This window comes from Notolepis coatsorum (assembly GCF_963971535.1).
Source record: "Notolepis coatsorum genome assembly, chromosome: 1".
Lineage (NCBI taxonomy): Eukaryota > Metazoa > Chordata > Actinopteri > Aulopiformes > Paralepididae > Notolepis > Notolepis coatsorum.
In genome coordinates, this window is record NC_140165.1 from 303,275,288 (window position 1) to 303,336,235 (window position 60,948).

Below are 60,948 nucleotides of genomic sequence, written 5' to 3' on the forward strand. Positions count from 1 at the left end.
TCCCTTATTTGAGCCGAATCTGGTTTAACATGATTTGTGGAACTCCCTCTGGTGTTGTGATCGTGGTATTCACTGACCTTTGGGAAGTATTTTGACATGTACATGGGTACCTTGGTCGTGTAGTGTATCTTGTAGACCAGGCCCATTGCAAGTTGCTGTACTCTGTCGTCTACTCTAAGCCATCCTAGGTTGTCAAAGTGGGCAGGGGTGAGGTGGGTTCTAGGAGTAAGGTCAAGCAGTAGTCTGACCAGTTTGTTTTGAGATGTTTGTAATTTTGTTTTTAGCGCCTTTGAGGTGCTTTGGTACCATGAGGTGCAAGCATAGTCGTAGTACCCCTGAATGAGTGCTCCTGCCAGAGTCTTCAGGGTATTCTTGTTTACCAGAGAGGAGATCCGGTACAAGAATCGAGTTCGTTGGTTGACTTTTTTTATTACATTGGATGCCATTTTGTCACAGGAGAGATTAGCCTCTAGGATGGAACCCAGGTAGGTAATTTCATCTTTCCTTGTGACAATATTGTCACCCACTGTAACTGAGAAGCCGTCGGTCTTGCTGAGTTTGTTATTTGAACCGAAGAGAATGGACTCTGTTTTGCCCATGTGTAATGATAGTTTGTTATCAGCGAGCCATATGCAGATTCTGCCTAGTTCCGAGCTGAGGGTTTTTTCAACCTGTAACTTGTTCTTGTCAGAGACCAGCAGGGCTGAGTCGTCCGCAAACAGGAACAAGTTGCAGTCACAAGCTGACGACATGTCATTTGCGTAAATTAGGAACAGTAGCGGTCCTAGTATGCTTCCTTGTGGAACACCACAGCTCACTGTGAGGGGGGGGGATAGGGTACCGTTTACCTCCACCATCTGTTCCCTCCCCTCAAGGTAGGATTGCATCCAGCTCACTGATAAACTATCAAAACCAATTGCTTTTAGCTTGTCAATCAGAATGGAGTGATTGACCGTGTCAAAGGCCTTTTGTAGGTCCAGCATGACCATGCCGCAGTATTTGCCTGCGTCCACCTCTTGTTTGATGTGGTCATTCAAATAGAGAAGGCATGTGTCAGTGGAGTGGGACGTTCTGAAGCCAGATTGGAATTCGTAGATTAGATTTTTTTCCGCTAGGTACTTTTCGACCTGTTCGTAGACTATTTTTTCCATGACTTTCGAGATGGAGGTGAGAATAGAAACAGGGCGGTAGTTGCCTGGGTCTAATTTGCTGCCCTTTTTGTGCAGAGGGGTCACCCTCGCAATTTTGAAGTCCTTGGGGACGTGTCCCTGTTTTATGGAGAGGTTTATTATGTGTGTGATGATTGGGGTGATGGCGGCTGCTGAGTCTCTGAGGAATTTGGAAGGGATGTTGTCGTGGCCAGTGGCCTTGTTAGGTTGGAGGGCGCTCAGTTTATTGAGTACCTCATCTGTTGTTACCATTTCCAGCTTGAAGTCGTCCTTGCGGACCCCTAGGTTTTTGTAGTAAGCTACTATGTGTTCTACCCCATAAAGCCCTGAGTGGGAGGGTAGTTTGTTTACCAGTGTTGTGGCTATGTTTGTGAAGAAAATGTTTAAGTAATTGGCTACATCCAGCTTGTCTGTGATGAGCGTGTTGTCCGTTTTTATGTTTATGTTTGAGAATCTGGTTTTAAGTTTTTTACTGCATCCTAGTTGATTATTGAGTAATTTCCAAAGTTCACGTGGTTTGTTTTTGTTTTCCTCAGTTTTGTCATTGATGAAATTCTTTTTTGCAGTTTTGATCATGGAGTTTACGTCGTTTCTTAGTCTGTTTCTTTCTAGTTTGAGTTCAGTCACGTGGGCTTGGAGTTCACTGCTCGTGCTTTTAGTAAGCTTTGACTGACTTTTACGAAACTCAGAGCATTTTTTGTCTCTGGTTTTCATAGCGGCCAGTATTTCGGAGTGCATCCACGGCTCAGCGCGATTTTTTACCCTGGTGGTTCTTAGGGGGGCCATGTCGTTTAGTATTGTTGAGAATTTGGTTTTGAAACCAAGCCATGTTTCTTCAACCAGTGTACCATTGAGTTCATCTGACCAGTCCAGACTCTCCAGTTCAAGGTTGAAGGCCTTGCTAGAGTAGGTTTTGAGGTCTCTAGATGTGACTGTTTTGTGGCAGCCAGCCTTTTGTTTTAGTTTTTTGCGGGTACAGAATATCATATAATGATCACTTAACCCACATGCTATAACCCCTTTATTAGAGATCTTGGACTTGTCGGAGGTCAGAATGAGGTCAATGGTAGTCTGAGTTGATTCACATACACGTGTGGGTTGGGTGATTAGCTGGGCTAACGATTGACGTGATTGACGCTAAGCTAGGCTAACGGTGCGCGTCTTCCTACTCCTACTGCATGCACAGAGAAGAAAAGGGTATGTATCTTAACGCTCCAACATTTTGGGAACCCTGGAGGTAGACAAGAAGATGCATACCTTTTTCTTCTCTGTGCATGCAGTAGTAGGAAGATGTTGGGAACTAGGCTAATGGAGGAACCTACTTCCAGTGATTGACGCTAAGCTAGGCTAACGGTGCGTGTCTTCCTACTCCTACTGCATGCACAGAGAAGAAAAAAGGTATGTATCTTCTTGTCTAACTCCAGGGTAGATGGCAAATAAGCTAATTTCCCAAAATGTTGGAGTTTTCCTTTAGTGTAGAACAGCAGGCCTTTGCACACATACCCCACCTTCCCTCCCTTACTAAATCAGGTGTGTTATATTCATGCAGCTCGTAGACTAATATGTAGGCTGCCCATAACCTTTTGTTGTTCTGACAATAACGTTTAATCTCATCTAATATTTATTCATTATTTAACAGCTTTATAGAGCAGAAAAGGTTTAAACATGATACTTATGAGTGTTGGAAACTAATCTTTAAAAAATTCTCACATCTATATCTCCTCTAAATTAAAATGAGCCTGTGTTCAAGATTTATCTTCTAAAGTCTATCATCTAATGAATTATTCATACATAAGAATGATAAATAGCATACAAATGAAATCCGTGGGCTGTTTTCCACAGATGAGGAAAGAGGAGTGAATACAGCCCCGGTTCCAATAACGTAGTGTTCCGTTACGTATCTGATCATTAAAGTGACATGCCCACCATCAAAAGATACTTATAGTCATTCGTTTTTTTTATTGATTTGGGAGTAGTGGAAATATTTTTAATAATATTTGGAATGGTGTGTGTCTGGAAAACAAAAGCATCGCGATGCACGTTTTTTATTCAGGATCTCCGTTACCAGTAACTGCATTTATTTTTGTCATACCAGGACAACCCATGACAACTCAAGACAACTTTTGAACAGATAAATGATACGCTATCTATAAATCATATTCCTGGAATTGGGTAAGCGAAGACGTGCAGTAACGTAGGAAGGCGGGGAGCACGCTGTGCATCTCAGGTTGGTTCTGAAATAGGTCTCCAAAGGCATGCACACGCCCGCAATAAATATAATGAATTTCACATGCATAACTCATGATGATTAACTGCCACGGAGTTTGCCCGTCTCATACCACTCTCTGCCACCACTCTAAGCCTATGGAGATGTTTACCTTCTTTGCAGGGCTATAACTTTTTTAATTGTATTGCTAAATTGACATTACTATGGCCCATTCAACATCGATTATCTATCGTTCAGGATGTAGGAACGTTATACTTTTTCATTCATAGATTCATACGAAAATACCGTCTAGAATATAAATGTTTTTATCGTTTTCAGCAATAATTCCTAGAACGTGAATTATAGGCATAAACGCATATAGATTATCAACTGCCGTTTGTTGCCGATACACGCTATATAAAAAATTTCAACTGTACATGATCCTAAACGTTATGACTTATCATGCGCGGATGAACTGGGGGGGGGGTAGTTTATAATTCCGTGATCGTCAGTAAATGCTTTATGTAGTATGGGTGATATATTGATCAGAGCAGTTTGCATTAATAATAATAAACAAACACCCTGAAAATGACGTCAGCGTCCTCTTACCGTTCGCCGATGAGACTGGAGGAAAAAGATCCCACTTATTTGACGGCGATCTACTAGATCCATTTCCGGTTTGTATAATAACAATAAACGCCCAAATCATATCGATTATCGAGTTATGGCAGCGATCGATATACACGGATGTGTGTCTAGAGTCCCGCAACAATATGTGAGTGCCGGACGCATTTGCCAGATGCACGGAGATCACCAGAGATCCATTTCCGGTTATAACTCGCCGATCATCCACCAGGCGGCAGTATTGAAGCGTTGCAGAGTTGTGCAGGCTCCCACTGTATCAGCCGAGGCTGGGTGAGGGAATTATGAATACCATGGCGAAAAAATGAAATATGACATCAATAACGTCGTACGCCGTGGTTTGGCAGAATTAGCATGACCTTGAAACACGTTGTACGACGTTATTGGCGCCAGATGTGACAAGCTTTCTCTAGGCTTTTGAAAATGTAGGAGAGACCTTGTTCGTTATGGAGCAGCCGTCAAGAAAATGCCAGTGTTTTACTTTATTTCTTTTGATATATTATACTTAAAAAATATAATTACTAGGGCGGCTGGGTGGCGCAGTGGTCTAAGCGCTCGTCACCAACGCGAGAGACACCGGTATCGAATCCGGCTGTCAGCGTTGCCTCCAGCTTGGGCCGGCCGTCATACTGGCTCAATTGGCAGAGTCAGCGGGAGGGAAGTCGATGGGTGGTAATCTGGTCGTTGTAAAAAGTGACTCCTACAGGTCGGTCAGGGCGCCTGCACAGCAAGGACAGGAGTTGGCGAGGGTAGTGTGAGCCTCCCACACGTTACACCTCGCCAATGAGAGTCCGTGCTGGCAGGTGAAAAGATGTGGCTGGCTGACTCTGCATGTATCGGAGGGGACATGCGATAGATTCTTCAACCCTCCCTACGACCGACCAGTGGGGGGCACATGCGAGCAACGATCAAGACAGGGGAGGGTTGAATTGGCACGACTAAATTGGGATGGGAGAAAAACACAGAAAAAAGGAGAAAAAGTGGATATAAAAAAAATATATATAATTACTAATCATTTCCGTGGGTCCAAACTAAGAGACAGGGCAGTCCTACAGGTAGTTTCTGACGGCAGTCCAATGGGTCGTTTGACGGCGAACAGATGGTGCACCTTTCCCCCAGAATAATAATATTAATATAAATGGACTGCATTTATATACCGCATTCACACACCGACGGCAAAGACAACCATGCAAGGTGCCAACCTGCTCATCGGGAGCAATTAGCGGTTAAGTGTCTTGCTCAAGGACACTTCGACATGCTGCCCGGGAGGAGCAGGAATCAAACCAGGAACCTTCCGTTTACCAGACGACTGCTCTACCTCCTGAGCCACTGTTGCCCCCAATATCTGTGTCATTTAACTTAATTCCAATCATAGCATAGTTCACCCCTATTTCAAGGAAAGATCAGCCACCGCTAATGGTTTGTACACCCAGAAGGGTTACCAAGATGGCGACAGCATCTCTCCAGATCCTGCAAATGATTGGTCATCTAGTTATTTGTTTTAAGTATTCACATGTTATATTGTATACTGCAAGGCACTTTACTGATCCTTTGCCAACTTAATTTCGTTGTACTCTGTACTTGTACTTGTGCAATGACAACACATTGAATCTAATCTAATCTAAAACCTGATTAAAGCACTGTAGAACTCCCAGCATGCAGAGAGAAATAATGAACCATTCGGTTTTCAGGGGAAGGCGTTCTGTGGGGTTATTTTTTCCTCCTTTTTTCCTCCCATCCCCCAATTTAGTCCTTATGCCAATTCCCCCCTGGTCGTTGCACTGCCCTACCGTCAGTCTGGGGAGGGTGTGTAGACGACCACATGCCTCCATCGATGTGGAGTGGCTTCTTTTCACCCGTTTTCACTGGGAGAGCGTGAGCAGAGGTTCACGCCATCCCCCCCAGATCCCTTCTCTGCTGAACGGGCACCCCCGGTAGTAGGAGTCGCTATTGCAACAACCCCCCATCGGCTTGCCTCCCGCGAACACTGCCAAAATGTGTTCATATGGACGACTGACCAAGCCAAAGGTACCGCTGCCGGGAATTGAACCCAGGTCTCTGCGGTGGTAGGCAGTAGGCACGTGCTTAGACCTCTACACTACCCAGTTGCCATGTGCTGTGGGGGTTATATCTACATGATAATTATCTTTGGTAGTGATAATAGCCTATGTAACAAGAGCAGGCACGTCCATAAGAGGGGAAAAATGGGAACATTTTCTGGGGCCCATCTGCTTGGGGGGGCCCATGAATGTCAGCAATAAACATATGTTTAATATGCTATTATTATTGAGTAGCCTGAACAAGAGTGAGCACAGGCGATCGCCTGCGCCGGTTGGAGAAATCTGAGACCGTATATGAGAAGAGGTACGTTGGGACCCTCTGTGATTGTTATACTACTCTCTCAGTCTGTAAGCAGGCCAACACCAACTCCATCCACTGTCATTAGTCTATAAACTGTCATTTCCTAAGAAAGGAAATGTAGGCCGGATTGATGTGGAATGATGAGGATGGCAGGATGGATAGACGGGTTGGTGGATGAACTCGGTAAGAAAATACGGCGCACAAATGTCTCCGGACCACATGTGGTTGGCTCCCCTTTCTTTTGTAATCTTGTCATGAAGTCTGGTCATAAATTCAGCGTGAAATGCAATAAGGAGGTGGAAAGCGGCCACGGTACTGACACATCAAACATCCGTCACTGGGCGGGGAGGTTCGTAGTGAGGTGAGGGGACAGCCTTCGATGCATTAGTGATGAGCTTATTAGCGATTAACTGTTTCATCCAATGTTTGATTATGTTTTCATTGGTATCCTCTGCCCCCGAACCAAGATATACAGAACGTGTTTGTGTACCGTACTGTATGTATGTGTGTACCATACTGTATGTGTGTACTGTACTGCATGTGTGTGTACCGTACTGTATGCGTGTACTACTGTATATCAAATCAAATCAAATTTATTTATAGGGCCCGACAACACACGTTAATGTCCCCATGGGCCGTACAGGTCTTCTTTAAACAAGTCAAGAAGACAACATAACAATAAGTCAAGAACAGAACAAGAACACCATAGGGTCCAAACATTTTTTAGATGAATGCAAATAAATGAAAGAATGCAAGCACTCCCAGACATACCCCACGCGAAGGTAAGGAAAAACTCACTAAAACCCAACAATAGGGAAAAAAGCTCCACAGGCAATGTGGAGGAGAGAAACCTTAGAAGGGCCGTTCAAGGGGGGATCTCCCTTCTTAGATGTCGGTGATAGTAGTGTTGCAGACGGACAGTTGGTAAGCATGCACTCATGTGTGAGGTGAAACACAGATGAGTGCATGCAATAGCAACTGTACATTTTGAAAAATTAAAGATAGAGTTGATAGCGGATCTATTTGAAGCACAGGGGCGGCGCAAGAGGGTCACGTCCTCCCCGTCTTAGTCACGGGACATTCAACACTCCGGTCGTTGCTCAGGGACAGCCGGAGACAGGGGGAAGGGGGGGGTGGCACAGAGAGGGTCGCGAACTCCCCGACGTATATGTGTTTGTGTGTACCGTACTGTATGTGTGTGTGTACTAGGGCTGACCCCTATTAGTCGACTAATCGGTCGAAAGGAGCCATAGTCGACTAACCAACCTCTTAGTGGAATATAATTTAAAAAAGAAATTATAATATATATTTTTTTATCATTCTTTCCAAAAGAAAAGAGGCCTAGAAGCGTGGCTAACGCTAATGGCACACATACCAGAGGCTACCTGCCTACGAAAACAGGCACAGAGGCACTGAAAGAGGATTTCACCCATCTAATGAACACACTAGACTAGACAAATATCAAGATGTATCCATCAGTGGACCAATTGCATGCTTTTGCAGAGGACAAGAAGCATTCAGTCGACTCCTTCAGACATTAAGCACCCCCCACAGCCCAAATGATGAATGATAAAAAAAAATTATAATAATAATATTTAATAAAAATATTATACCCTTTTTTTTTTTTTTTTTTTACCAATAGTCGACTAACGGCAAATTTTGGCCAATCATAGTCGACCATCCAAATCCTTAGTCGGGGACAGCCCTAGTGTGTACCGTACTGTATATACCGTACTGTATGTGTGTACCGTACTGTATGTGTGTACCGTACTGTATGTGTGTACCACTGTACCGTACTGTGTGTGTGTACCATACTGTATATGTGTGTGTACCGTACTGTATGTGTGTACCGTACTGTGTGTGTACCGTACTGTATGCATGTACCGAACTGTATGTACCGCACCGTATGTGTGCGTGTACGTTAAACCCAAAGGGAGTCATTCGCTCACCCCCACTGCCTTGCAGTCCCAGGCTGGTGTGCGTTTGAGGCCTCCTCGCTCTCCTCGCTCTCCCCCACTCTGGGTGTTTTATGGGCTGTGTGCTGCGGTGCGGTGACCTCCTCCTCACCCCGGTGCCACCCAGCCGGTGCAGGAATCAGACGCGCTCGGGCCCTGCCAAAACCCCACAGCGCCACATCTGCAATCCATAAACGCCAGCCACTCTCTCTCGCTCTCTCTCTCTCTCCCTCCCTCGCCCACACCGCCTCAGACTCTCACACTCCTCCATTTCACCCTCTCTCTCCCACTCTCCTGCTCTCTCTCTCTCTCCCGCGAGCTCAAATTCTAATTTCCCAATTCTATGGATCCCCTTTGGATTCTCTCCCCTCTCTGGTTTTCCTCTTTTCCTTCACGTCTGGCTTCATTCCTCCCGAAACGACACGAACGGGTCTCTTCCTCCCTTATCTCTCTCGCTCTCTCTCGCTGCCCCCTTTTTCTCTCTCCCTCCCCCTCTCCTTCCCTCTCTTCATCCCCGTCCAACGGAAAAATCTCTCACCCATTATATCTTCGGTGGGAGCCAGCTAAGTGTGGTGGCAGTGAACTCGGAACCACAGGACATTCCTGAGCCAAACAGCGCTAAAGCCACCAGTGTTCACCCCTCCCGACGCTCGGCCCGTGCCAAACACACACTTCACTTATGGGGCTGGAATCCGCCTAGACCACGTCGCAGTACGGGTCGTCCCAAACAACTAAATGTTTATCTGTTCAAATTGATAGTGTCAAGGGGGCAGGGGGGAGGGGGGGGGGTTGTTGGGAGGAGAGAGGAGAGGAAAAAAAAGAAGTTGTGTACGCATCTAAATCCAGTTCCCATTCTTCTTCTGCATCATGCACGCTCCTTTAAGGCCCGTTCTCCCGTCGCGGGGGTATCGGATTCCCCCCTCCCGCGCCCCCCCCCCCCCCCCCCCCCCTCGCCTCGCCTCCTCCCCTCTTCGTGAACCGCTAGCCAGCGAGTCACACACCGCTGCTCTCCTCCCTTCAGCTTCTTAACAAGACTTATTCAACACTTCACCCAGCGGTGCCCTCGGTTCAGTACGTGTATAAAAAAAAATATATATATATAAATAAATAATAAAAAAAAAAAGTATAATAACTAGGAAATAAATGAGTGTTTCAACAAAACTGTCCAGGGTTCATCGCTTTGCCCCCCTCCCCACCACCCCCCAGGCAATAAAGACATTACTCTTACTCGATTCCATTATCTTTATTTTTCAATCCCCCCCCCCCACCCACCCACCCAACCCGTACTGTAATCAAATTCACAGTATGAAAAAATGAAGGGGGTGAACTTTTGATCCCCCCCCCCCCCCCCCCCCCTCCTCCCCCTTTGTTTCGTTGGATCGTATCTCCCCTTTTCAAACCCGAGTCTTCACCTTCAGGGTTTCCCAGACATATTGGCATGCCTCTGTAGAGCGCGGTCCCTGCAGAGCCCCCGGGATGAATCATGTTGCTGGGAGCATACTAGAGAGAACAGTTTTATGATAAATGATAAATATTACAATTCATAAATCACTGTTGCTCCGCGTTGGAAGGGGGCGGGGGTTGGGGGGCAGGAGGGCACGGGGAGCAATGTAAAACTGTTGAGCATTTAAGATCCAGAGGGAAAACACAAAGAGAGAGGGGTGCGAGTGTGTGACTGGTGATGAAAAGAGGTCTTCGGTCGGGGAGAGACCACCAGGGAGAGAGGGAGAGAGGAGGGGGGGGGGGGGGTTGTACTAAGCAGTGGTCTTGGCCAGAGACTACAGGATGCTACTATTAATGCCTGCATGCATGCATACATTACCATCTGTACTCGTTTTCATTCTAAGTGCGTTCAGATCACCGCGTTCAGGACTCCACACACCAGAGCTAGTGAACAACACAAAATGTATTGCGTGTGTGGGAGAGGGGTGGGTAGTGTTTCAGGCATAATCACAAACCTACTGTTCATCGGGCCATAACACCTGGGTGATATTATGATCATGTCAATGTATTAGGGGTTCCTGTGGATGACAGTGGCTCAGGAGGTAGTCGTCTGGTAATCAAAAGGTTCCCGGTTCGATTCCGGCTCCTCCTCCTCCATGTGTCCTTGAGCAAGACACTTAAACCCAGACACACTTAAACCCTTAACTGCTCCCAATGAGTCGGAACCTTGCACGGTTGCCTCCGCCATCGTTGTGCGAGTGAATGGGTGAATGTGAGGCAGAGGGCAACAGTGGTTCAGGAGGTAGAGCAGTCGTCTGGTAATCCAGAGGTTCCCGGTTCGATTCCCACTCCTCCCGGGCAGCGTGTCGTCGTGTCCTTGAGCAAGACACTTAACCCCCTAACTGCTCCCGATGAGCAGGTTGGCACCGTGTGCATGGTCGCCTCTGCCGTCGGTGTGTGAATGTGTGAGTGAATGGGTCAAATGTGAGGAACAAATTGTAAAGCGCTTTGGATAAAGGCGCCATATGAACGCAGTCCCATTTACACAAATCAGATTCTACAACCTGCCTTTCCAGGCCCTGGAAAACACAACGTTTCAAATGCCGTGACTTCTCCATGACTGTAGGAACCCTGATGTCATTTTGTCACCAATTACTAGTTCCATACTGTCCAGGCAATACTGCCTTTGTATCACCTTTGTGCACTTCCAGAATCTATCCATCAGTAACTTAAAGTGATCGTTCCCCCGCCCCCCCCCCCTATAATTATTCTAGTGTAAATACTGTAAAACCATATAGTCCAACCGAATGTCACATTGACGCTCATCACAATTGTACTGAGAAGACAGATTAAACCTTATACATGACTGCCATCTAGTGGCCAGAAATATACCCAGCAATATGACGAGACGCCTCAAAACACTGGATTTTGAGAGGAACTCATCCAGACGCAGACACTTGTGGGTCAAACCACTGGATTCTGAGAGGAACTCATCCAGACGCAGACACTTGTGGGTCAAACCACTGGATTCTGAGAGGAACTCATCCAGACGCAGACACTTGGGGGTCAAACCACTGGATTCTGAGAGGAACTCATCCAGACGCAGACACTTGTGGGTCAAAACACTGGATTCTGAGAGGAACTCATCCAGACGCAGACACTTGTGGGTCAAACCACTGGATTCTGAGAGGAACTCATCCAGACGCAGACACTTGTGGGTCAAAACACTGGATTCTGAGAGGAACTCATCCAGACGCAGACACTTGTGGGTCAAACCACTGGATTCTGAGGGGAACTCATCCAGACGCAGACACTTGTGGGTCAAAACACTGGATTCTGAGAGGAACTCATCCAGAAGCAGACACTTGTGGGTCAAAACACTGGATTCTGAGAGGAACTCATCCAGACGCAGACACTTGTGGGTCAAACCACTGGATTCTGAGGGGAACTCATCCAGACGCAGACACTTGTGGGTCAAAACACTGGATTCTGAGAGGAACTCATCCAGACGCAGACACTTGTGGGTCAAAACACTGGATTCTGAGGGGAACTCATCCAGACGCAGACACTTGTGGGTCAAAACACTTTTTTTTATTTAAAACACACGACAAATGAGTGAAGATGCCATGCGCGCGCGCGCCGTGACCGAGGAAGTCCATTTAGAATTAGAATTTGGAATTAGCCCGGATCACTCTGAAACTATACAATATTCACCACGGGATAATTACTCTTTTTTTACATGTTGGACGAGAGATAGTGACCGTCAAATGAGCCATAGTATTGTCCCCATAGCTATAATATAGAATATAGATATAGCTCTGCGAACATGGCGACGCACAGTGAAAATGCCTATCTTTTTAGCGTGGCCCATTGACTACAGGGACGAGGATAATAGCTGGCGCTGAATGAGGCTCTCATCCACATTCATTCATTTTCTCCCGCCGCTCTCTCTCTCCCACGATCTCAGAATACCGAAGGTGTGTCGCGGTGGTCTCTATCGGACCGTGTGGACGAGCAGGAAGCCACTCGTGTGCCCCGTCTGAGTAGCTTGCGTTGTTGTTCCAGTCGTCCCCACGTCCCTAGTCGTCCATGTCAAAGTCTTCGGGTATCTCGATCGGCGCCCTCTTGAACCAGCGCAGCGGCTGGGGTACGTGGGGGTCGTACGTCCAGCGAGGGAAGACCCTCTTGTACAGATTCATCAGGATGGTGTCTTGAGAGCGCATCTGGTTATCAAAGAAGCACTTCATGTGGCCGTGTGTTCCTGTGGAAACACAACACCACGCGCCTCGTCAGGGATTTTCATCCACAGGCGCAGTTTCGAAACCAAACATACAAACTTCGAAAGAATCTTAAAGGGGAACTATCTTATAAATGGCCTTTATCAGTGTTTACCATTGTTTCTTAGCTATGTGGACTTATATTAATAGGATCTATGTCTCCAATTCTCATATTGGCGCATTCTTCCAATTCTCCTCTCACAATATTCACCCTCACTGAACTGAGTCATCTGAAAATGTGCATATCTGTGATGTCAGAGATTTCTCAGCTGCATAATAATGTGGCAGTTGATGTGGCAGTTGGCACCAGGCCACACAGTGGTTGGAGCCCAGCCTCAAAACGGCTTAATCTTGAGGTAGAAAAATGCGGTTTTTGAGTACTTGATTAGAAATACAAAACAATGATTTTTTTATTTATTTATTTTAAACCTAGGTGTTCCATAGACTCACAGGAATTGTGTAAAAGTGCCCAAATAGTGAAAGAAATAGTAAAATTGTTCCCCTTTAAAAGAAAAATGAGCCTGGGGCTTTTAAGTGTTCTCACCTAAAGCCTCCTTGATGTGACCTCTGCGACCCCACTTGGTACGCAGCTCGACGGGCTTGAACCAATTGATGTCATCTGTCGTAGAGGGAGAAAGGAACGGGAACAGGGCAGACTTGATGAAAACCGCGGGCAGGTAGAACACGTCGACTTATTATAATGCGATGCAATGGTATGAAAACGTGATGACATTATGTGGGGCGACAGTGGCTCGGGAGGTAGAGCAGTCGTCTGGTGATCCCAAATGCTTTACAATTCACCCACTCACTCACTCACACACACACCGAAGGTGGAGGCAATCATGCAAGGTGCCAACCTGCTCATCAGGAGCGATCAGGGGTTAAGTGACTTGCTCAAGGGACACTTCAACACACTGCCCCGAGAGGAGTGGGAATCGAACCTGGAACGTTCCGATTACCAGACGACTCTGAGCCACTGTCGCCCCCGAATGTGTGAGTGAATGGGTCAAACGTGAGGAGGAACAAATAACTGTAAAGCGCTTTGGATAAAAGCTGCTATATAGAACGCACACCATTCACCATTCATGTGAACACTGCGAACGCGCGGCCCCACTCACCCCTGTTGAAGAACATGTAGCGCACGACGGCGGAGCGGCGGTTGATCTTGAACGGGTGTCCGCTGAGCACCAGCCGCTTCAGCACCACGCGGCGCGGGTCGCAGCTCAGCAGGCTGCCGGTGGCCACCAGGTCCTGCATGCCTGGAGGGGGGGGGGGGGACGACACAGGCACACAGAGGGTCCGGCTCAGGCACGGAGCCAAACACTTAACCCCTTCACTGCCACGCGAGAATGTGTTAACCCTTTCACTGCCATGCGAGAACGTGTTAACCGTTTCACAACCACACTACTACAGAGGGTTAACCCTTTCACTGCCACGCGAGAACGTGTTAACCCTTTCACTGCCACGCGAGAACGTGTTAACCCTTTCACAACCACACTACAGAAGGTTAACCCTATCACAACCACACGAGAAAGTGTTAACCCTTTCACAACCACACTACTACAGAAGGTTAACCCTTTCACAACCACACGAGAAAGTGTTAACCCGCTCACAACCACACTACTACAGGTTAACCCTTTCACTACCACACTACAGAAGGTTAACCCTTTCACTACCACAGGAGAAAGTGTTAACCCTTTCACAACCACACTACTACAGAAGGTTAACCCTTTCACAACCACACGAGAAAGTGTTAACCCTTTCACAACCACACTACAGAAGGTTAAAACCCTTTCACTACCACACTACAGACGGTTAAGATGGACTGAGGTTTGAACACACGGCACACTCTTCCTTTACCGTCGTCTCTCTGCTTGAAGATCAGCACCCCGGCGGTGGGGAAGGTGATGGGGGCGTACACAGAGACCACGGTGGGCGTGTCCGGCTCCAGGAAGCGCTCCAGCTTGTGCTTGTCCGCTGGAGGTGGAGCAAAAAGAACGCGTCGATGACGACTTGTAACGCTAAAACACGCCTCACACCTACAGAACTCAAAGAGCAAGCAAATTATGATTTTGACTACATTGTGAAATAATTTATCATCATTATCGTGAATCACTAAGTCCACACGAAACCTCTGATGGTTCAAAAACAGTGGTCTGTTGAAAAAGACACATCAAAACAAACCGAATCTGATGTAAAAAAAAAAGTGTATTCACTGCTTCACAAAGTATCCACAATGAAATAAACATGAGCCAAAAGACCGGTCGTCAAGACTAACTTCTTCTTCCGTTTTCTGTTCTGAATGATTTTTTTATATTTTGTCTGGTATCACCCTATTGGTGCAAAGAATGATATTTGTCATTGTAAATGTCAAGTTGCTTCAAACCTCTTAACTCATTGGACGCCACTCACGAATAAAGTCGGGTTAACTCGCCAACGCTTGAGCGCCAAACCCGAGAAAAGTCGGGTTTTCTATCGTTATTTCTTTTATTCGATATTCCCATTCATAATCCATCGAGGGAGCCTGTGTTATCATTGGGAATGAGTCTGAGATCTCAAACGTCCAATACCGCCGCCTGCCACCGGTATTGCACATCCTTTGATGGGTGGGGTTTTCCTTGTCGGGCAGGACAAGCATTTATAACGCATGGATTGAGGAGAATCAAGCACTCCCGGTTCATGTTCTTTGGTGGATTATGTTGGCAACACGATCGACATCAATACTTGGAATGGCGATCAGATAATTGGAATATTCTTTTTAGAGTACATCCTAGTCAAGGTAAGGGCTATATGGTATCAATCTTGCGTTGATCCAAGAATTCCTTCACTGCGATCCGAGCGCATGTGTGTAATGTGTGTGTGTGTAACATATTCCGTTGGTGACGATCAAAGCATAGAAAAACGACATAATACCGATAATATAGCGTTGATTTCGAAATAGTAGCGTATACAGGCGAGAAACGGCACGGTTTTTAGTGAAATACACGTATTGCTGCATAGCGTCGTTTTCTGGGATTAGACAGGATTACTCAAACTATACTCATATTCACCACGGTATAAAACGGGAATGTATGGATGGGAAAAAAAATCTTTTTCACAAATTTAACGATATATACTCGATGTCAAATGGGCAATAGTATTATATCCATAGCTATGATATATAATATATTCAGATTCAGACAACTTTATTGATCCCGCGTGGGGCAATTCATATTTGCAGCTTCACCAACAAGCAACAAAGACAAACAACAAAACATCTCAACGACAGCACGGCAATAAAAAGAGAAACACTCCATGTGATACAATCCAGCAATAAAAGTAAAAGTAAAAACAAACAGACAACCAAGTGCAAAAGGCTACTTAAAATGACTACTGTCTGTGTTTAAAAGTCTGATAGCCGAGGGGACAAAAGATTTGGCGTAGCGGTTGGTCCTACTTGGTGGGACGTCATAACGGCATAGTTTGAGCCCTGCAAACACCGCCACGTATTCCTATACTTAAAGCGGTGGCCTTCTTACCACACAGTACACAGCGCCCTCTGGCGTTGATTGAGTTAATGCTACAGAACTCAGAAAGCAAGCAAATTATGACGTTGACTACATTTAGAAGTGGATTTACACACAATGCCGTGTTTAGGCTGGTCTGGGAGCTGCGGTCCTACCCAGGGTTCCCACAGACATTGCACAATGAAATTCAAGGACTTTCAAGTACTTTCCTAAGCACTATTTCTCATTTTAACACTTCCAGCGCCAACAGCAGAGGGCGCTGTGACCCTTTAGTGCCAGTGCTTTATCCAATGTAGGATATGACTTATTTGCGAGTGCTTAGAATATATCTTAAAATTATGGCTATGGGTCTAATACACCCGTCGCTTATCAATGAGTTGCTTGCAGTCAACATGTACAAAACGGATTGTTTTTTCATCTGTACATTTCCGTTTTATACCGTTTTGAATACGAGTATAGTTTTGGCGATTTCTAGTAATTCCAGAGAAAGACGCGATAATAGCCCTTTAGTGGAATACACAAAACACGTCGTCATTTTTCAGCTGATTTATGAATCGTTTTCAAATAAACGCTAGATTATCAATAGTATATGTGTCCTCACGCACGATACAGAAGCGGGCTGAAAAATCGCTTATCTGTGCCTTGGTCGGAGCCAACGGCACACACACACACGTTGTGATCGCTGTGAAAGAAACATCTGATTAACCCAAAACTGGTAACATAGAGTCCTTACCTCACATCTGATGTCCTGCAAAAAGATTAATCAAATTCCTGATCGCCATTCCAAATATTGATCGCGTTTATTGATCCAACGTTATATATCCAAAACACATAATCCACGCTGCTCAGAGTGTCCCCAGTCCAGGGTTCGAAATTAACGGGGGCTTGGGGCATAATGCCCTTGAAAATGGACAAAATGCCCTCGAAAATCAGTTAAGGGGGGCACAAAATGCCCCAGACAGTTTACTAATTATATATATATATTTATCCGGTAATGACGCGTCTGTGTATCGTACGGTTCAGATGACGCGCAAATAAAAGAAATTCATTTGGCGGAGGTGAGCACTGGCTGAGCCAGGTGCTAGTCAGTTTGTGTACAAATGGCAAGCACAATCTAAATCAATCTTCATTACGACTTTAAAAACATAGCCATTAACATTACATACATACACACATCTTGCCATAGCGTTAGCAGTTTGTACAACACAACGCACGTTTTAACTATAGAATCAGCCCGCGAGGTAATACAGTCAACGAAATGTTACCATAGCTACTAGCTAGCAGAGGAGAACATGGGAGTCTGAGAGGCAGGGTGTTTAAAGACAATGATAGGCGTTTATTCAACATCCAAGAAGGCTAACATACAACTGTGTTTTACTAACTCCAACCGGGACTATTGCCGCTTTCCCACTGCATGCCATCACCTCCTAACGTTACCGGAGCTACCGGAGCTGATAATAACATTGCCTGAGCTGAAGGTGCGTGACACTAAAATGTCCGTGGGGACCCGGCGCCAACCCATAGATAGTTCCAACTCACCGAATTACGTAATCCACCACAGTTGCACTCAATATTTAAATAATGTTAGTCTAAATAAATGTAGACAGATACATAATAATTTCAAGCAGAACACGAATCTTTCCATTAAAAACTGACAATCAGGGAATTTAAACATAGTTGACATTGTTTTTTTGTGTTTATATTAAAGAAAGGAAAGTCTAGTGCTGGCTGAGCATATTGTTTGTTTGCACTAAGTTAATACTACAAATGTAGCCTATATTTTTCAGTCAGTTCGGTCTTTGTGTGCCAAACATTATTTAAGGCTGTAAACACTGTAAACTTTTTTATTTTTTTTTAATAAATGAGAAGCATGTTTAGATTTGAGTGTTACATTTTCTTTTATAAAAATGTACGTATATCGAACCGAACTGAAAACCGTGACCCCAAAACCGTGATACGAACCGAACCGTCCATTTTGTGAACCGTCCCACCCCTACCGTTTATCATAAAAATTCAGTGCCCCCGAAATACAAAAAAAAGCCCCCGAAAATCAATTAAGGGGGGCAAAAAAAGCCCTTGAAAAAAATTTCTAACCCTGCCCCAGTCCATCTGTTATAACGATACTGCATGCCCGAGAAGGAAAACCTGGACCCGACTTTTTCTTTTGATGCACAACCCCAGCCAGAGGGATTCCAATGATGTGCAATACCATCCGGGAGAAGATAGGCGGCGGTATTTGCCCTTTGCGAGCTCAGACCCATTCCCAATGATAACGTCAGGCTAGATGGATGAAAAATGAATGGATATAGCGAATCAAAGAAATATTGATTAAAACCAGAGATTTCTCGGGTTTGGCGCCCAGAGCATGGCGAGTTAACCCGACTTATCTCGGGTTTGGTCTCGAATGGGTTAAAAGGATACAATTCACTTTTAAATGCATTTTTTTTTTATGGCTTAAAACCAGTTTCCGACAATTAGTTACACTTTAAATAAAAAATTTCTTGATTCAGAAAAATTGTATCATGGATGAACAAAACTTTCAATGCAAACATCAATATAAATAACGTAGTGTTTTCATCTCTTCATATCAATCGGCATCACATCAATATAAATAACGTAGTGTTTTCATCTCAGATATTAACGTAACGCGCTATTCATATCAATCGGCATCACATCAATATAAATAACGTAGTGTTTTCATCTCTTCATATCAATCGGCATCACATCAATATAAATAACGTAGTGTTTTCATCTCAGATATTAACGTAGCGCACTATTCATATCAATCGGCATCACATCAATATAAATAACGTAGTGTTTTCATCTCTTCATATGAATCGGCATCACATCAATTGATATGAAGAGATGAAAACACTACGTTATTTATATTGATGTGATGCCGATTGATATGAAGAGATGAAAACACTACGTTATTTATATTGATGTGATGCCGATTGATATGAAGAGATGAAAACACTACGTTATTTATATTGATGTTATGCCGATTGATATGAATAGCGCGTTACGTTAACACTTTGAGGACCGTTCGTCGCAGTCTAATATGGTGCTGGAGGACAGAGGTTTGTCAACAAACCGATGTGTATTTGTATAGCTATATCTATACTTTATAGTATTGCTATCTGTCCATTCTCATTGTCACTTGAGTGCATAAACCGTCACTTCATAATGGCTTAAAGAAAAATAAAATCCATCGGTTGGTTGTCATTTTATAGCGTCGTGAATATAAGCTTTATCGCAGTTTTCGTCTCATATATTTCGTCTCATATATTATTGGGAAGCTAGATATGAGGCTAAAGGCTACTAACGTTATATCGAACGGCATTTCTGTTGTATATATTCGAATGAAATAAAACAAAATGCTTATCATCCGGACTATTCCAGAGCATCTATGGATGAAATGGGGGCGGCGGGAGACGCCGATTAGTATTATTGATTAGCAATAGAGTGTCCGTGCAAGTAGCCACATTCACTGATCGATTGCTTGCGTTCAGCCCATGTGATAGCCGGCAGCATTTCGCCCTTATCGATCGGCATCTGGTAGTTCGATATGTCCATTGGCCGATCATAAATCCCATTATTCCAGGCTGAAATCTGCTAATCGAAACGTGAACAACGGTGCAGGCCCTTCGTTTGGGATCAGGCTAATATGAAACGCCCATAGACAGTAAAAGAATTTTTTCCCCCATTCGCCCTCAATGATACTGCAGTGGAGCGATGGCGCCCCTAAGAGGATCTGGCCGGTATTGCATGTTGCCGAAATCACAGATGCGGGTAGATCTGCAGAGTCGATGGGGGATGTTGATACGGTGATTAATATGGAATAAAACAATAACAACTTGCCACGAGTTAACTCGTGGCTCTGGTCCTCAACGCATGGCACCAAAACCCGAGTTAACTCGTGGTTGGGCGGCAAAGTGTTAATATCTGAGATGAAAACACTACGTTATTTATATTGATGTGATGCCGATTGATATGAAGAGATGAAAACACTACGTTATTTATATTGATGTGATGCCGATTGATATGAAGAGATTAAAACACGACGTTATTTATATTGATGTGATGCCGATTGATATGAATAGCGCGTTACAATAAGTTATGTATATTGATGTGATGTCAATTGATATGAAAACAATACGAGGAAATGGGCGAGGAGTTGCATTGTGGAACTGAAAGCTAGGCGCAACGCGATTGGGCACAGAGAGGCCAATCAGGGCGCGCAAACCGAACGCGGAAGGACAACTGCCTTGGGTAAAGTATTCACGCGGCCCGGTCCTACCTGAGGTGTGCTGGGAGAACATGGGTGAGGCCCTGCCTACCTGAGGTGTGCTGGGAGAACATGGGTGAGGCCCGGAACCTCCTGAAGCCACAGTGGAACACCAGCTCCTCTTTGGACTTGATGGGCTCCGTGTTGCCGGGGTGTCTCCTCACCGACAGGTGCATGACGGACATCTGTACACGTGAGGCGGAGGAGACAGACGTTTTAATGTAGCAACATTAAGGTCAGAACAAACCAATCCAACATCGAAGAACTACCATAGACAAAAGGCTCCTATTGTCTCCCGTCACCTGTACTCAGGGCAGACACATTTCACACTCCTCACAGCGCTCTGACTACACCTCCAACAGCGACAATTAAATAACTCCACACCAGCAGGTGGCGGTAGTCTGTATCATCAAGGAGGAAAAACGGGGGCGGCCGGGTAGCGCAGCGGACTAAGCGTCTGTCTACCACCACAGAGCCAGTGGGATCGAAATCCGGCTGTGGTGCCTCCGGCTTGGCCGACCGTCCATACTAACACAATTGGCAGTGTCAGTGGGTGGGAAGCCGGCGTGGGTGGGTCCTAGTTGTTGTAAACAGCAACTCCTACAGTTCGGTCTGGGCGCCTGCACAGCAAGGGAAGGATCTGGGAGAGGTAGTGTGACCTTCCACACGTTACACTCTCCCAGTGAGAGTCCGCGCTGCCAGGTGAAAAGAAGCGGTGGGCTGGGTACACATGTTTCAAGTTTCTTTAATAGTTGTCATACAGAAGTACAGAATACTTTCATACAAAATGCTTCTTACTGTTACGCTCCAGAGACTGTGCTAGACAAGATAGTATCAAATAACATAGTATAGCATGTAATTTAGAAGTAGAAAATGAGGTCACAGTGTTCAGTATAGACATATGTACAATGTTCGAAGCAGAATAGACGTAACTGAGTTACCATATAATATACAATACTATGCAGTGTACTAATGTACAATACTATATAGTGCAAAGCAGAAATGGGATGAGGTACAATTTAGGTACAATTTACAGTAAGGTGTACGAGTTGTAGTGCAATCCTTCATCAATAAATATAAAGTGTTGTACAATATAAATGTGTCGGAAGAAGCATGTGATAGTCTCCGCCCTCCCGGACCGACGGTAGGGGGTAGAGTGCGCAACGACCAGGAAGAGGATTGGGAATTGGCATAACGACTAACATTGGGATGGGAGAAAAACGGAAAAAATAAGGAGGAATGAGATAACGGAAGACCACATAATGTAAACAAGCCATTGCTACCATTACACACTCTCGCTCAGCACAGACGGTATCCTCTCTGAGGATATGCCTAGCTAGGGCTGGGCGATATAACGATAACGATAAATATCGCGATATATTTTAATAATAGATATCGAATATCGAAATGAAAAAGAAATCGAAAAATCGTTTTTTTTTTTTTTTTACCTGCAACAGGGCAGTTTTAAAACCAGAGACAGTGGACAGACTTGTCTTTCTTGCCTGCAACTTAAAGTAATGGCTTTGCTTGTCCAAATGACAATACTGACCAAATTCAGATTTCTTTTTCTCTTGTCCATTTATTTTGTTTGCTTTCTAATTTAAAATACATTTTGAAACCGTCTGTACACAGTAGGCTATGTGTGCTAGCAGAACTAGACTCCAGTCACGAGTCAGTGCACATGTGCGGTGGTTTGTCCACCAAAAAAGCGCCAAAAGATCGAAAATAAACTAGCAGAGCCAGAACTGTTCAACTCCTCTGGAGCCACAGCCAGCAGAGAAGCCGGTTTACTTTAGCTTTTAAACCAGCTGCAGCCTGAGAACTGGAGTGTGAGGGGATGCAACACTAAAGATGGCAGCAATGACAAAGAATTGCTGCAAAATAAACATACACCTGTTGTTTAAAAAAAAAAAAAAATCATTTTTTTTTTATTCGATAATTATCGATATCGAGAAATAAAATAAAATTATCATATCGTTATCGCGATATGATTTTTTTTCCATATCGCCCAGCCCTATGCCTAGCACATTGCGTTTGCAGCGGTCTGAGAAAGTGAAATAAACAAGTGTTGTAGCAAGCCTTCCGTGACTTCAGCCAATCAGAGTGATCTCTCTTCCCCCCGCCCCCGATCACTCCACGCCGATTCGACATGCCAAAATCCTCCGAAGTTAGCCAACGTAGCCGACGTTCGGGCTACGTTCGACCACCAACACTCCCGACCCTATCAGACGTTCCAGTGTGTATCCCCCCCCCTCTTTAACACCAATTAAATAATCCTATAAATAATCCATTATGAATTCAGACACCAAGCGTCCGTCCACGTCAAAACCGTACCTTCTGTTCGTGGGGCAAGAGGGACACGAGCACCAGAGGGCTGCCTGCCTTCACGCTCTCCATCACAGAGGCAGGAACGTCCAGGATGTGGAGGGTCACGTACCAGCCCACCTTCAGAGAGGAAGCGAGGGCAGGGTTAGTAAAGGGGCCACAGACAGGACAGGATCAAACGATGATGAACGCCGTCACACGTCACACGGACACTTCTCTCTCGTACCATGGCCCCCTCCTCCTCCTCCTGCGCGGCCTCGGCCAGGATGCGGCGGCGGGTGCGGTCGAAGCTCTTGAACTGGAAGATGCGCGAGTAGTCGAGTGGCAGATTCTCCATGGGGTCCCAGGGCGAGGAACGGAAACTCTTCAGACCCCTGTAGCGCTGGAACCTGGGGGGGGAGGAGGAGAGTTACGGGAGCGTCAAGGTGGCGCTGCAATGAACCGATCGCGGGACACCGTGAATATTTCAACGGTGGAAGGAAGCTGTTGAGGTTGGGAGAAGGGATGTGTAGGGATGTACATTTTGTGAATCGGTTAGTGATACATTAGGGACCGTCTTACTAAAAGGAATAAATAAAGCATCTATAAGCTAAGGCTGAGCCTGAATGTTCGTTCGTTACGTTAACATTCTAAATCAAAATTAGAATTTAAAATGTTTAATAAAAAAAAAAAGATTTTTATATATATTTTTTTATGCGTCTATTCATTCTGTTTAAACCAATGGGTTTTTTCTTCACAGATTAGGCTACACTAATATTATAGTATTAAAAAAACTGCTAAGTTATATTCATTAAAGAAAGTTGATTTAATAAAAAAGAAAGACAAATTTAATCAGATTAATCACTTTATTCAAATTGAGGATTTAGTTTGAGGATATTTATAATTTTTTTTTTTAAATTAAAGAAATTGAAATTTCTTTTTTTATTAAAAAAAGAATCATTAAAAACAAAGGTTCGAACGTTCGTTCGAAAAACCCTGACGAAGTTCGAATCCCAAAAACAGGCTTGGGGGACAGCCTTATTATAAGCACACAGCTGTTTTAACTAGCTCATTATCCTTATGACAAAGATATCTGTAAAGAAATAGAAGAAAAGGGGCTTTTTCTCATTTAAAATGGGCAGACTTATCCCTTACTAGATACTGTGTCATGAGCTCACAGGAAGTTGAAAGACAGAGATCAGTGAGCTCGCTGGCAGCGTCCTCGTCGACTAGAACCAGGGGGGGGGCGGGGCTAAACGGCACGCCACTACATTCGTACGCAATCGAAGACCGCCGTACCTGGCTTTAGCCGATCTGTCGAGCGGCGTGTCCACCTCGTCGGGGAACATGACATTGGCTCGAGCTTCGCGATAGCGCTTCAGACCCTCTCCCTCCTCAGCCTCGTCCAACTGCTCGTCGTAGCGCTGGTCTGCTCCAACTCGCTCTGTGGGGCATACCTCTTCTTCTTCCTCATCCTCCTCCTCCTCCTCCTCTTCCTCAGAGTCACAGCCTGAACCAGCGTCCTGAGCACAGAGGACACACAGGATAGTTTGTCAAGTCTGCTCTTCAATTAACTACTGTACCCCCAAATGTGGCTTATTGAGGGCCTGTATGGTACGAGGGAACACCACTGGATTTCAGCATTGAGAGGAGGGGGGGCGGGGGTGTAAATTGTATGCAGTGGGTGGTATCACCACCTCCCATAGCCAGGAACACAAGCCAGCAATAATGTGTCCCGCACCCTGACCTGTACTGCTCCATAGAGAAGGTGATTGGGGACAATAATATTCTGGTGAACAGGTTACAATTTTGTAGCTTGGAACTTTTTGAAATATTACTATGAATAAATATTACTATAAAATATAATGTCTCAGCTTGGCGCCACAGCGCATGGCAGCATGTTGTAGCAGCTCCAAAACTTCCGTCTTTCTCTACTATTTATTGTATTTATTGTTTTTCTCGCAACTTTCTTTCCTTATTTTGATTGATTCAGCAATGTAAGTGCTTGTACGTTGCTCTTCTTTGTTTGGTATTGTTTGCACATTGCTATTGTAAATAACATGTAGCCAGATGGACTTTAGCTTTTTCAGTTAAGACTAATCTAGTTATTGCAAAGTGAGCCGTTTACAAGAGAACTCCCATTTGCTACCTTTAACACTATGATCGCCGTGAGTTTACACGTCATTCCTAGCCATGCTCATTCTGCCGAAGACGCCGTAACTCGTCTTTGATGTCAATATTTCAAAAATCTGTCATCGAAATCATATTTCCTTTCCGGAGCCCTGAGACACACTGCAAAGCTCCACTAAACTCTCTAGCGGTTCAAGAGCGCCATCTGGTGGCCGATCGGCAGATCGCCAACCGGAAATTAACCTTTGAACCGGTAGTGCTCATCCATATGTGGTCCGGGCACTCGCTATCGTTAGAGAGACTCCGTCTTGATACAGTGAACATCGATCGGTGCAAATAACTCGAAAAAACAACATGATTTGGACGTATATACTATTATACAACCTGGAAATGGATCGGGCATTTCTACATCCCATAATAGAAAAAATTCTGTTCCACGCTCATCTGCCAGCGGCGCGAGGAAGCCACGGTAAGATTCAGCGTTATATTCTAACGTGTTCGATATAAACTGCTATGATGAACATACGACCCACTCTGGATGAATCATCTAACGCTGCCCACGGAATTATAAACGATCCCCCGCCCATCCGGTCATCATCAGATGATACGTAGAAACTTCTAGAAGCACATCCAGTTGAATTTTTTTATCTCGCACAGATTCCTACCAAACTGTATTTGATCATCAATATAATGCATTTAGGGCTATAAATCACGTTCTGAAGAAAGCTGCAGAAAACGATAAAATACTTATACTTTAGACCATATTTTAGTATGAATATGTGAATGAAAAAGTTTAACGTTGCTACACCCTGAACAATACATATAGGACATTGAATGGGCCATAATAATGGCAATGTAGCAATAGAATTTAAAAAGTTATAGCCCTGCAAAGAAGGGGAACTTCTCCATGTTAAATAGGGCTGGCGAGGGATGGTAAATTATGAATTTAACCCCGGCGATCAAAGTGTTAATAACAATATCTGCTGCAAGGCTGGTCTATGCGGGTGGGGGGGAAATAAATGTTTCCATCATAAAATTGTCCTTTTTTTTTTGACCTAATTAACTAGTCTGTTGTCAGTAATTTATCAGTGACTTCAAATATTCAAAGAGATAGGGGCCTAGTCTTGTAAGTAGAGACTGGAAGAAGCACCTTTGATTACACTGTTTACTTGCTCGTATTCAGAGTTAATTATACTGTTTACACTGCTTATTTTTATCTTTATTATAGTTTTATTGCCTATATTTATGTCTTCTACTATTACCATGCCCCTAGCCCCCACCCCCGCATGCTGCTATGACGCCCACATTTCTTATCTTGAGCAAGATGATCGTCTCCTGTGGAAAATATGAAGACCTGGCTAGTTTTTATATTTACATAAACTATTAGATGTTTTGATTATTTAATGTCCATTCAAGAAAAGAATATTCGAGAGGTATTTTCAGGTATAAAAATCTAAGTAAAGAACCTAACCAAACCCTCAAACAAAGCGTGTCCCTGCAATTTACATTATATCTATGTCTGCACTTTTATTTAGTCTTTTATACATTTTAGTGTCAGAAATCCGAATCAATAAGAAATCTATTACAATCTTTTTTACCGTAAATATATTTTAATGACAGAAATCTATTAGAGATTTTCCAGGAGGTTTTAATATAAATTCTCTGATCATTTTATGCCCATGACTATGTCTATTTTGTCTAATTGTGAAGTACTTTGGGCTGCAATTCTTGTATGAAAGGTGCTATACATTATATTTACTATTATTAATATTATTATTACCATTATGGACACATAAAGAAAACGTGTTTCTTGTTAAGGTTTGTATTTTGTGCGTCCTGTATGCAACATGCATGTCCTTTACCAGTCACATGCCTGTTTAAGTGATGAACCGTACTACTTGTGGTTCTTAGAGATTTTAGAGACGTTTTATACTCGCGCTACAAGTCTTTGGCCTGTCGCTACAAAACTATCAACCTCTTTAGCACCAGTGCTATCTGCAAAAGAAGTTAACGTACAGCCCTGTAGGGTTTTTAAATCGACATCTCAGATATGCAAGCAGTCTATTGCTATACGGCGGTTTCAACAATGCTGTGAGTGACGTGGTGTTGATTTCCAGTGAGGACATCGCCTCCCATTACCCGCCGTTAGTCCACGTTACAAAGACGGCGTCTTCACATTATGGTTTCTAGCTTTGGAAGATAGTTGTTTATGTTCAAAGATGCTGATTGGGCTATGCTAGGCTACGAGAATGATTTATGCAAATTATTAAATTGAATGGCATTTCCATAAATGGTCTAGCAACTACAGTTTTCAGAGATTCGTTATATAGATGTTTATAAATACAATTTCCAGTAATTGGCCAATGTGTTTGTATAGGGAAGTGACCAGGGTTGGGTACCGATCTCTGTGATTTTAACGGTACCAGAGTACCGAATTACGAGTACCAATTCACGCTAGATCAATCGGTACCAAATTTCGGTACCTTTACATGTTTAAGAGTGTAATGTTACTAGACAAGAGGGAGCCTTTTCCACAAATATATATATATTACCGTCCCGTCTCTTGGGTCTTTGGAAAGACCAGATGAGGTCAGCGGAGTTTGATGATAGGGATGGCCAGATAATGATTATATTTAAAACATAATGTTGTCATTTAAAAATATATAGATGGTCATGCGATTTATTTTGTGTGGTGTGTGTTACCACAATAAATAACCAAATGTTATTTTGGACTTGGATTAAAAAATTTATTATTACAGAGAGAGTTAAGTACCGAAAAAAGGTACCGCCGGCCGGGTACAGATACCGAATTCCAGGAACTGGTACCGGTTCAAATGTGAACTGTACCCAACCCTAGAAGTGATTCATACAAGAAGCCATACAGAAGGTGCTCGCTGGGCAGGCGAATTACAGCAAGAGTCAGATACACAAGGAGGGAATCCGCACAGCGTGCGGCGCGTTCAGAACCCATGGAACAATCCCTGCCGCAGGAATAATAATAATCACTATCATCCGAAATACCAGTTCGCCCATTGTTCACCGACGTATTCCTGTGCGCTAAAAAGCCTGACATCACATCAAATACATGCTAATAACGATCCAAGATCATAATAAACCATTCACACATGAAGAACCCCGCCCCCCACCACCACCACCACCACCACCCCAGTCTTTCAAGCAGCGCTGTTATAAATACATGGCCGTTCCCCTCCCCTTGTCCAGACAGGAAGCCCTGTTCACAGCACAGGAAGACGGGAGGGCTTCTCCCGGGACCCCTGCTCCAAACACTCATTGTTGTGGTGAGTAGCCTGGCACTGTAGGCCAGGGGACAGACACTGAGAAAACAAACAGTGCCTCCCGGCAGCAAGGTGCACCGCCGGTGGGTCACGTATGCACTGTTCCCCGACACGCCGCCCCCTCCCACCCACCCCGGAACCCGGCGCCTCCAGACTCCGTGCCTTCTTCTCCGGTAATATATATAACCCGTATTCACTCACTCACTTTGCTTCCTCGTCGTCGTGACACATCTCCGACCCTGCCCTGTGGCGGGTCCCACAGTTGCCATGACGACCGCCGGCCATATAGGTAAACCACATTGAACCCGATCGCCCTGGACCGGGAACGAGAGAGACGCGACGACCCGGCACATAATAGGTTGTTTGTTTCTATATACGTCGGCACATCACGCGTCAGACGGAGACGTCGTTATGCGGCTTTCCCAGAATAGGTGCCCACCTGTGAAGCGCCCTCCATCTCGTCATCGTCCTCGCCGGCCATGGGCACGTCCATCACTCCGACATCATCGTCACAGCTGTCCTCGTCCTCGCTGTTCTCGTCCTCGCTGTTCTCCTCGCCATCGTCCACAATCCACGTGGCCTGGTAGTCCGACATTCCCTTGGGAACTTTGATGATGCGCTTGGTTTTTCTGGCCTCTGCCATGCAGGAAGAAAACAAAGACGTTTTAAGGACACTTTAATATTATATATTTAATTTTTTTATATCCATTTATTCTTATAAATTTGCAATACCCCTTACCTATTTTTTTTTTTTTTTTGTGCATTTTGTACATTTTAGCTTTGTGTATTGTATATATTTGAATAGTGTTTGGTCTTTTATTCTTTAAATGGTAAATGGCTGCTTTTTTATATAGCGCTTTTATCCAAAGCGCTTTACAACAAAGTTACCCATTCACTCACACACCGACGGCGGAGGCAACCATGCAAGGTGCCAACCTGCTCATCGGGAGCAATTAGGGGTTAAGTGTCTTGCTCAAGGACACATCGACATGCTGCCCGGGAGGAGCGGGAATCGAACCGGGAACCTCCGGATTGCCAGACGACTGCTTTCCCCCCTGAGCCACTGTCTGAAGCACAACCTCAGGAGGGTCGTACAGAACCAAGCATTTCACTATAATGTACCAATATGTGACAAATAAAACAAACTTGAAACTTCTCACATATAGACCCTTTAGTTCAGTCAGAATAGTAATAGACAAGCAAACCATACTTAAAAATGTTATAAAAAAAGAAAGCCATGCAAATATTAAAGGTCCAATGCATTATAAATGGCCTTTTCCTGTGTTTATCATTGTTTCCTAGCAATGGGGGATTATATCAATGTGGTCTGTAGGCTTGAGCGGTATGACGGTATTACGGTATACCAGGGTATTTAGAAATCCCGACGGTATTGAAAATCAATACAGTCAAAATCACAGATGAGTTTCAGTATAATTACACTGAAACAGAGTTTTGACAGTGGTTGGTTGTAGTGCACACACACGCCAGCAGAGGGCGAGACCAGTCCTCACTAGTGGAGCGAGTGGATCACAACGGTGTTCACGTTTTACGGTAATGTTGCGACAGTGCTGTGAAAATACAGTCAAGCGCTATGGTAACAAGAGTTGATGTTAGGGCTGGGCGATATGGAAAAAAATCATATCGCGATAACGATATGATAATGTTATCATATTTCTCGATATCGATAATTATCGAAATTGTTATAAGTATAAAAAAAAATAAAAAAATGTAAACTTAAATTTTTTTTTTTTTTTTTTTTTTTTTTAAACAACATATGTATGTTTATTTTGCAGCAATTCTTTGTCGTTGCCGCCATCTTTAGTGTTACATCCCCTCACACTCCAGTTCTCAGGCTGCAGCTGGTTTAAAAGCGAAAGTAAACCGGCTTCTCTGCTGGCTGTGGCTCCAGGGGAGTTGAACAGTTCTGGCTCTGCTAGTTTATTTTCTATCTTTTGGCGCTTTTTTGGTGGACAAACCACCGCACATGTGCACCGTGACTGGAGTCTAGTTCTGCTAGCACACATAGCCTACTGTGTACAGACGCAGGGATTAAAGCAAAAAAATATCTCCTGACTGAACGTAATTTTTTTTGAATCCCCAGTGTTTCCCACAGGATTCAGGCCCTGTCCACACGAGAGTTTGGATTTAATATGACCAAAGTTTGAAAAAATAAAACTCCGTCCACACGGTGAACACAGGTGGACAACCGTGTATAACTGCGTACTCACGGCAGAGCTGGAACCCAGCAACCGATACATTTAGTACAATGTAATACAATGCCAAAGCAGTAGGCGGCGATGTTGTTCAGACATGAAGGCCATTTCAACCAATCAGAAAAGACTGAACGCTCACTAAACTTCCTGTTGGGTCGCGATCTGCCATTAATTAACTGAAGAAGAAGAAGTAACGTTACCGATATGAAATGGATGTAAACGTTATTTAACAGATTGCAGAATGGGTACAATACAATACGGCTCAATACAAACAATTGTTAAGGGGATGCAGTCTGGACTGGGTTCCTTATAAGTTATAACAATAACTTGACAACACATGAGTTTAGTTTAGCTGCAGCTACATGTTTACTCTGAGCGTCAACAGACATCAGTCGATCACAACACTCTTCAACACAGACGATACGTTTTGAACAAAAGTTTGTTACAATCATTTTCATATAACGCTACTTGGGACAGCTCTGCTGTAAACACTGGTGTAGTTGGCTCTGCTCTAATCTCTCTACCCCGCGGTCTGCCGTGAACATGGGGAATAATTGCGACAGCTCTGCTGTAAACACTGGGAATAACCTCGGTTGCTATGCCCACACGCAACTGCAAAACCGCACAACTCCACCCTGGCCACCGGTTTCAAAAGACCGCGGTTGCAGTGTAGCAAATCCCCGGTTGTGTGTGGCCGAACAGTGCAACTGCGCACATACAATCACGGTTACATTAAACCCAGCGTTCGTGTGGACGGGGCCTTAGTGAGACTGGTGGTGGGTGAACCTCTGCCCCTCCAGAGGGGTCCGGGGGCATGCCCCCTCGGATTTTTACGTTTTAAAGTTAAATGCATCAATCTGGTGCACTTTGAGAGCAAAATTAAGAGGCTAGATCTATGATGATCTTTGTGCTCAAAACACAAAATCGACTAGACACTAGAGCATACATTTGAGCCATCAAAGAAATTAAGCAAAAGTGGTTGCCTGTGTTGAACTAGTTTATTTTTTAGAAGAAAAAAAATAGACTGGATTACTATTACGACTACTACCAGTGCCAATACTACTGAAACATCCCTATTGGCAAACTTTATATATAAAAAAAATAAAAATAAAAAAAGTAAAAAAAATACCCTTTTTTTTTTAATTTCAATTAAAATATTATATACATATAATCAAATAGACGGAAATCCGTCTCAAGACGGAACGCTTTAATGCCTGACAGACGGTTTCAAACTGTATTTTAAATTAGAAAGCAAACAAAATAAATGGACAAGAGAAAAATAAATCTCAATTTGGTCAGTATTGTCATTTGGACAAGCAAAGCCATTACTTTAAGTTGCAGGCAAGAAAGACAAGTCTGTCCACTGTCTCTGGTTTTAAAACTGCCCTGTTGCAGGTCACAAAAAAAAAAAAAAAAAAAAATAGATTTTTTTTTTATTTCGATATTAGATATAGATTATTAAAATATATTGCGATATTTATCGTTATCGTTATATCGCCCAGCCCTAGTTGATGTGTGTGTTGTTGTGGAACAAGCAAATAAACGGTAAAACGTTACGTCGCAGTCCGGTGCGTTTTTGAATACACAATACTAACGTTACTAGTACTACGGTGCTGCAGGCTAACTGGCTACCATTCTGAGAGCTAACGATAGTAGCACTAGATGCTGCGGGCTAACTGGCTATTCTGAGAGCTAACTGTTGTGTATGTGGATCACAACAACGTGTTCACGTTTTACGGTAATGTTGCTCATTCTGAGAGCTAACGATAGTAGCACCGTGATTTGTCAGGGTTGCCCCCGTCGTGCATTTTGCTCCGGCACTAGGGGTGTAACGGTACACAAAATCCACGGTTCGGTACGTACCTCGGTTTTGAAGTCACGGTTCGGTATTTTTTCGGTACAGTGGGGGGGGGGGGGGGGGGGGGGGGGGGGGGGGGGGGGGGGGGTGGCGATACCAGTGCATACATTAAAAAAAAAATATTATATAAATTATACCTTTTTTTTTTATACAGCTACTGTTTTATATATACTGTTTTTTAGTAATAACTAGAAAGTAATGGTATTTATTCAACAAGAGGTGATTGATTATGATACTAATACAAATCTATACACCGAGTATGAGGCTGCAGCACTGCAGATATACCCTACTCCAACGATCCACACGGACATTACACGGTGTTGCACTCGTTACCAAGTGGCTCTGCAGATATACCCTACTGAGTCTACAAGGCTCCGTTGGAGAGGATCTGTTGTGATTTTTGCACAATAAATATTAAACATTCTCTTTTGAGACTCCGCCTCAGACTCTTATCATTTGGCACTAAAAGCTAAACATTGTCACCGATATGGCTGTCCGCAACATGTCATTAATTGTGTACGCGAGGTGGTTCAGTGACGACGCTAACGTGAGCTAGGTTAGCTAGCATGGAGCTACCGGCAGATGGAAAGACTGTAACTTTACTGGTGAAAATGTGATTTACGTTGGAATACTCCTTTGCCAACTTGCTGTACTTTGCTTGCAGGTCTGCAGCCATTATTGCTGGATTATGAATAGTCCCAACTTTAGCCAAGGTAACGTTAAGCTAAAACTAGCTCTTCAGCTAATGCTAACACCAGCAAGCGAACCCATCAGAGCTCCCCGTCACACTGCTCTGTTGGGAGGATGGCATTTAAGAAAGTATCTGCTGTTAAAATGACAAACAGCATTGACACTTTAATTCACGGTCGGTTAAACACACGTTTGTTTTATAATGCTCACAGCAGACCGCAGTGTTGTTGATAAATTACGTGGGGCCGGGGGGATTTAAGTTCCGCAAAAAAAAGGTTCCGCACCGTTGCAATCGTACGGTGCACAGCCCGTACTGTACCGGAGGACCACATTGACGCGGTACAGTACGTATCTGCGTACCGTTACACCCCTGTCCGGCACTGAATAAGTTAAGTGCGCGAGAGGGCGCTAGAGCGCCACCGCTTTAATCAATGGGAGGACTGGGAGATTTGCGAGTGCTTAAAATATATCCATGGGTCTAATACACTCGTTGATTATCAGTGAGTTGCTTGCAGTCAACATGTACAAAACGGATTGTTTTTTCATCGGTACATTTCCGTTTGATACCGTTTTGAATACGAGTAGTTTGTGATTTCTAGTAATTCCAGAGAAAGACGCGATAATAGCCCTTTAGTGGAATACACAAAACACAATGACATTTTTCGGCTGATTATCGAATCTTCCTGAAATCAACGCTAGATTAGGGCTGGGCGATATGGCCAAAAACGTTATCGCGATATTATAAAATTATTTTCATATAACTCGATATCGATAATTATCGTCGATATAATGTCTTGTCAAGTTTAATTAACTTCTTATGCCCGGCGCCGATGGACGGGCTATTAATAGACTTGTTTTGCTGCTGCGAATGTCTCGAGTTGATGTCGTCATCAGTCCGCGCATGTTAGCAGTTAGCCAGAGCAAGCCGTGTATCCCATGACAATGTACTAAATATGACCCTAAAATACTCCGTTTCACCCCAATACATTGCAACGACGTCCACGGTATACCCCACACTACTATAACCGTGCCCTCAGAATTCACGCCACACACCCACTCGGCACGTAAACTATAAAATAGCGTCGTGCAAGCTAATTATCCAAGCCAGCCTTGTTTCCAATGCACTCAATATAACCCTAAAATACTCTGTTCCGCCCCAATACATTGCAACGACGTCCACCGTATACCCCACACTACTATAACCGTGCCCTCAGAATTCACGCCACACACCCACTCGGCACGTAAACTATAAAATAGCGCTGTGCAAGCTAATTATCCTAGCCAGCCTTGTTTACTACTTGAGTGCTACCTCTCTACCCAGAGGTGCAGCGCGGGTCTCCTTCCGCTATCGGCCATCTCCTTCACTGATTGGTTGTTAGTGCGTGTGCTCATATCCAAGCTTGGAAAATCGATATATCGAAACTTTGCGACCACGTTTCATGTTTATTTTGAGGAAATAATTTATCGCGATAGTTATCGTTATTGTTTTATCGCCCAGCCCTACGCTAGATCATCATTGTCCTTCCTTGTGCATACATGAAATGGTCCTCGTAGCGTGGCGTGGCGCCCCCCCCCCCCCCCCCCCCCCCCCCCCCCCCCCCTGCACCCAATGGAAAACAGCCACACATACACACACAGATACAGCATCGATCGGGGTAGAAATACATATCAGATCAACGATCAAATTTATATATAATGTTCTTACCTTGTATCTGATGTAATGCAAAAGAAATAATCCAATTATCGAATCGTCATTTGAAGTACTGGGCGCGGAGGTCCGTGCCACTTTCAACAGCCTCACAGATATATCGTTGAAATCAGGTTACCTCGTCTGATTATTTAAACCACGCCTGCACGGCTTGGATCGTCCCAGAAAAAGAACTATACCATTCTCAACTCTCGCAATACCAGCCGGAAGGCGTAGGGGGCGGTATTTGCCCTTTTGAGAGCTCAGACCCATTCCCAACGATAACATCAGGCTGGATGGATGAAAATGAATGGATATCGCTTAACGATTAAAACCAACTATACTTGTGATTGGCGCTCAAGCGATGGCGAGTTAACCCGACTATCATCGTGACTGGCGTTGAATGAGTTAAGAGTCAACAGCAGTGATTATTATCGTCTTGTATTTATAGTGCGTCTTACCCTAACCTGCCACAATCACAAATCACAAATTATTTATCAAATAAGCTTAATTCATACGAGATTATTTTCTTTGACCAGAGTTGTGTTTTCAAATCAAACAAACCATGTCAGGGTTCACTTGCCCAATACCACTTTTCTCTGGCAGATCAGAGAGCAGTATAACAGCTCAGATCAGATAACAGCTCAGATCACCTTCGGCCTCCAGCAGCTCTGTTTCTGTGGGCCAGGTCTGCTCTCCGGCCATGGGGTCCACCTCAGCCTCCGTCTGCAGGAGCTCCCTGCGGGACGGGTCCGCCTTCATCAGCACCCGCATTGGAGCCTCGTCCTCCGCACCGTCCTGTGGAGCCCAGGAGATAAAGCATCACCAGGGGAGCAGGGAATACTGTGCCATGACTCAGTGCACATCATGTTACTGTAACGTGTATATCTGTCATCAGTATCAGCATAATATCCACAGAAGTCTCTGGGATGTATGATATTCACGAGCCGGACAATGATAGTTGTGTGAATTGATATAGCGCTAACGTCCACTGGTAGTTCAAGTTTCTTTAACTTAGTAGTGTCTGGTAGTAACTGGTAGTGTCCAGTAACAAAAGTTGTTTTATATTTACAAATCTATAAATAAATTAATCAATTAAATCGTCAAAACAGTTTTGTCTTGAGAAATCTGTACTTGTATCTGTATTATTATTCTTTTAAGTACTGATTTTATTGTTTGTCCACCACAGTGTTTTACTCATTTGACTCTTTTATTGTGTGTCCATTATGTCTATTTTAACGTATGTCAAGTCAACTGATGAGAGCTATTGGATACCTGCATTTCCCCAAGGGGATCAATAAAGTATCTATCCATCTATCTGGTAAATACATTTTTGTAGGTAGACAACCCAAATGTCATGCATTGGTCCGTCTTACCTTCTGTGAAATGTGACAGAAAAGACTAAAACAAAAACCATTTATCCCCGTCCAAATAGACCCACCATGTCGGCGACCTCTCCTGCCTTGACAGGCTTCGCCGGCCTGGGCGTCGTGAAGACGAGCGGCAGGGGGTCACGCGGAGCGTCGATCTGGCTGAGCTGGAAGTCTCCGTGGCCCGTGATGTGCACCAGCCGGTCCACCTGCAGGGGGCAGCCGCGGACGTACCCCGAGACGCAGAGCGTCCCCGAGCCGGTGGGCTTGGCGGCCTCCTCCGGGCCGCTGGGCGTGAAGGTGACGTGTTGGCCCAGGAGGTGGGAGCGTCTGGAGCGGAAGCCCAGCTTCCTCTGCCTCTGTCCGCCCAGGTGGCGGAGCAGCAGCGTGGCGTCCTGCTCCGAGTCCAGGGGGAAGAGGCGAGCGCCGGGGAAGCGGACCTCGGTGACCTTCGACAGCGCTCGCCTGGAGTCCACCCGCTTCTTCATCACCAGGTCGGACACGCCCTGGCACACCAGCGCTGGAGACGAGGAGGGTTTTGATTAAAAACTCAAATGAAATTTTTTATATAAGAGTCTTATATATTATTATCTTATTTAATCCTACCCTTTTCTACTACTCAGTGATCGTGAATATGCATCAGTCTAAATACATATATACATATGAACTGAATGAGGTGTCCAAACATTTGACTGTACATGCATACACATAAATGCACTATTCCGCATACATTTAAATAATCTAGCCCTTCCTCATCCCTGTATCTCGTGAAAACCATGTGCTTATAGCTATTTTTAAACTGGTTCATGTTTGGACACTGCCTTAGCTCCACATTCAGACTGTCCCACAGTTTCACAATACAAAGACATGTCATTGCAATACACAAAGAGTTTTTAAATGTAACTCCCCCCTCCTCTATTAAAAGAATATTTCCTGGTAGTAGATCACTTTTTGCTTTATACATTATTTGCACTACCGATGAACAATGCGTCATCCAACATCAACCCATCCAAGTCACAGTGACCTCTCTGTCTCTCTCTCTCAATGAAGGGAGGTGTGAAGGGAGGCCCACACTGTGTTCACGTCGACACTCACCGTGGCTGGTTAGGCCCTGTGCAAAGAGACAGGACAGGCAGTATTCTCCATAGGCGTCCCATCCGTCATCGGAGTCCAGCACAAACACTAGGCTGTCTGCAATCTTCGCCACGTCCAGCAGGGAGTGTATGTCAGCTGCACAAAGAGAGAGGATGTGAAAGGTCTTGCGGTCTACACAGCATCAACGCCGGTGATATCGCACACAGCTATTACACAACCTGTGTGCACAGGGTCGGTGTGGAGTCTGAGTGCAGAGTCGTGCACTTCCAAAATGTTGTAACGAGGCACACGCCGGACCGCAAAGACTGCGGTGCGATGATTGTCGTTGCGCTATGGTGACAGAACATGTGACCGAGCGCACGGTCCGCACTGTAAGGATCGCACAGACGTATGAAACACATTTAAGTGACGGAAATAGATCAAAATAAAAACCGTTGGGAGAGAGAATGTATTAGCCTAAAAGCTGCCAACACATGATCAGTGCCCAGTGCTTTGCTGATCACAAGGTAGGGCACAGGAACCAACCCCAAAACCGAGGTACGTACCGAACCGTGGCTTCTGTGTACCATTACACCCCTACTCAAGAATATTTATTATGATCATCATGAATACTGCCGCGAGGAGCAAAATATGTACTTAATAGGTTTCCAGGAAATAAAACATGCATCGTGAAATAAATGGACCGCTAGCCCCCCCTGGCACATTTATATTAAGACAAATGAACTATTAATCATAATGCAGCAGCCGTGTCACCTCGCTGAACTTACCCGTGTCTGGTCGCAGGAAGGTGAACCTCTGTTTGAAGCGTGGAATGATCATTCCAAAGCTGTCGCCGACTCCGCTCACGCACTGTTCCTGGCGCACTAGACCGCCGGCGCCCTCCCCCCTTAGCAGCTTGGTGACGGCGCCGGCGTCGACCGCGCCGTGGAGAGACACCACGGCCACCAGGTGAGGGGGACCGTCGCGGCTGCCCAGCCGTCGCTTCTCCGTCAGGACCTGGAACGGAAAACGTACGGGGTTAAAGGAACGTGTCGACATTATGGGGGAAAACGGTGGCCAATCAGAGAGCGTCAGTCAGTGCCAATCAGAGAGCGTCTGCCAGAAATGCGGCTAGGTTTAGAAATAACGCTCCCAATACGGACACTTCTCCCAGAGTTTTAAGCTAGGCTAGTGGTCCGTTTCCATTCATTTGTGCTAAGCTAGGCTAGCAGGCAGGCATATAGCTCTCTAACTGAACACACAGAGGAAATTGGTATCCATCGACTCTGGAGAAGGTGGTAAAGCACGTTTCCCATAATGTCTGCGTGTTCTTTTAACTCCTCCGTGTCAGTCGATGAGATCACAGAGGTCTAAGGAGCTTAATTCCATCAACTATGTGGAAACACTTACGATGTCCTTCTTATTCCGGCGTAGCTGCGTGGCTCTGTGTCTCCTGTCCATCTTCCTCTGATCCTTCCTCTGTTTTTTGGTAAGTGCCGTCACAGACACTCTACCTGTGGGCGAGCCATCACAGGGATTCCATCACTACACCCATTTGAGAACGAATCCATTCCATAGAATTTTTCTCATGTACAGTCGTGTTTCCATACATATAAAACACTCTAGATTAATAATAAATTAATATAGGTAGAGAAACATTATACGTATACAATTTTCTCAAGCTAATTGTAGTCATTCATTCATTGTAAGCATTGTCGTCATCACATTTTCTTTACCGAGTTCAAATTTAAATATCTACTTTAACAGAATCACAACAACCTTGAAGTTACTTTCAGAATTCCTATGCAATACACCAGTAAACCTTTTAGGCAACATGACAGCATACATGGCAGCCTACTAATAGCCTACCTGTCAACGGGAATTGCGACACAGACTAAATATGGACCTTTGACGTCATGCCAGCTCTAGTTTGACGTCATGCAATAACAATGACAGTACGATCGGTACAGATGTTCCTCGTGTTACAGCAGCAAGGACGTTAGAAGTCACTGCCCGACAGGATACTTAAAAGTAGACTCAGTAGACGCCCGTTGCAATCTAAACAATTACAGAAGTGACGGCAGCACAGCGATGAACTTTAGCTATTTGTGCCCTCGGAAAAATGGACACGCGTGTCTGCAGAGAGGCGATGCGATGGGCATTGGTCATCATACCTTTGAGATCTACAACAAGCTAGTATTGTTGGATCTCCGCCTCGAACTAGAAAATACTTACCCTTGTTCTCTCTCTCGACTTCACCTTTCGTCCGATGCTTGCCGTGTTTGTGACCTTTGTTTTTCTGTTTGAAAACGCCGGCTCTATGAGCCTGTTGTTCCTCCTCCGCCGCCATCTTCACCATGTGTGGAAAGAAAAGGCTATTTCCTGGTTTTTCTTCTTCTTCTAATACATTTCCGGCAATATGGGCGCTTTCCAGTGTTCAATTCGTATTTCGTTTTTTTAACAACGTACTGCCACCTACTGCATGTGGAGTGTGGGGCCATGTACAAAGAAAATGTACAACAGATAGAGAACATTTCCGAAGACCGAAATGCTTCAAATAGAAATCAATAAAGAAAAAAATTATGAATTACTAAATCATGAACTGCTGCTATACAAAAAACTGCCCCAATAAGTGATTCAAATGCCAAGCCTCTTATATCCTCATACTATGATCCCTCAATTTGTATGAGCAGTATTATGTGTTTAATTATGTGTAAGACATTTTGGTTCTCTATACATCACCTTTGAGGAAGCAGGAACAACCTGGATACTGTATATAAGACCTTGATAAATAGTCTACTGTAGACCAAAGGATTTGAAAGAATTTGATAAATTGCCATACATGCTGTGGCTAGAGTATAAAGCATTATTGGGCAATCCATAATTTGGAACCATGCTGAAGAACTGTGACTAAGATATATCCAACTATTATCATTATTAGAGGTGAACCAATACCACTATTTACTCACCAAGTACAAGTACCTACTTTTGAGTATCAGATATGAACACTTGTTATTGAAAATCTTTGACAGCTACTTTATTCTGTAGTCAAGTTTTTCTACAAACACAGTTTCATCTTTATGTTTTAATCTAACTAACCAACCTCTATTTTTGTATTCAAATAAGACACATATTTGTTTTTTATTATCTTTATCATTGTGCTTATTGATGCGATTAATCAATACAGAGTACAAGAGTTTTAGCCATCAGCGATCAGACTGAAACCCAATACTGGTGTTCATATTCCGGGGACCTGTAATCATTACAACATACAACATTTTACTGTACAAAAGTTTGTGTAAAAACCAAAGGTTTTCAAGGTTTTAAATGGAAAATGTGTGTAAAAAGTAAAACGTTTAGAAGAAGTCTAAAAAATTAATATTAAATTAAATACAACAATGTTATGGGATCAGGTAATTATAATCAAACATAGGCCTGTTTCAGACCTGTATTTTCAGAGTTGCCAAAACCAGGGTTGATAAGATATTTTGGATGTGTTTTTATTTTTATTTTTTTAAACTTAAATTTTTATTGAACACTCATAGACATACAACATATACAATAACATCAATAACACAACAGTACAATGATGTAGGCCCCTTGAGCTCGGCTGCGCTCATCTTCCCAGACCCCCGCCAGAGGAACCTCCCACCCTCCCCCCCTAGAAACCGGGCTCCCCCGCATCCCAGGTCCGTCCCACGCGGGGTCCAGCACTCAGCGACACGGGCATCTTGAATCTGATTGGGCCCGACCCATTGGATGTGTTTTTGAAAGAAACAGGTGTGAGTGTATTTGAACAAAATAATATTTAGGTGTTGCCCACAATATGGGCAAACACACAAAACTTTAACACTTACACTTAAACATTTCACTACCACACTACCAAAGGGTTAACCCTTTCACTGTGACAATACAGAAGGTTAAACCTTTCACTGCCACACGACAGAAGGTTAACCCTTTCACTACCACACCACAGGCGGTTAACAGTCTGTAGTGTGGTAGTGAAAGGTTAACCTTCTGTAGTGTGGTAGTGAAAGGGTTAAAGTGGGTAATCCACAAGATCCTGTTTGTTTTAGCGACATCTATTGGTGATAAGCAATCACTGCTGTTGAGTTTTTGTGCCGCATGGACTTGCTTTCCCTTTTGATAATCCATGCTAACTACCGAGTTATAGGCTCTTCACATAGGATAGCACTGCTGCACTCTGAAACACATCACCTCTCGTGTGTCACGTGATTTCTCCGGGAATGTCCGTAGATGTAGCATGCATCGTGGCTCATTACATCACTAAATGTATGAGGTGTCCCAACATTGACAATTAGCGGCACAAATTTAATACCACCCAGTATCTGGGGTGAGAAGAATCAAGAATACTGTAGCGAATTCAGGGAGCAGCTGGGAATCGAATCCATGTCACCCAGACTACAGGCGACAGCGCTAACCAGTCAACTACTAAAGGGTCTGACCAGTCAGCCAAGGGGGTAGCGAGTCTAGGCATCCGTGGTCATTACAATATCATTACAATGTCATTACATTCCCCTCCTTCGGGAAGCGTGTCTCTGCATCTCAGCTATCAGCTCATTCACGCCTCGGGGCACACGCTTTTCCGACGGCCTCGCGGTCCACCATCCCGCTTCCGACACCAATGTAGTGAATTCAGTTATTAACAATTAACAAGTTACAGTAGCTGAGGTGATCCTTCTTTCTGATGGGCCTCCAGCTGCCATCAAAACCGCTGTGGGAGGCAAGAATGAATGACTTTATTTATATAGCACCCTTCACAGCACAAATGCACAGGGTGCTTTACACTACAGCTTAGTATATAAAAACAAAAAAACAAAAACAGAAATAAGAAATAAATGACAACGACAACAGACAGCAGTTAAAAAACAGTGAAACCAGATAAAAAAAAGTAGAATAAAAGAATTTAGATAAAATCATCAGTCACTAATTAAAAACAAAACTATAGGAACAGTGAGGACAAGAAAGAGTGCCTATATATGTGTGACCAAAGGCCTGTCTGAACAAATGTGTTTTTAGTTGGTTTTTTAAAAGAGTTTTCAGAGGGGGCAGTTCGCAGGTCCAGGGGGAGAGCGTTCCAGAGCCTTGGTGCCGTCACCTCGAAGGCTCGATCACCCCTTGTTTTGAGCCTGGACCTGGGGACCACCAGGAGGTGCTGATCGGCAGATCTGAGTGAGCGGGCATTGGTGTAGGGATGGATGAGTTCAGTGATGTAGATAGGGGCCTGACCGTCATGGACATGTTCTGCAACAGAACCCTAACCCCATCAGCGCTCGCTCACTGTGGGAGGCAAGTGTGATATATGGTACTCGGGTTCGATTAAGAGCAGCGTGTTGAAGAGTGTTGTGATCGACTAATGATGTCTGTGGTGCATTCCTGACCCGACTCTCACTAAACCTGTTGCTGTGGCTACCAACTGAGCTTGTGTGTGTTGTCAAGTTATTGCTATACGGAACCCAGCCAAAACTACAACAGCAAGAGCACCGTCATGGACACGTTCTGACACAGAATGCATATTAACTAGGGGTGTAACGGTACACAAAAACCACGGTTCGGTGCGTACCTCGGTTTTGAAGTCACGGTTCGGTACGCGTGAATATTTTAGGCAACCAACTTGCGTCTAGCCACCCCCCCGCGGTGACAGGCAGCATTATGTAGCCGTAATTCCCCCTCTTTTAACATCGACGGTTAGCTCAACTGGTTCGCCGCCTTGCTGTGGATCCTGCGGTGTGTTGGTCACAAGTTCGAATCCCTTCATTTTTTTTTTTTTTTTTTTAACGTGCATTCTTTCGCCGGTTAAGTTTAGGCATTGTTTCGGAGTTGGTTAAGGTTAGGGTTAAGTTTAGGCATTGTTTCGGAGTTGGTTAAGGTTAGAAAGGTTAAGTTTAGACGCTGTTTCGGAGTTGGTTAAGGTTAGAATGTGTCTTAGAGCATGGCAATATTCTTTCGGAGTTGGTTACGGTTATGGTTAAGTTTAGGCATTGTTTCGGAGTTGGTTAAGGTTAGGGTTAAGGTTAGGCATTGTTTCGGAGTTGGTTAAGGTTAGAAGGGTTAAGTTTAGGCGCTGTTTCGGAGTTGGTTAAGGTTAGAGTTTGTCGCAGAGAATGGCAATAGAATGCAGCCTATTTCCGCACTGCCGCTCTCTCGCGCTGCCGCGGTCACATGGGCGTCGTGGCCAATCAGAGAAACGCTGAACACAAGTTGGTTGCCTAAAATATTCACGCGACCAGGAAGGGGATGCTGGAGAATGCTGCTGTAGTAACAGTGAGCTTACCTAATGCTGGAGGATGCTGCTGTAGTAACAGTGAGCTTACCTAATGCTGGAGGATGCTGCTGTAGTAACAGTGAGCTTACCTAATGCTGGAGGATGCTGCTGTAGTAACAGTGAGCTTACCTAATGCTGGAGGATGCTGCTGTAGTAACAGTGAGCTTACCTAATGCTGGAGGATGCTGCTGTAGTAACAGTGAGCTTACCTAATGCTGGAGGATGCTGCTGTAGTAACAGTGAGCTTACCTAATGCTGGAGGATGCTGCTGTAGTAACAGTGAGCTTACCTAATGCATTCGCGTTGCGTGTGCCCTGGCGCGTGAGAAATATGGGGGTTACCCGTCGGTAGTGTGATAGTAAAGGGTTAGCCTTCTGTAGTGAGGCAGTGAAAGGGTTAAGGCTTGGAACTTTCCAGTACCTAGCGGGAGCTTAGGCGGCGTTTGGAACGCGCTTCCCGGTTCCGCATTCTGGCGCCTTTCGGGCGGCGGTGGGCGCCCCGGCTGGTGCGACGGCGGTATACCTGCCTATATTTTGTGCGGTGACCGCACTACAGAGAGAGAAACACAGAGAGAGGGAGAGAGAGAGAGATGCTAAGATTATGTTGTATTCATCGGAATCAGATATAAAATGGAATATATAAACTAAATTAAAATAGCATAGAATATAGGACAGGGCTGTACAATTGTGCAAATTCTTGTCAGGGCGAAAAGCCTCTGCCCAAGAGGGTGACAATCTGTACCTACCCATCCGACACGCCTCTTGCCTATCATGAAGAGGCACTTGGCTAGTTTCAGCCCATTATCGGCTGCAATGCCGATGATGGCGGCGGACCGCCATGGATTTTCCAGCTTATACCACGGCCCGTAGTGTTCGTCCAGGCGGACCACAGCCGCCCGAGCCTCTTCCACAGGATTAAAGACCGGAAAAGCCACAACACGGCCTCTCTTCAACGTGTTGTAGATTTTTATCCAGATGGAGAAGGCCACCCTCGGAAACCACAGCGGAGAACTGCAGATTGTATAGCATAGCATCATTGTACATGTACATCTTGTAGCCACATGATCAAAACAAACACATTTCACGACTCCCACACCGGGAAGAATTACAAGATCAGATCGCTAATAACATGTAATTCCACACACATAATATATTTATTATTCTGCCCATGTAAAAAATACTATATCGGACAGACATTCCGCAAATTAAAAATCAGATTGAACGAACACAGAAGCAATATAAAGCGGACCGACATTAATTCCCCTGTGGCACGACATTTTAACGAAATGGATCATAAAATCAATGACCTCAAGTGCATAGGTCTAGAGATGCTTTTTCTTAATAGAAGGGGTGGTTAACCATGAACAACTTCTTTTACAACGGGAATGTGTATGGATTCATCGGCTCAAATCTATGTATCCATCTGGGATGAATGAAGAATGTAATAAAATAAAATAAAATAAAATAGTATAGCATGTAAAAATAGAAGTCACGTACGTAGACAGTGTTCAGTATATACATAATGTACAATGTTCGATGCAGAATAGTGACTGAGTTACCATACAATATACAATATAATACGCAATATACTAATATACAATACTATATAGTGCAGTGTATTGTACCCATTCTGCAATCTGTTAAATAAAGTTTTTCATTCATTCACTCAGCTCGATTTCTTAAGCTAGCGGCAGCGTTAGATTGATTGATCGATAGATTGAAGTCAGTTGTCTCGTTTTTCGAGTTATATACAAAAAAAATACAAATGTTGCATAAATTAACTTACATCATGTGTAGATCCAAGAGACTCCGGATACCTGCTGCATCCATCGGATACATGTACATCCTCGCTAAATAGAACCAAAAGAAGAGAGCACATTGGTCCAGTCTTAGCTGCTTAACTAACATGTACAGTTAACGAACAAGGAATCAGTCTTGCTGCTGATGCAGGGCTCAACTGTGCGACTAATAATATATAGAAGAAGAAGAAGAAGTCTTTATTTGTCATGCAGATTTAACACACACGAACATGCGATGGGCGACCCACAGGAACACACACTCGCACATACTTTATATACTGTGTGTTGTTGTAGCCACCGGTTAATTTGCGGTAAGGGGAGCTTATTATTCCTGCCTTTTTGAGGAGCTTGTCGCGGCTCATGCGCGCGCTCGGCCAATCAGAGCAACGCTGAAGGACAAGTGGGCTGCAGAAAGTATTCACGCATCCCGTCATCCTTTCCCCCAAGGGCAGCTGGGAGCAGAGGAGCTGCAGCGCGCGCCTCGCCCGGGGGCCTGAATGCCTTCTACAACAGAACTGCGTTTCCGCGTCTCTGATTGGCCAGGTCATTTCTGGTCATGTGACATGTACGCCCAATCGTGGGACCGCAAGTTTCTACACTGGTTAAGCTTAGGTGCTCGTTCGAAGTTGGTTAAGGTTAGAAAGGTTAAGTTTAGACGCTGTTTCGGAGTTGGTTAAGGTTAGAATTTGTCTTAGAGCATGGCAATATTCTTTCGGAGTTGGTTAAGGTTATGGTTAAGTTTAGGCATTGTTTCGGAGTTGGTTAAGGTTAGGGTTAAGTTTAGGCATTGTTTCGGAGTTGGTTAAGGTTAGAAAGGTTAAGTTTAGACGCTGTTTCAGAGTTGGTTAAGGTTAGAATGTGTCTTAGAGCATGGCAATATTCTTTCGGAGTTGGTTAAGGTTATGGTTAAGTTTAGGCATTGTTTCGGAGTTGGTTAAGGTTAGGGTTAAGGTTAGGCATTGTTTCAGAGTTGGTTAAGGTTAGAAGGGTTAAGTTTAGGCGCCGTTTCGGAGTTGGTTAAGGTTAGAGTTTGTCGCAGAGAATGGCAATAGAATGCAGCCTATTTCCGCACTGCCGCTCTCTCGCGGTCACATGGGCGTCGTGGCCAATCAGAGAAACGCTGAACACAAGTTGGTTGCCTAAAATATTCATGCGACCAGGAAGGGGATGCTGGAGGATGCTGCTGTAGTAACAGTGAGCTTACCTAATGCTGGAGAATGCTGCTGTAGTAACAGTGAGCTTACCTAATGCTGGAGGATGCTGCTGTAGTAACAGTGAGCTTACCTAATGCTGGAGAATGCTGCTGTAGTAACCGTGAGCTTACCTAATGCTGGAGGATGCTGCTGTAGTAACAGTGAGCTTACCTAATGCTGGAGGATGCTGCTGTAGTAACAGTGAGCTTACCTAATGCTGGAGGATGCTGCTGTAGTAACAGTGAGCTTACCTAATGCTGGAGGATGCTGCTGTAGTAACAGTGAGCTTACCTAATGCTGGAGGATGCTGCTGTAGTAACAGTGAGCTTACCTAATGCATTCGCGTTGCGTGTGCCCTGGCGCGTGAGAAATATGGGGGTTACCCGTCGGTAGTGTGATAGTAAAGGGTTAGCCTTCTGTAGTGAGGCAGTGAAAGGGTTAAGGCTTGGAACTTTCCAGTACCTAGCGGGAGCTTAGGCGGCGTTTAGAACGCGTTGCCCGGTTCCGCATTCGGGCGCCTTTCGGGCGACGGTGGGCGCCCCGGCTGGTGCGACGGTGGTATATCTGCCTATATTTTGTGCGGTGACCGCACTACAGAGAGAGAAACACAGAGAGAGGGAGAGAGAGAGATGCTAAGATTATGTTGTATTCATCGGAATCAGATATAAAATGGAATATATAAACTAAATAAAAATAGCATAGAATATAGGACAGGGCTGTACAATTGTGCAAATTCTTGTCAGGGCGAAACGCCTCTGGCCAAGAGGGTGACAATCTGTACCTACCCATCCGGCACGCCTCTTGCCTATCATGAAGAGGCACTTGGCTAGTTTCAGCCCATTATCGGCTGCAATGCCGATGATGGCGGCGGACCGCCATGGATTTTCCAGCTTATACCACGGCCCGTAGTGTTCGTCCAGGCGGACCACAGCCGCCCGAGCCTCTTCCACAGGATTAAAGACCGGAAAAGCCACAACACGGCCTCTCTTCAACGTGTTGTAGATTTTTATCCAGATGGAGAAGGCCACCCTCGGAAACCACAGCGGAGAACTGCAGATTGTATAGCATAGCATCATTGTACATGTACATCTTGTAGCCACATGATCAAAACAAACACATTTCACGACTCCCACACCGGGAAGAATTACAAGATCAGATCGCTAATAACATGTAATTCCACACACATAATATATTTATTATTCTGCCCATGTAAAAAATACTATATCGGACAGACATTCCGCAAATTAAAAATCAGATTGAACGAACACAGAAGCAATATAAAGCGGACCGACATTAATTCCCCTGTGGCACGACATTTTAACGAAATGGATCATAAAATCAATGACCTCAAGTGCATAGGTCTAGAGATGCTTTTTCTTAATAGAAGGGGTGGTTAACCATGAACAACTTCTTTTACAACGGGAATGTGTATGGATTCATCGGCTCAAATCTATGTATCCATCTGGGATGAATGAAGAATGTAATAAAATAAAATAAAATAGTATAGCATGTAAAAATAGAAGTAAAAAGAAGTCACGTACGTAGACAGTGTTCAGTATATACATAATGTACAATGTTCGATGCAGAATAGTGACTGAGTTACCATACAATATACAATATAATACGCAATATACTAATATACAATACTATATAGTGCAGTGTATTGTACCCATGAGTGAGCTTACCTAATGCTGGAGGATGCTGCTGTAGTAACAGTGAGCTTACCTAATGCTGGAGGATGCTGCTGTAGTAACAGTGAGCTTACCTAATGCTGGAGGATGCTGCTGTAGTAACAGTGAGCTTACCTAATGCATTCGCGTTGCGTGTGCCCTGGCGCGTGAGAAATATGGGGGTTACCCGTCGGTAGTGTGATAGTAAAGGGTTAGCCTTCTGTAGTGAGGCAGTGAAAGGGTTAAGGCTTGGAACTTTCCAGTACCTAGCGGGAGCTTAGGCGGCGTTTAGAACGCGTTGCCCGGTTCCGCATTCTGGCGCCTTTCGCCCCGGCTGGTGCGACGGCGGTATATCTGCCTATATTTTGTGCGGTGACGGCACTACAGAGAGAGAAACACAGGGAGAGAGAGATGCTAAGATTATGTTGTATTCATCGGAATCAGATATAAAATGGAATATATAAACTAAATTAAAATAGCATAGAATATAGGACAGGGCTGTACAATTGTGCAAATTCTTGTCAGGGCGAAACGCCTCTGCCCAAGAGGGTGACAATCTGTACCTACCCATCCGGCACGCCTCTCGCCTATCATGAAGAAGGCCCATTCTCTCTTTAGTCCAAGGCGGTACCCAATCCTCATGATGGCGGCGGCCCGCCATGGATTATTGAGTTTATACAACGGCCCGTAGTGTTGGTCCAAACGGACCACAGCCGCCCGAGCCCTTTCCACGGGGGAATTATACTTTGGAATAACTTTGGGATACCCATCCTTCAACTCGTAGTATATCCTGATCCAGATGGAAAAGGACACCTCCGGGAACCACAGCGGAGAACTGCAGATTGTATAGCATAGCATCATTGTACATGTACATCTTGTAGCCACATGATCAAAACAAACACATTTCACAAGTTTTTCATTCATTCACTCAGCTCGATTTCTTAAGCTAGCGGCAGCGTTAGCTTGATTGATTGATCGATAGATTGAAGTCAGTTGTCTCGTTTTTCGAGTTATATACAAAAAAAATACAAATGTTGCATAAATTAACTTACATCATGTTTCGTCTCAAGAGACTCAGGATACCGTCTGCATCCATCCGATACATCCTCGCTAAATAGAACCAAAAGAAGAGAGCACATTGGTCCAGTCTTAGTTGCTTAACTAACATGTACAGTTAACGAACAACGAATCAGTCTTGCTGCTGATGCAGGGCTCAACTGTGCGACTAATAATATATAGAAGAAGAAGAAGAAGAAGAAGAAGAAGAAGAAAAGAAGAAAAGAAGAAGAAGAAGAAGAAGAAGAAGAAGAAGAAGAAGAAGAAGAAGAAGAAGAAGAAGAAGAAGAAGAAGACTTTATTTCTCATGCAGATTTAACACACGAACATGCGATGGGCGACCCACAGGAACTCGCACTGTGTGTGCGATGATGAAATGTTCTATGCACTTCCCATCCCGTCGGCGTGAATACTTTCGGCAGCCCACTTGTCCTTCCGCATTGCTCTGATTGGCCGAGCGAGCGCATGAGCTGCGACGGGCTCCTCAGCCAGGCAGGAATACTAAACTCAGCTTAAGCTCCAGGAGAGAGGAGAGGCTGAAAACCCGCAGTTCTTGCCTGACTGATGGGAGCCGAATCCCGGATCCGATTTTTCTGATGAATACCCCCAAAACATCGAGGTCCCGAATGCAATTTATACAAATGGAAGTATTGATTACGCCGTAACGAATCATTAAAAAAAATACCGTTAACTGGAATATGTTGTTTCTTTACACATATGTTAGATTATGTAATTGGTTTGTCATGACAAACCAATAAAAAAAATCGCGAATTAACCGGCGGCTACAACAACACACAGTAACTACATACATCATTGTTTACAATGAACGGTGGGGCCATCGATAACATTGTGCATTGTTGTTGTTCTTACCTTATCTACGTAATATTAATTGATGCACCCAAACACCTGACTAAGTAGAATAGAATATAGAAGTACTTTATATACTGTGTGTTGTTGTAGCCACCGGTTAATTCGCGATTTTTTTATTGGTTTGTCATGACAAACCAATTACATAATCCAACATATGTGTAAAGGCACAACATATTCCAGTTAACGGTATATTTTTTTTAATGATTCGTTACGGCAAAATCAATACTTCCATTTGTATAATTTGCGGTAAGGGGAGCTTATTATTCCTGCCTTTTTGAGGAGCTTGTCGCGGCTCATGCGCGCGCTCGGCCAATCAGAGCAACGCGGAAGGACAAGTGGGCTGCCGAAAGTATTCACGCATCCCGTCGTCCTTTCCCCCAAGGGCAGCTGGGAGCAGAGGAGCTGCAGCGCGCGCCTCGCCCGGGGCCCTGAATGCCTTCTACAACAGAACTGCGTTTCCGCGTCTCTGATTGGCCAGGTCATTTCTGGTCATGTGACATGTACGCCCAATCGTGGGACCGCAAGTTTCTACACTGGTTAAGCTTAGGCGCTCGTTCGAAGTTGGTTAAGGTTAGAGATTGTCTTAGAGCATGGCGATAGAACGCCTGCCCTGATTCCGACGGTTAAGCTTAGGCACTCTTTCGAAGTTGGTTAAGGTTAGAGTTTGTCTTAGAGCAGGGCGATAGAACGCCAGGTAGTTTGCAGGCTGTTAGACCCGGAAATAGGCGCAGAACTTGCTGTCCCACGATTGGCGCACATGTCACATGACCTGGCCAATCAGAGCGCAAAACTCGAACGCGGAAACGCAGTTCCGTCGTAGAAGGCATACACGCCGCCCGGGGACCAATCCAAGTGCTCTTGTCCATCTTATCGTCACGCCACGCGACAGCGTTAGCGATCTGTTGTGCATGTTTTTCCATTGGGTTTATCTTATCGGGAGGGGAAACCCAGGGATTAAAGCAAAAAAAAATCTCCTGACTGAACTTTTTTCAGGCCAAGTCTATTCTTATTTTAACCTCCACTGTATTTTTTTTAATAGTGTTAGCGTTTTAAGGGAGCCTACTTGTAGAGCCTACTGTCCTGACTGTGACTGTGGTTGTTGTGCCAGGCAGGGAGTAGAGCCATATGAAATCCGTTTTATTTTTTTCTAAATTCCATTTTATTTTTTCCCAAATTCAGTTTTTTCCGTTTTAATATTTCAGAATTCTGTATTTTGCTTTGTACGCTCATTTTACCATCAGAAATAGTGTCTAATAAGTGGGAATGAATAAATGTCCACAATTTAATAAGATATAACAGTCCATTTAATAGGGTTGTCTTAAATACTTCGAAGCTTCGTTCGATGGGCATGGGATTCGAATATGAAAATAAATTTTGATTAAAAAATATAAATGATATATATATATTTTTTTGCAAAATCAACTCTGCCTCTCTTTGTTAACTACAACAAGCAATGCTGTTTGTTATTTAAGATGAGGTTGGACTCGGCACTGACAGATTTGTGTTCATTGTGCTGCTTTTATAAAGCCTCAAATGATGGCTTACAATATTTCATGAAAGCAAAGTGTTTTGTTTGTCTAAGATTTAAAAAGGTTTAAACTTTACAGCACTGACAAAGTTGAACAAAGTGCTGTACAAGTCCCACAACATTAAAAAAAAAAATTATATATTTTTTTTTTATTTACAGTTGATTCCATTTTTATTGCTCAATTCCGCGATTCCGTCCGCGATTCCGTGATCGCGGATTTCATATGGCTCTAGCAGGGAGGCTGTGTGCTGGAGAGCGTGAATGCAAGTCTTGTGGCTAGCTTCTGATTGATGGCGAGCTAGCACCCTTTTCCCATTACTTTGAACCATGAACTAAAAGGCTTGTTATCATACAAACAAGGGACTAAACACGTTATGCCACAACAATGTGGAACGCCCTACCCACAGCCGTAAAAGAAATGTGAATCCTCAGTGTTTCCTACAGGATTTAGTTAGACTGTGGTGGTGGGTGAACCTCTGCCCCTCCAGAGGGGTCCGGGGGCATGCCCCCTCTGATTTTTTACGTTTTAAAGTTAAATGCATCAATCTGGTGCACTTTGAGAGCAAAATTAAGAGGCTAGATCTATGATGATCTTTGTGCTCAAAACACAAAATCGACTAGACAACCCTAGGCACGCGTGCCTGCATTTTCATAGGCACAGGGGGCAGCATTATAATATAAAAAAAATATATTATTGTGAAATATTTTGTACTGTTGTCGCATTTATCTTGTTGAAATCCTCCCACAGGTTCTTTTTACTACCACATATTTAATTGAGACCTTTTATTTGTTCATTATTTCAATTTAGCTGGAAATACATTGCTACATCATTCAGTAACATTTGCAGAGCCTTATAACAAAAACATTATTACGGTCACCATTGTGACCAGTGGGATTAATCAACAAATTGTATTATTTATTTGTCTATTTCATTGAACATTGCACATGTTAAAAGCCATTTTTTTTTACTCAAAATGTGAGTATTACCAAGTCAACTTGTGTTCTTAAAACAATGACAATAAACATAGTTTTATTAGGTTGAAATAATGTGGTTGTGTACTTATTTTTCTGTTAACTTATTATGGATTGAAAACTGAAAACCTTAATGCACAGTAACTGAACTCAATATTTTAAAGTTTTGGTAACTTATTATTATTATTTTTTTACAGTGTAGTCTTGCGATCAATCAAAACTTATTTACACGATATACCTCACATTCACCCTCCATTCACATCCTGGTGTTCTCCTGGTATTCTCCATTAGGCCTGTAGGTGAAGCTATGACAGCACACGTACAGTACACACACCGATGGTGTGTGATGTGTCCAAAAATTAATGGGCAAATGTGAGTGAAATGGTCGCACTGTATGCAGCTGTTTGTCTGTATTGCATTCCCCCTCCCCCCAACTCAGATTTAGGGTTGATACAACCATCATAATAATATTGTTAATAACAATAACAATAATGATGTAATGTAAAAATTATCATTAAAAAGACCTGATTATGAGAAAAAAAAATGTACGATGCATGGAATATTGTTGAGGCACACTAGTTACAACTATATTTCAAACAGGCACTCCATGTCAAAAAGGTTGCTGACCCCTGCACTAGAGCAGTGATTCCCAACCTGGGGTCCGCGGACCCCCTGGGGGTCCGCCAGGGGGCGCAGGGGGTCCGCCAGACCACAGATGATTTGAGGTATTTTTTTTTTTTTAGATTTTTTTTTTTTTTTTATCATCAGAAGCATGAATAGTCTCTCCACTACAATAAAAAATAAAGATAAATAAATAAACATCTAGACATGATTTTTTAACGTTAACAGTAGGCTACCGGGTAGCCGCTAAAACGCGAATCAGTTGACTATCACTTTCTGTAGCTAGCCTAGCACGCTAGTTCACTTTCTCGGCTCGTCTGCAGTCAGCCGCCAGAGGCGAAAATGTGTGACAAACGAAAAGGAGATGACGGCAGCTCATCTGCAAAAAAAGTTAGGACCTACAGCAATCGTGAAAATTACATCACCATGGGCTTCACTGAGGGACCAGACAAACGACCTGAGTGTGTGATTTGTGGAGAAAAGTTGGCAAACTCGAGCCTGAAGCCCAGCAAGCTGAAGAGACATCAGGCGTCTAAGCACCCAGAAACCGTTGGGAAGGATCCAGACTTTTTTCGGAGGAAAGAACAGTCTCTCAAGGCGAACAAGCCTGTTGATGTTAGAGTAGCGTGGAGCAGGGGTGGCAGTGATTTACAGAAGGCTACCGAAGCCTCCTTTGAGTGTTCGCTTTTAATTGCAAAAGCAAAGAAACCGCACAATATTGGCGAGCAGCTCATCAAACCAGCCTGCATCAAAATGGTTTAGAAACTGTGCGGCCCACAGGTGGCGGATAAACTAAAATCAGTACCACTCTCGAACAATGTAGTGAAAGACCGAATTGATAAGATGTCAAGTGATTGCGAGAAGCAGCTGTCAGAAAAGCTTAGAAAGGGTCCATTTGCCATACAACTTGATGAAACTACAACTGTCGCAGACGAGGCTGTGCTCATCGTTTATGTGCAGTATATCGAGGATCTGAAGCAGGACATTCTCATGTCAGTCAACCTTACTACCACCACTCGAGGTGAGGATATTTTTACTGCAGTGGATTCTTACTTCATTCAACATAAATGCAAACCGTTCACCATTAGGGCCTGATTTGAGAGGATGAATACAGGATTTGAATATTGGCCAAAATTTTGAAATACATATGGTGCAAGATTAGATTTGTTGATTGAAGTGGGTCTAATTATGATGCATATGCCTGTGTATAAGCAGTTTGTTATTAAAATGACAAAAAATGTATTAAACCCAGCTAGGACAGATTCTCTCTGCTACTGATTGGAATTTCCTGTCTCATATTTAGTTTAATTTGTTGCATTGATTTGTTCCATAAATGCAAACCGTTCACCATTAGGGACTGATTTGAGAGGATGAATACAGGATTTGAATATTGGCCAAACATTTTGAAATGCATATGGTGCAAGATGAGATTTGTTGATTGAAGGCACAAGTCAAAGAAGCATAGTGGGTCTAATTGTGATGCATATGCCTGTGTATAAGCAGTTTGTTATTAAAATGAAAAAAAAAAAAGTATTTTATGGTATCTTATTAGGAGGGGGTCCGCGAATTTCATCAGAGATGTTTGGGGGTCCCTGGGGGGAAAAAGGTTGGGAACCACTGCACTAGAGCATACATTTGAGCCATCAAAGAAATTAAGCAAAAGTGGTTGCCTGTGTTGAACTAGTTTATTTTTTAGAAGAAAAAAAATAGACTGGATTACTATTACGACTACTAACAGTGCCAATACTATTGAAACATCCCTATTGGCAAACTTTATATATTATAAAAAAAACTAAAAAAAAAACTAAAAAAAAAAAAATGTATATCAATTAAAATATTATATAAATATAATCAAATAAGACGGAAATCAGTCTCAAGACGGAACGCTTTAATGCCTGCATATAGCTTCAATCGCAGTAGAAATAAATATCAGATCAACGCAAGCTTTCATATATAGTGTCCTTACCTGGTCTCTGAAGTAATGAAAAAAAACGAATCCAATAATCTCATCGCCATTCCAGTTATCCACGGCGATCGTCCCTCCGACGTTATTGGGCATTGCTCTTCAACGGGCGGGCGGGGTCAGTTTTCCAAGCCATCCCTATAAGCGTGTGTTTTGCCGTAGTGTTTAGGACCCTCCCCCACGCCCGCAGCTCGGTATAGAAAATAAACTAACCCATTTCTAACCGGGTGCATTACTGGCCAAAGGCGTTAGAGGGCGGTAGGGGTGGACGGTATGGTCTAAAATTTATATCACGGTATAATTTGAAGCATAGACGGTAACGGTATATATCACGGTATCATCGTTTTTGATTAAATTTTTTTTTTTTTTTTTTATATAATTTTTTTTTTTTTTTTATATAAAATATATATATTATATAATTAGACTTGTACTTGTATTATCTGCGAGACATCGCCACCACGCAACAAGCTCCACTGTCTGTGTGTACATTAGTAGCCTCTAGCTACGGCCAGGATTCTCCGGAGCTGCAGCTGGACCTATACTCGAGTAGCCTCGAGCTACGGCCAGGATTCACCGGCGCTGCAGCTGGGCCCTAGTATTGGTATAACGTTAAATCACATTCACAAGCCCTCAGCTCGAATACGCATCGAATCAGTGTTATAAGACATTGATATCAGGAGCTATCTGTAGCTACTGCTAGCCGGATATATAACGTTAATACAACGCCTCAGTGAATTATTTAGTTCAATGGGACATTTCGTTTTGAACGGTGAACTAACTTGTGTTAACGTGAGCTAACGGCTAACGGAGCTATCATACACGTCTACTCTCTACTAGACTTGATGGAGCGTTTGTTGATGTCAGGAGCTATCGGTAGCTGGCCGACTAGATACCGTTCGGTTAGACAATGCCTCATCATGTATTAAACTAAAAGTGAATAGTTGACTGGGTCATTTTGTAACGGTAGCTAAGCTAACGTTAGCTCAGGGAGACGTCCCGTCCCACTAGACTACTAGAGACCCGTGTTTACATGCGTGCGGGAGGGGCTGGCACGCCCACTGCGCGAAGCCTCCTAAATAACTTTTTCCAGTTCGCACATATCTATTATCTATGACTAATTCTATCTATTTTTAGGGGCAAATGCGAGTGAAATAGTCGCGCTGTGGTTACATGACGTCATTGCTATTTTAGAGCTGCACTACCGGTTACACGGTATAGGCAAAATCCATACCGTAGAGCAAATTCATACCGTTTATACCGTATACCGTTTATACCGTCCACCCCTAGAGGGCGGTATAATACCGTCTGCCAGCTTAGACACACTCAGAACAGTATGCACAAGGTGCCCCGCTGAATTATGAATGGATATAGATAATAAAAGAAATACCGTGACAGAAACGTAGATCTACGTTTTCCGGCACTCAACGAACGGATGACAGAACCGTAGATCTACGTGAACGGCACTGAAAGTGTTAACAGTGTTCAGTCAGTATCTGCTGTTCTGCTGTTGATGGCAATAACTGGAATGGATTATCAAAAAACACTCAAACAACGCTCTCTTGTGGCTTTTCCTGTGGTTTATTAAAGCAAAACACACCACAGGGCTGGGCGATATGGCCTAAATATGATATCACGATATTTTCTGACCTTTCGGCGATACACATCACAATGTTTTTCCTTTTTTCCCCAAACAATTCTTTATGAGGCGAGTTTGCAAGCTAACATTAAAGACAAAAGACCCATGCATTTAGCATTTTTATATTATATATTAGATTATTGGATTATTAGATTATATATTATTGCATATATTTAGCATTTAGTTTTTTTTTATTATATATTAGATTCGATTTAGATTATATATTGTAACTATTTATTGTAGGGTAAATACAACTGAGGGCATACATAGTACTTAAGTCTTATTAAAAAACTGTTTAAAAATAAATGAACCACCACACTCACACATGACGACTAATTTATTTTCTTTAATTGTTACATTAGATATAAATACTGATATTTTTTATGTAAATCTACAAACTAGTAGCTTATAACTGGTAATCGAATGCTTTTGCATACATTTATATGAACTATTCCACTTACCAATGGCCAGGTGAAGCCTGTGCCCAAAACACTGGAGTCGAGTCCACTTGTTCAAAGCCAAGGCTTTGACAACGTTGGCTGTGCTGTCTTTTCCACGGTTGTCAATTGAACCATGTCCTTTCCTTATGGCTATGTGGAACGTTACCGCATCTGTGAAACGGACGGGGTTAAAAGGAACGTGCCGACATTATGGGAAAAACGCACTTACCGTCGTCTTTTCTCCAGAGTTATACGAGAAGATAGATGCCAATTTACTCCATCGGAGGATATTCATATTCCAATGAAGGATTACCTTGGATCCCTTGCAGACTGCCAGCATAATGGACCTCCAAAGGAAAGGAACACGCCAACATTATGGGAAATGTGCTCACTGTATTCTTCAGAGTCAGACAAGAAGGTAGATACCAATTTCTTCTGCGTTCAGTAGAAAGCTATCCGGCTGCAAGCTAGCCTAGCTTAGCACAAATTAATAGGAGTGTCCCAATACGGACACTTCTCCCAAAGTTTTAAGCTAGGCTAGTGGTCCGTTTCCATTCATTTGTGCCAAGCTAGGCTAGCAGGCAGGCATATAGCTCTCTAACTGAACACAGAGGAAACTGGTATCCATCGACTCTGGAGAAGGTGGTAAAGCACGTTTCCCATAATGTCGGCGTGTTCTTTTAACTCCTCCGTGTCAGTCGATGAGATCACAGAGGTCTAAGGAGCTTAATTCCATCAACTATGTGGAAACACTTACGATGTCCTTCTTATTCCGGCGTAGCTGCGTGGCTCTGTGTCTCCTGTCCATCTTCCTCTGATCCTTCCTCTGTTTTTTGGTAAGTGCCGTCACAGACACTCTACCTGTGGGCGAGCCATCACAGGGATTCCATCACTACACACCCATTTGAGAACGAATCCATTCCATAGAATTGTTTTCATGTACCGTCGTGTTTCCATACATATAAAACACTAGTGATCAGGGGAGGAAATTAGGCCACTTTACTCGCCAAATGCGAGTATTTTTTACGTTTGGCGAGTGATTCATGAAGACCACTCGCCAGTCTGGCGAGTTGACAGTGCCACGAGAGCACTGCACAAGACCCGCGGACATTATAATGTTTAATAAAAGTTCCCGCAGTACTGGCCAACCCGCGGACATATATAATGTTTAATAAAAGTTCCCGCAGTACTGGCCAACCGGCCCAACCCGCGGACATATATAATGTTTAATAAAAGTTCCCGCTGTACTGGCCAACCCGCGGACATATATAATGTTTAATAAAAGTTCCTGCAGTACTGGCCAACCCGCGGAAATATAGAATGTTGAATAAAAGTCCCGTGGTACTGGCCATCAGTCAAGGAAGCACTCGCAAACAGATAACGTTAAACACAGAAGATGGAAAACAGACAGACTGAGCAACGGGGAACTGCATCCAACCCTAGTACAACTCTCGAGTCCAAGGCAAGGACACATTTAAATTACAGAGGTGTATGTTAGTCTATTGCGCACCGGACTACGACGTAAGGTTAGACATTTTATTTCATGCTCAAAAGCCCCTGGCTTGCACATCGCAGTCACGAAAGGGGCTAGCTCAACCAGTGCACAACAGCAGACCACTTGACGGTACTTCACAGCACTGTCGTAAGGCCACCGTGCCGTCTTAAAGGCACAGTGAACACTCGGATGCATACACAACATTGACGTGGCTTGACAACCGAGGTTCAAAGTTAACTTGATTGACTGATTGAAAACTTTATTAACAGATTGCAGAATGGGTACAATACAGTACGGCTCAATACACACAAACAATTGTTAAGGGGATGCAGACCAGAGAAAGACTTTCGTCTTGTTTACATCAGGGTCCCCCATTTTCAATTCATCATAACATATGACATACACGACATACAGATAGACAGTACTGCTACATCTATACATTTCACATCTATCTATCTATACACTTCACAACATACTTCGGTTTTTTTCTTTCACTGCCCAACCCAGTCCAACCCAGCATCTTTCACTGCCCAGTTCAGCCCAACCCAGTCCAGAATAGATCCCTCTTTCATGTTAATATGTGTTATGCTAATATTGTGAAGAGTAGAGACTGTTATTAATGTTTTATGCTAATAAATATTTTAAAGAGTAGAGACACGGTGTGATTATTACTATGATTGAAAATCAATTTAGACGAAGACATACAAAGAAGTAATTATCACAATTAGCGATTTTTTTTGGCTGGTAAAAAAAATCAGATACTCGCCAGTTGGCTGGTAAGCCAAAAAGTTAGTTTCCTCCCCTGCTAGTGATGCACGATATATCGGCCGCCGATATAATATCGGCCGATATGGCCGTTTTTTTACACATCGGTATCGGTCCGATATCAAGATAGGGCCGATATTAAAAAAAAAAAAAAAAAAAAATTATCTTTTTTTTCTTCTTTTTACATGTTTTGGCCTTAAATAGTTTCAAAATATCAGTCATTTCTGAAAATAAGTTACAAAAGTAAAAAAAATTATGCGTTTTGGAAAATAGCTCTTTATTTGATTATCATAAAAAAGTGTTTTCTATACAGAGATATCGACATCGGTAAATATCGGTATCGGCCAGAACAGCAATATTAATATCGGTTATCGGTATCGGCCACAATTTTCACATCGGTGCATCACTATAAAACACTCTAGATTAATAATAAATTAATATAGGTATGGAAACATTATACGTATACAATTTTCTAATTGTAGTCATTCATTCATTGTAAGCATTGTTGTTATCACATTTTCTTTACAGAGTTCATGCGTAAAAAACGAAAATAGACTAAAGTAAATATCTACGTTAACAGAATCACAACCTTGAAGTTACTTTCAGAATTCCTATGTAATACACCAGTAAACCTTAGTTGTAGGCAACATGACAGCAGCATACATAGCCCACTAATAGCCTACCTGTCAACAGGAATTGCGACACAGACTAAATATGGACCTATGATGAATTGAAAATGGGGGAGCCTGATGTAAACAAGACGAAAGTCTTTCTCTGGTCTGCATCCCCTTAACAATTGTGTGTATTGAGCCGTACTGTATTGTACTCATTCTGCAATCTGTTGAATAAAGTTTTCAATCAATCAACAATATCATTTGTCTCGGGAAACAAGAAGTTGCTATGTAAACATCGCAAACGTGTTGATTGCCTTTATGTGGGTATGTTGTCTTTTTTTTTGGGCATGTTGGTGATATTGCCCAAAAGGTTGCTAATATTATTGCTCACTGTAGTGACGCCACAGCTCTAGCAGCGTGACGATAGACCCGGTGTGACGTCATGCAATAACAATGACAGTACATATGTTACTCGTTACAGCAGCAAGGACGTCAGCAGTCACTGCCCGACAGGATACTTAGAGTAGACTCAGTAGATCTACTCAGCAATCTAATTAATTACAGAAGTCACAGCAGCACAGCGATGAAGAACTTGAGCTATTTGTGCCCTCGGATAAATGAACACGTGTGTCTGCAGAGAGGCGATGCGATGGGCATCGGTCATACCTTTGAGATCTACAACAAGCTAGTGTTGTTGGATCTCCGCCTCGAACTAGAAAATACTTACCCTTGTTCTCTCTCTCGACTTCACCTTTCGTCCGATGCTTGCCGTGTTTGTGACCTTTGTTTTTCTGTTTGAAAACGCCGGCTCTATGAGCCTGTTGTTCCCATAGATATGGTTGTTCCTCCTCCGCCGCCATCTTCACCATGTGTGGAAAAGGCTATTTCCTGGTTTTTCTTCTTCTTCTAATACATTTCCGGCAATATGGGCGCTTGTTGCCCTCCAGTGTTCAATTCGTATTTAGTTTTTTTAACAATTGATTGATTGATTGATTGATTGATTGATTGATTGATTGAAAAGTTTATTAACAGATTGCAGAATGGGTACAGTACAGTACAGCTCATTACATAC

The 60,948-nt window shown here is 43.6% G+C and overlaps 1 protein-coding gene and 2 long non-coding RNA genes across 3 annotated transcripts; all 3 read right to left on the reverse strand.

The window, feature by feature from the left end:
* Positions 1-11,855: 11,855 nt before the first annotated feature.
* tsr1 (TSR1 ribosome maturation factor) lies at positions 11,856-39,328 on the reverse strand (the record flags this gene model as incomplete). Its single annotated transcript, XM_084319231.1, has 15 exons — positions 11,856-12,537; positions 13,098-13,172; positions 13,672-13,812; positions 14,414-14,530; positions 20,400-20,532; positions 22,682-22,792; positions 22,899-23,061; positions 23,951-24,174; positions 28,517-28,713; positions 35,179-35,323; positions 35,967-36,415; positions 36,991-37,125; positions 37,758-37,986; positions 38,380-38,483; positions 39,205-39,328. 15 exons carry the CDS (start codon positions 39,326-39,328, stop codon positions 12,356-12,358), a joined length of 2,529 nt encoding a protein of 842 aa, XP_084175357.1. The 3' UTR covers positions 11,856-12,355.
* A 1,316-nt stretch (positions 39,329-40,644) lies between these two features.
* Positions 40,645-47,265, reverse strand: LOC311232513. The gene is made up of 6 exons (XR_014619961.1): positions 47,032-47,265; positions 46,709-46,837; positions 45,041-45,104; positions 44,001-44,265; positions 43,676-43,804; positions 40,645-41,704 (listed from the first exon to the last, which is right to left on the reverse strand). It is a non-coding gene; the product is annotated as an uncharacterized lncRNA (long non-coding RNA).
* Positions 47,266-57,046: 9,781 nt separating this feature from the next.
* On the reverse strand, positions 57,047-60,722 carry LOC311232519. Its single transcript, XR_014619962.1, has 3 exons — positions 60,604-60,722; positions 57,760-57,863; positions 57,047-57,173 (listed from the first exon to the last, which is right to left on the reverse strand). It is a non-coding gene; the product is annotated as an uncharacterized lncRNA (long non-coding RNA).
* Between the last annotated feature and the right edge of the window lie 226 nt (positions 60,723-60,948).